Source organism: Artemia franciscana, chromosome 12 (genome assembly GCF_032884065.1).
Source record: "Artemia franciscana chromosome 12, ASM3288406v1, whole genome shotgun sequence".
NCBI classification, from domain to species: Eukaryota; Metazoa; Arthropoda; class Branchiopoda; order Anostraca; family Artemiidae; genus Artemia; species Artemia franciscana.
In genome coordinates, this window is record NC_088874.1 from 36,540,076 (window position 1) to 36,612,164 (window position 72,089).

At 35.3% G+C, this 72,089-nt stretch overlaps 4 protein-coding genes across 4 annotated transcripts in view; 3 read left to right on the forward strand and 1 right to left on the reverse strand.

Annotated features, from left to right (window-relative positions):
• LOC136034063 (proteasome subunit beta type-2-like) overlaps positions 1-10,556 on the forward strand; it is a 14,431-nt gene extending 3,875 nt beyond the window's left edge. The window contains exons 2-4 of the mRNA XM_065715182.1: positions 1,061-1,254; positions 5,220-5,382; positions 10,292-10,556. Of these exons, the coding sequence (XP_065571254.1) occupies positions 1,061-1,254; positions 5,220-5,382; positions 10,292-10,503 (569 nt within the window). The 3' untranslated portion in view covers positions 10,504-10,556. The remainder of the gene's footprint in view (positions 1-1,060; positions 1,255-5,219; positions 5,383-10,291) is intronic.
• Positions 10,557-22,592: 12,036 nt separating this feature from the next.
• Positions 22,593-27,251, reverse strand: LOC136034064 (replication termination factor 2-like). The gene is made up of 2 exons (XM_065715183.1): positions 27,062-27,251; positions 22,593-23,464 (listed from the first exon to the last, which is right to left on the reverse strand). Exons 1-2 carry the CDS (start codon positions 27,128-27,130, stop codon positions 22,721-22,723), a joined length of 813 nt encoding a protein of 270 aa, XP_065571255.1. The 5' UTR covers positions 27,131-27,251; the 3' UTR covers positions 22,593-22,720.
• A 2,760-nt stretch (positions 27,252-30,011) lies between these two features.
• LOC136034065 (LITAF domain-containing protein-like) lies at positions 30,012-52,729 on the forward strand. Its single transcript, XM_065715184.1, has 3 exons — positions 30,012-30,130; positions 42,033-42,276; positions 52,309-52,729. Exons 2-3 carry the CDS (start codon positions 42,035-42,037, stop codon positions 52,415-52,417), a joined length of 351 nt encoding a protein of 116 aa, XP_065571256.1. The 5' UTR covers positions 30,012-30,130; positions 42,033-42,034; the 3' UTR covers positions 52,418-52,729.
• A 7,450-nt stretch (positions 52,730-60,179) lies between these two features.
• The window catches only part of LOC136034066 (DNA replication factor Cdt1-like), a gene marked incomplete in the record, with an annotated part of 67,900 nt that continues 55,990 nt past the window's right edge, over positions 60,180-72,089 (forward strand). Inside the window, 1 exon segment of the mRNA XM_065715185.1 lies at positions 60,180-60,227.

Below are 72,089 nucleotides of genomic sequence, written 5' to 3' on the forward strand. Positions count from 1 at the left end.
TCAAATCCTGCAAGTTAGAACAACTATTTATGTCCTTTGAAAAGGACTTCATTGGTCCTTATTTTTGAAGCTAAAGATCAATTTCTTAAAGTTATTCTGAACTGGCACAATTTTTTTCCAAATTTATGGAGATTTAGCAACCTAAGCAATGAAGGCAGGGTGGGGTGAAGATAGGTTCTGCAAAACATTTTTAGGCTTTGGTTGGGGTTGTATATCTGCTTCTGAAAGTTTGCTCATAAACCATAACAACCTTTGGAGATATGAAATCTATTATGCTGCAATTGTACTGTTTTTACTAACTAGAAAGTGTTGTGCTGTGCTATGCAAATACAAACTTTCGGGAATAGATCTGCAGTCAAAATTTGGGTCCAGGAAGAAATGTGTTTGCTCACCCCTTGGCCCCTTACCTCCCCCAGAAAAATAATATCTTGCAAACTCAAAAAGTCACTGAGTGGAATTTTCAGGACTGTCTGCTGTCCAAATTGTTTCTATAAAATTATCATTTATTACCATCCTAACACCCAAACTGTCTTTAGATTTTTCACTAGCTGCAATTATCTAATTGACTCTCTCTTTTTTAATTCTGTCCTAATTTGTATGTCTCTCTTCTCTTCTTTTAAAATCCTTTTCAGCTTTATGTTAAATCTCCTTCTAAATCTTCTATCTGTTAAGTGTTTTTGTTTTTGTTTTTTTTTGTATATATTTCACTAAAGTGTTTTATTCTTGTTTTCAGTGGTCTATTACGAGCTAAGCTTCTTGGGCCTAGTAACCACTTTGCTTTTGTAATAGTTTTTCTTTAAGTATTAATAAATTGATTGACATCAATATATTGTTATCAATAAATTTAGCTAGAAAAAAAGAGAGAAAAAAAGCAATATGGTGAAAAGCTTAAGGCCCCTTTAGAAATTTTTTTTATTTTATTCAGTTTCACTGGGATTAAGATCCAAATTGTTTGGTGGAGATGTATTTTTTTAAGTTTTGGTGGCAAATTCAGTACTAAGGAATTTAATTCTATTTTAGTTATATTTTTCTCATAGAATTGTAACACATCTTATTGTAGATGAGGAAAAAGTGTACAAGCTGTCTGATCATCTAATGATGGCTGTTTCTGGTGCATCTGGTGATACACATCAGTTTGCTGAATTCATTGCAAAGAATGTTCAACTGTATAAAATGAGAAATAATTATGAGTTGTCAACAGCAGCAGCTGCACATTTCACCAGACAAAATCTGGCTCAGTCACTCAGAAGTAGAGTAAGTTTAATAACCAATTTTATGACAGTTAAATTATAAATTATCTTTTTAAAAGATTTGCCTAAAGAGGAGGGAAGGAAGAACCTTCACTGGAAAACTAAATATCAGCTTTTTATAATTTTCCTAAATCAACACTTTAGCAAGAACCTTTGCCGCCTCCCCTTTTCGAAATGTTCTTTGAGTGATCAATAAGTGGATTAGCAAAACGAAAGAGATAGTTTCCCTGAAGATGAGTTCATAATATCCTTTTTCTCATCATTTTGAAGCAGCACTACTGTTTCTGACTTTTTTTTTAATCTGTGGTCTTTATTGGGTTTTCTGAGAATTTGTATACATCTAAGGCTTGGGCCTATAAGTAGACTGAAACAATTCAGCTAAATCTAACTCATAGATTGGAGAGGGAAGAATGGTTTTTATTAGAACATCTACCAGAAGTGAGAGTTGAACCTTGATCAAACTTGGTGTATTGTAAGATCTAATATCATGGTATTGTCATTGGGAGTGATCAGGAGAATACAGTCCTTCAATTTGTGGGTGATTGACAGAACAGGAGGCAGGAGTCTCCAAATTCTTGTCATCAGGACTGGCAATTGGATCCCAATCAAATTTTGCGTTAAGTAAAAGTAACTGTCTCAGTTGTGCCTTTTGTTTTTTCAGGTACAATACATCCTCTTTGGGGGGACGGGGTCCCTAAATTGTTGTAATTAGGGCGTATACGTGGAAAGGGGGTGAATCTTGACCACACTTTACGTCAGTTAAAAGTTGGTGTTTTGTTTGTGTATTTTATGGATTAATGTCTGAGATGACCTTTGTTGGGAAGTAAAGGGGAGAGAAACCTAAATTCTTATCATGAGGGCACCTAGTAGAAATTGTTATTGCATCCCTACCTTATTTAGTTAGATTTAAGAGTAAGTGTCCTAAATGGGCTTTTTGGGGGTCCAGGCCTACATAATCTTTGGGGAAGGCGTTGCTAAAGGGGTGTCATCACAAGATTTGGGCGGAGACTTGGTCAGATCTCACTTAAACTTGGTGGAGATTAAGATATGGTTATATCTTTACTTCTAAACGATATCATAATATATATTAGTAACAATAAACTCACAACTTAAAAAGCTTTTTCATGCAATGCTTGATGACCAGGAAAGAACAGGGGAGAAAAAAAAAGAAATATCAGCCACATAATGCAATATATTAAATCAACCAATACACTAGATACAAAATGCAAGCCAAACACAAAATTGTGTCCTATGATATTGAGAAAGTATCCTAGTTGTTCTTTTGAGGGAGGTTTGTACTAAATTTAAACTATATGAAACCTAAATGGGCTGTTAGACCTGAACAAAACTTGGTGAGAGGTAAGAGCTTGATTGTAGCTCTTATGCTTAAGATTTGTAGCTCTACTCTTTGGGGATTATGATCTAATCTTTTTTTTTAAGTAGGAGGGAGGGTGCCCAGGTTTTTGTGATCAGGATGAATGGGTGAAAGTGGCTATTAGGTCTAAACAAACTTCGCCGGAAGGAAGAATAAGTGTTCCAGTTATGGTGTTTGGGGGTGATTGTATGCATTCCGAATTCATTGAGGGGAGAGTCCCTAACTTCTACCCCTAGTCCCTTAGCTTCTTCTTCCAAAGGTATTCATTAGAAGGGGTTGTGAATTCATAAAGAAACTTATGGTGAAGTAAGAGCTAATTTAAAAGATGTGCTTTTTGGAGATTATAGCTGTATCCAGCCTTTTCATAGGAGGGAATGAGGAGTGACTATCTTTTTCTTGTATTGGTTACTATGTCTGTAGATCTAGGAGTACATAAGCGTCTCAATTATGCTTTTTGGTGGCTTCAAACACGTTCTAACCTCTTCGGGGGGGGGGAGTATTCTCAAGGTATTTATTAGAAGCGGTTTTGGTATCATAAAAAATTTGTGGGGAAATAAAATTTAATGTAATGACTGCCTCTTTCATCTGGATCACTAGGTCTGTACATCTAGGAGAAGTGATTATTGAAACTCAGCTAAGATTTGTCAGAAGATTGAGTGTTTTAGATGTTGCCATGCGGTTCCAATCTTTTTTAAAGCCTGATTCTGGGGTAACTCATTTAAGAAACCCTGGTCGATTAGAATCAACAGTTAGGAATTATGTCCCACCTTTTAAAGATTTAAATGCAGTCTCTTGCCCATTGCAACTTCTTCTTCTTCTTCATAAAGCCGGAGGTCCAAGAACCCAGAAAGCAGGTTCTTTCACCTCTTTATTGCACTCGGATATAAAATACATCCAATTTAGGAAATATGTATGATGTAACCTGCACTTTAATAACAAGCTTTTGAGAAGAAGGGCACCTAATTTCAGCTTGTAATATAGCACAGTATACAGTCTTCTATGGAAGGGTGATGGTATCAGTTTATTGTGACTTAATTTAGATCTTTGCCTAATTGTGTCCCTTGTATTGAGATCAAAGGAAGGGTTTGAGTTTAAAGAGGAGGCCTTGGTTGCTAGTAAATCAGCACTATCGTTATATTTGTTGCCTTTATGGCTTTTGGACATGTTTGAAATATATTTGATTGTCTTTAGCCTGAAGGCTCAGAATATGTCTTTTAATGGTGCATAGGTCGTTGTCATAGGTAATTCTAAATATATTTGAGCTAAAGTGTTGCCGATTTGGAGTCCCTTGGGCAAAGGATATGTTCAGCCTCTACTCAATAATTTATGTACGTCTAAGCTCAGGCGGATGGCTGACAACTCGGCAGACAAAATGAGGATCCCAATTAAAGAGGAGAATGAAAATTAAGGTCCAGGGATGCAATACATGCTCCTGCTCTCTCACCTTTGACAGATCCATTTGTATGCAATTTTCTATGATTAGGGTAAAGTTTAAAATCTATTCAGCAAAAGTAGTAAATTGTTCTAGTTTAAATCCAGTTTAAATTTGGACCCTTGAGTTAAAACGTATGCGAATTTATTCTGCAGCCTGTCTGAAACAGCTGATTCACCTTTTCAGGGGGGGGGGTGTAGTTGGTTCAACTTTGTCTCGGGGATATAGATGTGTGTCAAGATCTTCAAAGGAATATCAGAAGGATTTTTAAAGGAGGGGGCAGGATCTTGGAAGCAGAAAATCAAACACATGGAGGCTCTGCAGCCTTATAGTGGGAATTCTCGAGTCTGGGGAGCTTAAGGTTTAACACGTTTTCAAAATACATCTGAACTTCAGACAACAGGTGAGACAGAAAATGTTTTATTTTGCTGCTAACAAAAAAATAAATGAATCTTTACCTAGGAGATTCTTTTATCAAGGTACTACAAAGGTCTTCAGAAAAACCTTTTCTTGGTTTTTGTTTTAAATATAGGAATTCCATTTTTAAGTCAGGATTTGTTTTAGTTTTTGTGTTTAGTACTTTAAGTAGAATGACGAAGGGAATCAACAAAGGCAGGGGAGTAGCTCCAGCATTTTTATTGGGAGGCAAGACGGGTAATGTATGGGTAATATGCAAGAGGGGTAAGCAAATGGGGGGGGGGCAACTGCGCCCCTGAACAAAGGGAATATCATCCAGGATATGAGCATATCATGGAGGGGAAAATTTGATTTGGCATATTAATTTTGAATAAAATATCGTTGATACTTTTTTGGGGGAGGGGTGGGTTGGGCCGTGGAGGGCAAGGGGTCCGCTCCCATAAGTTTTGGGAATGAAATATCGTTAACAGTTTTTTTGGAGGGGAGTCAGGCCATGGAGTGCCAGGGGTCAGCTTCTATAAGTTCTGGAATAAATTATCAGAGACATAACATCGATCTTCAAAAACTTTGGTCTTCAGAAAATTCCTATGGAGGTGCTTGTAGGAATTTTATTTTTAAATCAGTTTTGTGTTTAGTACTTGAAGTAGGGTGTCAAAGAAAGTTGACAAAGAGAATATCGTCCAGGATGTCAGTATATTATGAAGGGGAAATCTGATTTGTGGTATTAATTTTGATAAATTTTCAGTCAGCATACAACGTGAACATGTTGCTGGCTGGGTTTGACAAAGATGCTGGAGGAGAGCTTTTTTTTCTTGATTATTTAGCAGCATCCATAAAGTTGAATTACGGTGCACATGGCTATGGAGGAATGTTTGCAACAAGCATTTTGGACCGATATTATAGAAAAGGTATTCTCTTACTGTCTTGTAATCTTTCTCTTCTTTTCTAAAAATGTAATTATTTAGATATGATGGAAATTTCAAAGCTCCCTTTTTTAAAGAAATTTTTATTTCTGATTAAGCCAAAATATATTTTAAAGGGATAATTTATTTTAAACGAATTTTGAAACCAAGGGCATCAAAATCCCCTCCTAGATTGTGGAAATACTTTTTTTGATATTTTTCATTGAAAAAAGTCCTCGTTTTTGGTACTTCCATCGAACTAAAAAATAGTCAGATCGCCCCTGTAGATGTTGAAAAATACGGTTAGCCTCTGGCCCCTCCTACCTACCTTGTCGTAAACTGGCAACCCTGTCAAGGTCTGCAAAAATGGAATTTTTTAAAAGTTGCCATTGAACTTATACGTGCAGAACAGAACAGAAACTTTTCCTTATATTTCCTGTATTTAGATAGCAGAGACTTGCTTATACTCATCTCTCATCCAGACTATAATTCAACTGTATTTGTGGGCTGTGTATTTTGGCTCGTCTGTCATCTGCTTTTATTTAGCCATCTTCATCTTTTTTTCATTCTCTCTATGTTTTGCTCTTTTTTTGTTCCGCTAAGGAAGTCAGAGGGCTTCTTCCCCTGCTTATACAGATGAAATACTTCAAAATACTTTCTTTGAAGTTCGCTGGCTGAGAATCAAGTTTCGTTCTTGTTTTCTAAGTTTCTTTCACATTTTTATAGCCAAGCGGCTATATGTTTCCAATTTATAATTGAAATATAATTAAAAATATAAATATAATTATAATTTATAAATAAATATAATTAATGTAATTAAAATTATGATTTTATAATTTTATAATTATGAGTTAATTTGTAAGTATAATCTCAATTTTGCAACTTCTTACTTTCCTGAAGCAGGAAAACAATTTAACTTTTATATCAGTCTACAGAGTTTTAAACTGTTTTTGTTCCCCATGAAATTTTATTTCCAACGTTAATGTGTTTTTTCAAACATGCCATATACATTTTTTCTTTATTTTTTTAGTTAGATATATTTTTTAAGCTTTAGATTCGAAATATTAAAAACTTCTCCTAGCCTGTTACTTCAACCTGTTACTGGTGTCAGTATTGCTAGATGAGGCGAAGCTTAAATAGAAGGTTTTCTGAGCAGCGGTATGAAAATACCATAAAAAGATGTTTTCAAAATCGAGGGGAGGGGAAGTAAAAATTGTCGACGAATGGCAGAAAGCAAGACTGATTTTAACTCTATTATTGGACAAACCGTAAGTGACCTTGACAGTGACCTTATATTCTATTACAATATAGAAGCTGGTTTATCCGTATTGCAGAAGAGTGATGGATCTTAATTTCAGGGTATCAATAAGATGTGTAGAAAATATTTTTGTTGATGTGTACTTCGTTGTTTTTTTGTTTCTTTTAGTCCCTTCCTTTTATTTTCATATCATGCTATTTTGTCTTTTCAGATATTAGGAGAATTTCTTTTTCATTCTTTTATTAAATTTGATTTTAAAGGATTTTTAAATGGTCATTGTATAATCAATGACAAAATATTTATTCGATTTCAAGAAGAATCCTGTGCCATAATTTTAGTAAAGTGCTTGGTTTTCAAGAGAATAGGACTGATATGTTATCTTGATAAAACCTCTGAACAAGTATATCAGCTTCACAGCTTATTATCCCATTTTGATGATACTGAATTCCAAGAAATTGTTTACAATTAATGAAAATTTTCTACCAGATCAAATAATTGTGTTATCCTCTGTAAAAGATTTGTCGACTTCAATTTGCCGACAATACCTTGAACTGCAGGCAAGTACAAAATGCCAAAATAGATTTCTTGTAGACAAATGGCATGAACTAAGTTTGATTGTGAACTCTATTATCAGCTCTTTGACATTTGACATTAGTTACGGCTAATGTCGCAACTAATTTCCGCCACCATTTACAGCATAATAAACATTAAGTACGATTTTTCCTGCAGTGAGCTGGTTCAAGCTTGTTTTTGTGGCGTGTTTTTCTGTTAATACAGTGGTGGGGGGTGATAGGGTACAGTGTTTGTAACTCAGTAGCACGAAGTGTCCAAAGTTACTCATCAGACGGTACATGCGTTCTTTAAGGGTCGGGATTCTTAGAGCTGCGAGGGCAGATTTGTTAGTGACATACTTGGTTCCTAGTATGATTTTTGAAGACCTCTTGGGCACTTTCACTTTCATCATTTAGGTAGTCGATGTTATGCACTTTTGGTCCCCGAACTGGGCATGTGTATTCAAGCAGAGGTCGTGCATAACACGTGTACGTGAGCAGCAATCGCTTGGAATAAAATTCGAGTGATGGAACGGGTCACAACACGTAATTGCCCTTTATTACAAGGTTCGGAGCGTGTGGGCTGAATGAACACTTGTCACTGAATGTCACGCCAACAACAACTGCAGTCGAAATGGCAGGGTAACAGGGGTCTGGGCAAGCAACGTCTCGTTTCAGAGGATTGAAGCGCACCGCTTTGGTCTTATGAACGTTAGTATGAAGCTGGTTTGAACTGCTTTTGACTGATTTTGACTTTTAGATCACTATCGATATGGGGATTACTTGTAACCTCTCAAAAAGATTGCATGTTCAGTAGTTGCTGAAAAGCACTCTGGTTTAAGCGTCAGTGGGTTTGCTAGAATTAGAGTAAGCACCGGGTCGTTAAACCACGGTCGTAAAGTCGGTGAAATTTCATAGGGTGGTTTACAGTTAATCCTGGTCAGAGTCCTTGGCTAGCTAGTGTGTCTTTGACTAGATCTGCCCTATGACATATGAACTGAATTTTCGAAGCGTTTATTTCATTGTCCTTCTCTACATTCTCGCCTTCTACGCTTAGTTCTGAGAACCAAGCCCATAGAACTATGGTAGTAGATGCCGTTGCAAATAAGTGAGAGGAAAATTTAGATGACACTGCAACTAAGGGGAATGAGTAAGACACTTTTAAAGTGACTATCGTAAGAAGAACATGATTAGTACAATAATTAAAGCTAGGAACGCCAATTGAATATTTGCATCTTTCACTGCAGAACGAAGTAAAAAAATTTACTCAAAATCAGGCTAGACTTAAGTAGTTTTTTACAGCGCTAACAGCGTAAATCGAATTGACCTTACATCTTTCTGAAGCTAAGAAACTAGTTTATCCGTATCAAATGCAATTGGGAATCATATCTGAGTTTCAGGGTATCAATGAGCCCCAAAAAAATATTTCCGATGCGTGGTTTTTATACCTTTTAAGGTGTACATTGCTGATGGTTAGTTATGTGCCTCCTTTTTCATATTCAGGATATTTTGTCTTTTTAGGTATTAGATAGAAATTGTTTGTTTCTTTTAATTTGATTTCAAGGGATCCTTAAGTGGTTGTTATAGTCAACTAGAAGATATTTATTCAGTTTTTATTGATCTTCAGATTTTCAGGGTTGATAGAAATAGAAAATTGATTGATAGATAGAAAGTTTGAATGAATCAATCATTTTGATCAAAAGCGGTGTGTTAGATTAGCTTTAGTTGGAAGGGTCGATTGAAGATTAATTGAAGCACACGTCAATGGATTGACGGAAATTTTGATCAAAATGAGTGACCTTCTAGGACCTCCTTTAATGTCTGAATTATCTTCTGTAATTTGTTTAGAAACTGCTTAGTTTTAGATGAAAAATGCTTGGCTTAGTATTAGAAAACAAAATATGAAGTACAGTTTTTTTTTTAGCATGAGCGCCATTTAATTGAAATCAGATTGGCCAGGTGAGGCGTATTTGCGCTATTTTAGCGTTTTTTAGGTGTTTGCGCATTAATTTTTTCAAATCGGTGCATTTTTTAGAAGGAAAATCGTTGATTTGGCGCATTTTCACTAGAAAAAAAGAGTTTTTGGTTCATTTTCATAGTTATGGTGGCGCAACTTTAAACCAAACATCTGACAACAGTGGTTGGAATTTATTCTTAACTGCGACACTTGTATCAATAAAATGTAAATACATTCTGAGACCACACTTGCTATACATTAAGAGGCAACTTTAAATATCTACTGTAAATGGCCTGTCGCAATCTTTTAAAGAGGCAATTGAGATAAAAAAAAAAATATATATATATATGAACAGAAATTTGGCTATAAATAGAGACACAGGAAATATTTCCTAAAACTCGATTTATAACAACTTAATATTAAAAGACTCAATCAATATTTTCGCCCTGTCTAATTTAAGATAACCTGTCTGCGTATGTAAGGAAAATCGATATTGCAGACAGGCAAAATCTATTTCAAGGCAAAGAATACTTGTCCAATAGAAGCTATTGGAAAAAAGTATAAAAGCAATATAAAAAAAGGAGCTTTTGGTTCATTTTCATATTTATGGTGGCGCAGCTTTAAACCAAACATCTGGCAACAGTGGGATTGAGAATGCTTCCTAAAAGAGGGGTATCTCTTCTCTCGTACTGCCTTGAATTACAGATTTCACAGAGTGACTGAAGATGAAGCGGTAGCCTCTTAAGCTTTAATAATAAATATAAGGCTGTCAACTTTAAGAAACCAATGGCAGTCTATTGTCCAATCTAATTGGTGAATTCTCTTTCATTTATTCTGGCTTGTTTTTTTATTCAGTATCTTATCTCCTTTTGTCAAGTTCACTTCTGAAGGTTAGATTTTTTTTTTTTTTTTTTTTTTTTTTTTTTTTTTTTTTTTTTTATTATTTTTTTTTTTATTATTATGAGCACTGAGGACGAGTTGGTAGAGGTCCTTGTCGAAATATTTGCTTGTTTTTCGTCTTTATATTTTGCTACTTGCTGAAAAAATCCTCGTTCCCTCACCTATTTGATTATATATTTTCATTTATTATATCCTTTCTTGGTTTCATAAATCAATAAAATTCTTCTGATTCTAAATGATTTTTCACAGATATGAATGAAGACGAGGCTTACAAACTTGTTAAGATGTGCGTTTCTGATATTCACCGAAGATTACTTGTAAATCTGGCAAGATTCCATGTCCATGTAGTTGACAGAGATGGTCTTAGAAAACTTGATCCAATTGTTATTGAAGGAGATAATCTTGTCCTTGGCAAGAGACCAGGAGATGAACCAATGGTCCTTGAAGAACTCATGGCCTAATTTGTGTATATTTTTTTTTCATTTGATCATAATAAAGTATCGAAAATATATAAGTGCTGTTATGTCAATCAGGCCATGAAAGAAGCGTTTGCCTGACTTATGATAGTTAGAGTTGCCATTCAGATAAATGTGAGTTTTCACCTACTATAAAGAAAGACAAAAACAAATTGAGACAAATGGAAAATGTGAAAGACGTGGGCTGATTGCCCTCCAATCATTTTGACTATTAAATGGACACTATAACTTCTGATTTCCAATCTAATGATCCCCCTCCGACGTTTATACGACCACCCATTCTATAAGAACCTTATGTGCCCCTGGGGCATAACTTATAGCCCTTGCCCTGAGGGTTGTGGGGGATTCTCATCGAGACATAACTACTGAACCTTTCAACTACGTTGAACAAAATGGCTATCTTAAAATTTTGATTCTGTTTATTTTGGGAAATGATGAGTGTGGTAAGAACTGATTTTCCTCCAGTCACTTTGGGCTTAAAAAGGACACTAGAATTTGAAATTTCCAATCAAATGAGCCATTTTCAAAGTTTCTACGACAACTTCTATACGAAGTGCTCTGGTCCGCCCCTCTTTCGAACTCGCATACTCGCATTCCGCTCCTCTTTCGAACGTCCCTGACCATTATAATTTGCTACTGTTTTGTAAAAATATGTTAGAGACCACGTAGGTTAGCACTGTCAGACAATATATTTTTTAAGGGTAGTTTACCACGTAGGTTAGCACTGTCAGACAATATATTTTTTAAGGGTAGTTTACCACGTAGGTTAGCACTGTCAGACAATATATTTTTTAAGGGTAGTTTACCACGTAGGTTAGCACTGTCAGACAATATATTTTTTAAGGGTAGTTTACCACGTAGGTTAGCACTGTCAGACAATATATTTTTTAAGGGTAGTTTACCACGTAGGTTAGCACTGTCAGACAATATATTTTTTAAAGGTAGTTTACCACGTAGGTTAGCACTGTCAGACAATATATTTTTTAAGGGTAGTTTACCACGTAGGTTAGCACTGTCAGACAATATATTTTTTAAAGGTAGTTTACCACGTAGGTTAGCACTGTCAGACAATATATTTTTTAAAGGTAGTTTGCAGAAAACCTATGAGGAAAAGGATTCATAAAAGAAGAAAAATACCGCATTAATATACTACAAAATCTTCTATTTGAAGATAAAATTGACCAGCTTTGTAACAAAATCTTACGACTTGGGCGCCCCCTGTTACTTTCATGAAAGAACAGTCAAATAAAATCTGATTGTCTACCATCACGTCTGACTTGAAGCCATTTGGTGGATTCAGCAATAATGTTACTCTGGAATCAAGACTTAAACAAATTGTGAAGCCAGTTTCAACTGAATCAATTCATTCAGTAAAACAAGCATTCAAGGTTGTAATAGTAAAACAATTCAACAAACAATTCAAATTAAACGATTCAAATTTAAAACAAAAATGTAATAGTAGAACATTCAGTAAAACAAGCTTTGTAATAAAATATCCTATCAGTTGGAATTTAAGTTTCAACTGAATCAATTCATTCAGTAAAACAAGCATTCAAAGTTGTATGAGAAAAAACAATTCGTCTGTAAGAAAGTTAATTTGTAACAAACAATTCGTCTGTAAGAAAGTCTAAAACAATTCGTCTGTAATATTGAATCTTGGTAAGGAACTCATTTTCAGTATAGAAAAAGAATAGAGGCCAGATTCTGGAAACTTTATTGTCAGATTCCGCTATTAACCTGGATCATGCTACAATTGAAAACTTATTATGGTCGTAATTCTATGAATTCAACCTATTGCTTACTCTTCTTTTGTGTGCTTTCAGAAGCAATGATGATAGCAACTTTCAGTTATTTTCCCAAATTCTTTATTGTGACCATATTTTCAAGATTTGACGTGACTCTGGGCTAAGAGGGATATTTTGCCGAGTCTGGCCTCAATTCTTTGGAAACTGAGTTCCGAGGAAAACGTAAAGGGTAATGTTAAAACAAAACGTCACAAAAACTTGAAACCTCCGAAAGCCTAGTGAATCATTTGTGTTTAACTAAAATTTACTTTTAAGTATAAGTAATTAATGTTATTAGAAGTTGTATTCAACTGTCTGTTCATTTGAAAGGAATGAACTTAAAACGAAAAAAATATACCTTTTGGGATTGAGCTGACACCAATGTTTTGAAACCTATCAGTTCAGTTCTTCAACTCCTAACAGTAAGCTTTGGTGAAATCTTTAATTTTAACTGCGTGTAAACCGTATACTTTTTTCTTGATCAGTGTAAACAAAATAATTGGGTCTTTTCATATCCATCACAATGTACTAACTGTTGTAGCGACTCGAGAATTATATGCAGACGGCTCTTCATGTCGTGAGCTAAGACAAAGTATAAATAATAGAACCGGGAATAAGTGTATGAGATTCAGAGAGTCTATGATTAAATACTACTACTACTAACAACTCACCGCAGCACCAAGCCGCCTGAGGCCAGCACAGCTACGCACGCTCCTCCATCCCAATCTACTCAAAGCCTCCTTCTTTAAACCCTCCCAGGAAGTTCCTATTTGCTTTAATATTTCTTTGTGGTATCCTCCCGCCCAACCGCAGACGACCTGCTTTCCGCTTAGCCCTTGACGGTCGGCCAAAAAGGATAATCTTTGACAATTTGTCATCCTTCATCCGCAGAACGTGCCATAACCAGGGTAGTAATTTACTATGGGGCAGGTGACCTTGGTTTGCCCCCTCCCAGATATTAGTTTGCCCTCCTCCAGCATTTGACAATCTCCTCCTCATTTTGACAAGATTTTGTCAAAACTAAAATAAACCTGCATAACTCGAGCTTCAACAGAAACAGATCAGTTTTATAGTACATATTTACGTTTATATTACTATAAATTACCTTTATATAGTACTATAAAGTACTAAATAGTACTTTTATGGTACCAAACGGCTTATTCTTTTAGTTACTGTCATTTTCACTTGATTTGAAATATTGGCTTAAATTTTGTCCCTTAACCCCAAGATTTTGACGAAATTACGCCCCTGGCCCCAGCCGTCTCAACCTTTCCCTCATTTCCTAGAAAGTGAGATTGAACCACACTTTTCTCACAGTCTTCTGTTTGAAATACAGCCAGTCATTTTTCTACCCTGAACAGTCCGTAGACAATTTGCCTGAAAACATCCAGCAAATCTTAGTCCGCTTTTCGGAGTGCCCATGCTTCAGAGCCATTTTTGACCACTGTCATCACTGTAGCTTCCAATATTCTAATCTTGGTTTGCGGACTTATCTTCCTACTGTTCCAAACTTGTTTTTAACTGTGAAAAAAAAACATTGAGACTTGACTATTCTACCTTTAACATCATCACTGCTCCTACCATCTTTACTAATAATACTACCAAGGTAAGTGAAGCTGTCCGCTTGATCAATCTTTTCGTTACCCAACGTCACCTTTTTATCTTTACTTATACCTAGCCACAGTGACTTAGTCTTTCTTGACATTAATTTTCAAACCTATTCAAGCACCCTGAACTCGCAAAACCTCTAAAAGCTCATTCATTTTGCTCACACTTTCATCTAGGATACTTGAATCCTTAGCATAATCTAAGTCCAGGGGAGTTTTTCTTCCCCATTTGATTCCGTGGTATCCTATTGCCTTTCCTGTGCTCCTTAAGACAAAGTCCATCAAAATCATCCATATAAAAAGGAATAAAACACAAACCTGCTTAACTTCTGATTTAATACGAAACCAGCTGCTAGCCTCATTTCCTACCTTACCCGCCGCAATATTATTCTTGTACATAGCACTCATCACTTTAATGTATTTACCTGGTATACCATACAAAGATAAGACCTTCGCTAAAGGTCGTCTATCAACAGAATCAAATCTTTTCTCATAATCTATAAAACTGAGGACCAAAGGTGTTTGAAAACTCAGACATTCCTAAACTATTAACCTAAGAATAAAAATTTGGTCGACACATCATCTACCTTCTGTAAAACCGCACTCTTCTTCTCTTATAACTTCGTCTACAATATCTCTCAGTCTAAAAGTATGATATTACTAAGTAATATTCTACCTGCAGAGACCAGACTGACGTCTTGATAATTACCACACTCACTGTTTATCACCTTTCTTGTACAGTAGTTTAATTAAGGTTTCCCTAAAATCGCTAGGTACTTTTCCTTTTTCAAAAATAATATTCATAATCTTCTGTAATTTATTTCAAAGCTCACAGCCACCATATTTAAGAAAATCATTTACCACACTATCAACGCCTGGAGCCTTAATATATTATAGTCCTTTTAGTACTGTCGCTAATCATTTCTCCCAAAACAAATCTTACTTCACATCCAAGGTATCACAATCTTTTTCATTTTCCTCTATATCTTTTCGTGCAAATCCGTCTCTGTTCTCAAAATGTTCTGACCTTCCCTTTTTAACTCTTTCCTTGTCACTAATTGTGGTTTGGATCCTATCTCTAACTGGGACTAGTCCAGATTGACTATTCCCTGTCAATCTATTCACATGCCAGTACAATATTTTACTAATATGCCGTCTAGCTAAATGTTCTAGATCCTCGACAATTTTATCCTTGGCCTCCACTTCCCACCTCCTTATTTCATTTTGTAATGCTTTCTCCATTTTCTTTCCATCCTTTTATTTTCATATGATCTGTCACTCAGATAATTCTTGTACAAGCCCCTTCTTCTCTGTTAAACCTAAAGCTTTATCACTGATATTCCTAGCTGTGCTCCTAACTTTCTTTTCTAAGATACCGTCAGTAACTTCAAAAATTGTTTTCCTAAAATTATTCCACCCATTTTCTACACCGTCAAATTTTAAATTTTCAGTTTAGTAATCATCCGTTCCTAAGAAGTTTCTTTCAAATTCTCGTCCTGGAGTCTACCAGCATCATAACTTCCCGGAAGGTAGTTACCCTTCCGAAATTTTCCGCCTTAAATTAACCCTAGATACTACTAAATGGTGATCTTTACTTTTAACATGAGTAAAAGCACTCCTATATTTTTTTCAAGCTCAATGGAGTTTATGATAAAAAAAAATAAATTGCACCTAATAACAACACCGAGGCCATTCCTGGACGCCGAGTCTCTCAATCGCTACCTTTTAGACATAATACGCAACGTGGTCACTGATCCTGCTCTCAGAAACAATCTTATCTCTCATTTATTCCAACATAGCTATCCAAGTATCCTCCTGTCTTTTGCCCCAGGGCAAAAGACAGGACACATTATTCAATTTTTTTTTTACCAATATTTGACTAATCTTTTCCAATGCTAATAAATAGTTTTTTACTCTTCTTTTAAATGACGCGATGGAGCTCCTACCTCTCAGTTCTTCTGGGAACAGGTTCCATGACCTTGCACAAGTTACATTGAGAGTCAAATCCGATTGTACAGTCGCGGTGAAGGGTATTTGCAGGTTTAAGGATAATCAGGTATTTACATTATGCTGGTCCTAGATTGGTCACAGTGTTTTAAATGCAGACGAGAATTCAGCAGCTAGAAATTGAGCACAAAGGTCAAGCATGACTGATGATGCAGCGAAGTCATTAACAAACTCTTCATTTTCCCTATTAATTTCAAAGATCGTTTATGAATCGAATTGAGCTTCTGCAGGTGAGATTTAAAAGTTGATTACCAGATCATTGCAAAGCATTGTAAATGAGGTTTGATGAGAGCGTTGTATAGCAGGACCAGTGTTTCCTGTGACAAAGTGTTCTTTGGTTTCTTTATTATTCCAAGATTCTGGGATTTCTTAAGCCCTACTGCTCGAATGTGATGCAGGAATGACAGGTTCTCATCAAGCAGGACTCCCAAGTATTTTGCAAAACGCTTTTCTGGGTGACTGATCATACCTCTCGACGTTTCGATACCACACACCTCCAGATGGACACTTCCGACCCGGCAAAAAAAACGCAAGATTTATCAACACTAGAATCCATCCAGAGATACGCCTCCTCAGGAACAACCTTAAGCTTGGAAATGAGCGCTGTTGTATCCTTTTCACATTGAAGTTAAGGAATTTAACTTCATGACTACAGCGTCCTCCAGAGAAAAATATTCTCAGACACATAAAGACACGGAAAACGATATTGACTTTTATGCACACTCCATGATGAAATTTACCTTGATTTATAAGGACAGATCTCTACAACTTAAAAATGAAAAATATTTAGATAACAAACTTATAGCAGTACAGCAAAGCGCAGAAAAAAGCTGAATAACAACATAAAGCTGAAGTTCTATAATTAGGAATAGAATTAGCCTGTCACAACATGCAGTGGATACCATCAAAAACGTACCTACATTGTCATACCCGAAAGAATACAACAAGAACTAAGAGCTCACATGGCACTTGTGACGAAGTCGGAAATGCCAAGAGCTCATATGGCATGAGCTCTAGCAAAATTTTAAGAATCAATAGATTGATTTAAACGGAAAATCAGAGGCTTAATGCCGGTCGGAATTTCAAATAAGAGCTCTGAGGCACGAGGTCCTTCTAAATATCAAAATTCATTAAGATCCGATCACCCATTCGTAAGTTAAAAATACCACGTTTTTTTCTAATTTTTCCTCTCCCTTCAGCATCCCAGATGGTCGAATCCGAGAAAGCGGCTTTATCAAGTCAATTTGTGCAGGTCCCTGACACGCCTACCATCGTCCTAGCACGTCCAGAAGCACTGAACTCACAAAAGCACTGAACTCGCAAAAGCACTGAACTCGCAAAAGCACTGGACCCCCCTAAGTCTCCCAAAGACAGCGGATCTGGTCCGATTACGTCAATCATGTATATACGGCATTTGCTTATTCTACCCACCAAGTTTCATCCCAATCTTTCCACTCTAAGTGTTTTCCAAGGTTTCCGGTTTCTTCCTCCAACTCTTTCCCAATTTCACTAGATCTGGTCGGGATATAAAATTAGAGCTCTGAGACATGAGTTCCTTCTAAATATCAAATTTAATTACTATCCAGTCACCCGTTTGTAAGTTAATAAGTATCTAAATTTTTCGATTTTTCCGAATTAACACCCCCCCCCCAACTCCCCCGAAGAGAGCAGATTATTTCAGTTATGTCAATCACGTATATAGGACTTTTGCTTATTTTTCCCACCAAGTTTGATCCCGATATCTCCACTCTAAGCGTTTTCCAAGATTTTAGGTTTCCCCCAATATCACCGGATACGGTCGGGATTTAAAATAAGAGCTATGAAACACGAGGTCCTTCTAAATATCAAATTTCATTAAGATCAGATCAACCATTTCCTCTTCCTCCAGCCTCCCAGATGATCGAATAGGGAAACGACTGTTATCAAGACAATTTATGCAGGTCCCTGACATGCCTACCAATTTTCATCATCCTAGCAAGTCCAGAAGCACCGAACTTGCCAAAGCACTACGAATCCCCCCCAATTCCCCCAAAGAGAGCGGATCTGGTCCAGTTATTTCAATCACGTATCTAGAACTTGTGCTTATTCTTCCCATCAAGTTTCATCCCAATCTCTCCACTCTAAGCGCTTTCCAAGATTTCCGGTTTCAAAGATTTCTGTTTCCACCTCCACCCCCTAAGTCCCCGGATCCGATTCGAATTAAAAATTGAGCATCTGAGACATAAGATCTTTCTATATATCAAGTTTCATTAAGATCCGATCACCCTTTCATAAGATAAAGAATACCTCAATTTTCCCATTTTCCAAGACTACCGGTTTCCCCTCCAACTCCCCCCAGTGTCACCAATCCGTTCGGGATTTAAAAAAGAGCTCTGAGGCAAAAGATTCTTCTAAATATGAAATTTCATTAAGATCTGATCACTCGTTTGTAAGTTAAAATACCTCATTTTTTTCTAATTTTTCCGAGTTAACCCCACCCCCCAACGACAGCAGATCCGTTCCGGTTATGTCAGTCACGTATCTAGAACTTATGCTTATTTTTCCCATCAAGTGTCATCCCAATCCCTCCACTCTAAGCGTTTTCCAAGATTTTAGGTTTCCCCCTCCACCTTCCCCCAATTTCATCGGATCCGGTAGGGATTTAAAATAAGAGCTCTGAGACATGATATCCTTCTAAATATTAAATTTCATTAAGACCCGATCACCCGTTCGTAAGTTAAAAATACCTCATTTTTTCTAATTTTTCCAACTTAACCGTCCCCCCACTCATGGTAAATAAATCATTGGCAAATACCAAGTGCCATAAAAACCTTCCTAATGAAATCTTTATGCCTTTCATCTAGGTATTGACAAAGCAGAGCTTGGCTCTTTGATTTAATTGAAATGCAACTTGTGACACTTTTGGTCATTATGGTTCTGCTCTGCTTTCACTGGTAGCACTAGAAATGACTTAAACAGGGTGGCATTAGGCGTTTTCCCCAGAAAGTTCCCCTAAACTCAAAACTGAGCAGCCACAGAGAAAAAACAAAATAGATACCTCAAAATGTCAATCATATATCCAAAGGGGTAACAAAAGGACCAGGTATCAAAAGCAGCTCAGGGGATGGTTGGTCTCTAATCACTTCTGACTTTAAAAAGAGGACTAGAACTCTCAATTCTCGATCGAATGAGCATCTTCCGAAGTTTCTACGACCACGATGGGTAGGTTGGTGATTAGGAGGGGGCAGCCCCCTTCTTAAAGAATAAATTCTACTAATTTTGGGACTCAATGTTATTCTTTACTTTCATAATAACACTGTAGATCAAAAATATTCCCGGAAATCCAGAGGGAGAATTATATATATATATATATATATATATATATATATATATATATATATATATATATATATATCGACTTCTACCTCCACCCCCTTCCTTAGAACTAGTTCTGTATTTATTTGAAGCCTCAATGAGAGTTGGAATGATTTGGAGTCAAAATGTACCCTTTGATGCATCTGTCCCTTCCTCTCCCCTAACTGCAAAACTATTAGAGAACACATCTGTAGAGATGTAAAGCTCTCATTTACAATATTTGTAATTGTGTATTTTTTGCCAAAGAAAGACCATGGGTGTGTGTTGTTTAATTTTTTGTTTCCACCATAGAGGATCATATCGAACATTGGCTCCGTAAAGACCAGGGGAGGACTCATTTGAACTAGAAATTAGAAGTTTAAGCCAACAAACAGAATGGAGGGCAACTAGCCTGTTTCCCAGGCCCATTTTTTTCCTCGAAAACATCGTAATGCGTTTTTGGACAGCTATATCATTCACTATAACTGAAAGGTTTAATAAATATGCCTCTGAGAATGACATGTCATCCTCAGCCCCTAGGGAAAGGGATGTTAGTTTTGAAGTTCCTCCATTATTTACAAATAGAATAAGGAGTTCTGTCCATTTTCAAAGGCTCCCTGGTCATAGAGCCTTTCGAGGGAAAAGAGGAGTATTTTGATTCCAAATTGTATCAGTAAATAAATTATATCATTGTATGTGTTTCATCATTAATAAATCTTATCTTTCGCTCAGAAATGTGAACACATTTTCTTGAGACTTTATCCAAAAGGGCCAAAGAAGGGAAAGGCAGAAATTCTCGTCTTGTTTTATCCAGTATTACTGTTGGCCATATAAAAACCCTTTTCTCAATGTTCTATTGTTTGATCTTTTATTCTTTGTTTCCAATTTCTTGCTTATTTGACTTAAAGAGTTCTGTCCACTTTTGCTCAGCAAATGTGATGAACTCTTTGATTCCCTTCATTTTTTAATTCAATCTTGTTGCTGAAAGTTGTTTTAATTTTCATTCAAAAATCAGACATCTGGTCGTTCTGTTACCCCTTACCATATTTGATTGACATTTTGATGCATCCATTTTTTGTTTCTCCATGGCTTCTCAATTTTTCATGTTAAGGAGTTTCCGGTAAGAGGGGCGGAAAGGGAATACCAGCTCGTCTTAACTAGACATCAGTTTTTCAAGAGCAGAGAAGCGTTTCTGAAGCTGCAACCATGAGAAACGAGTTTCAAAGATGCTTTAAAACTGAACATTTTCATTTGTTCAGACAAACTAGAATCTTCATTTTATTTCTGAGATATTCTATGAGATATATATTTGTCCAAGTTTTTAGACAAAAACTTGCCAAATGTTTTCTGAATATCATTTAACCAAGCTATTACTGGCTTCTTCCATCATAAAGATTCCTTTCTAAAATTTAGCCAGACTTCAAATTAACAGCCAAATCTTACTGCATAATTTTGTGTATCTCAAACACTAGGCTGTTTGAAAAATATGGGTCATTCCTGCTTTCTAGGGCTTTGATGAAAAAAAAAATGGTTTAGGTGGGTTGGAAATGTTCTGTAGATGAAGGACAAGTTAGCTATTACTGACTTCTTCCATCATAAAAATTCCTTTCTAAAATTTAGCCAGACTTCAAATTAACAACCAAATCTTACTGCATAATTTTGTGTATCTCAAACACTAGGCTGTTTGAAAAATATGGGTCAATCCTGCTTTCTAGGGCTTTTATGAAAAAAAATGGTTAAGGTGGGTTGGAAACGTTCTGTAGATGAAGGACAAGAGAGCTATTACTGGCTTCTTCCATCATAAAAATTCCTTTCTAAAATTTAGCCAGACTTCAAATTAACAACCAAATCTTACTGCATAGTTTTGTGTATCTCAAACACTAGGCTGTTTGAAAAATATGGGTCAATCCTGCTTTCTAGGGCTTTGATGAAAAAAAAAAAAAAATGGTTTAGGTGGGTTGGAAACGTTCTGTAGATGAAGGACAAGAGAGCTATTACTGGCTTCTTCTATTATAAAAATTCCTTTCTAAAATTTAGCCAGACTTCAAATTAACAACCAAATCTTACTGCATAATTTTGTGTATCTCAAACACTAGGTTGTTTGAAAAATATGGGTCATTCCTGCTTTCTAGGGCTTTGATGAAAAAAAAAATGGTTTAGGTGGGTTGGAAATGTTCTGTAGATGAAGGACAAGTTAGCTATTACTGGCTTCTTCCATCATAAAAATTCCTTTCTAAAATTTAGCCAGACTTCACATTAACAACCAAATCTTACTGCATAATTTTGTGTATCTCAAACACTAGGCTGTTTGAAAAATATGGGTCATTCCTGCTTTCTAGGGCTTTGATGAAAAAAAAAATGGTTTAGGTGGGTTGGAAATGTTCTGTAGATGAAGGACAAGTTAGCTATTACTGGCTTCTTCCATCATAAAAATTCCTTTCTAAAATTTAGCCAGACTTCAAATTAACAATCAAATCTTACTGCATAATTTTGTGTATCTCAAACACTAGGCTGTTTGAAAAATATGAGTCAATCCTGCTTTCTAGGGCTTTGATGAAAAAAAAATGGTTAAGGTGGGTTGGAAACGTTCTGTAGATGAAGGACAAGAGAGCTATTACTGGCTTCTTCCATCATAAAAATTCCTTTCTAAAATTTAGCCAGACTTCAAATTAACAACCAAATCTTACTGCATAGTTTTGTGTATCTCAAACACTAGGCTGTTTGAAAAATATGGGTCAATCCTGCTTTCTAGGGCTTTGATGAAAAAAAAAATGGTTTAGGTGGGTTGGAAACGTTCTGTAGATGAAGGACAAGAGAGCTATTACTGGCTTCTTCCATCATAAAAATTCCTTTCTAAAATTTAGCCAGACTTCAAATTAACAACCAAATCTTACTGCATAATTTTGTGTATCTCAAACACTAGGCTGTTTGAAAAATATGGGTCAATCCTGCTTTCTAGGGCTTTGATGAAAAAAAAAATGGTTTAGGTGGGTTGGAACGTTCTGTAGATGAAGGACAAGAGATAACCCAAGATCAACCCTTCTGGGCAACTGTCTAGAGCCAAACAAAGAGCAGATCATCATCAAATAGGGTGGGAGAATGTTACAAGGAAAGATTTAAGGGAAATGGGAGTTTCTTGGAGTGTTGTAAAGAGGGAGGCTTTGAATAAATTGGGATGAACGAGGACAATACATAGTTGTGTTGGCCTTAATTATCTTGTTGGTGCAGTGAGTTGTTAGTAGTAGTATAATTTTGTAGAGCATGGCCTTTTTTTGCTCTACCACAAACCCTCTCTCTTAAACTTATCTTACTGAAATTTAGAGAAGCATAAATTAAAGAAGAATAAATATTCAATCACATTTATTCAATTATACATACAACAGCAACCTCATACAAATATGAATACATACCTCCATACACTCTGTAACACTTTAAAAGAAAAAAGGACAAAAAAACATAGAAAGGCAAATACTAGAAAGATGTATGAGTGATCCAATCAGTTTGGCTTGATCTCTTTTGTATGTCAGAGGTAAATATTGACTTATACACTTCATTTGTAATTGAAGATCCTGATGCTTCCTGTTTACAACTTTTAAGAGTAACCATGGATGCTTCACTCTTCGGCTTATCCTCAGAATTTTTTACTTTCTTCTCTGGCATAGAAGAGGACTCACCAGCCTTTCTTTTATCACTTTTTTTCTTTTCACCTTTCCCATTAACCTTCTTATAAGCAAGGCGTTTTTCAAGATGCTCTAAATCTTCACCTGCTGCATTAAGCACAATGATATCATCTTCAAGAAATGGCTTCTGGCATTTATGACAAATATCAGTTTTCATTTCTTTAATGCTTTTCTCAGATAGAACACAGCCACATGACCATAAGGCAATAAACTTGAATTTGCCATTCATTTCAATGCCAACAACAGGACAAATGTATGGAGACACAGATCTATCAATATATACATCACCCTTGTCTGCTGATTGTCTTTTAAATGAAGGATTTGGGGTCAAATTGACAACTTTTATATCCTTCATGTTTTTAATATGAGCTACAGCATCAGCTGATGTTCCAGATGCTCTGTCAATCATCTTTTGGAGGACAGCTTCTTTGTTGTAGAGTCTTCCAAGAGGACAAGTAACAACAGGTTCTTGTAGAGGTGTCTGTGAAAGAGCACACATTCTCCATCTGAAGAATAATTCTGCATCTTTGTCTTTCTGCAAGAGAAAGAAAATATTAGAATAAAACTATTATTTGGGAACAATTGACTAGCATTCAGAGTTCTCATAGACATATTAAATTGCAACAGACAACTGCAGTATGGCTTGTAACATTCACTGGTTGGATGACTTTGATTATACAATTTTATATTATTGCTCAATATAGAAATAACCATACATGAAAACAAGATAATGTTCATTTAAAACAAACAAATATAGAATTATAAAGCATAACCAATGATTTGGCAAACATTATAGGAAACATCAGATCTGGGGGAGGAGGCCCCCTTACCTCTTTGCTTTCTCAGCCTTTGTTCTACCTTGTTGGGCATATTAAACTGTAGGTAATAATGTTGTTATTTTAAGTTTTGCTGACTTTAAAAGTATGCCACAGTGAAATAAAAAAAATTGAAATTCAAATTATGTGGGAGCCCACAAAAACTTACAATTGCAATGTAATTTTACAACTGTACTGTGATGATGATTTCTTCATTGTGAAATTGTGTTGTAAACAATAAATTTGATTTTGTATACATGCAAAATTCCATTGTCAACTTTATCAAAGTGGGCTTAATTCATTCTTCTTTTTTTAACATGACACTGAAACCTAAAATATGAAGAAAAATATTATGAATTTTGTAGCAAAACTCAATTGGATTTGATTATGCTTAATTATGGTGGTGCAAAATTTGCTATTGTATTGAGATTCTGGGACTGAGACTCAAAAATAATGTCAACATTGCAAAATTTAAATGAAGATACCACATGTAGTTGTGTGCAATTTAAGTTAATTTTTTAAAATTTCATCCCAGTTGGCTTCTGAAGTACATAGCTTGTCTTTCTTTTAGTAGCATGCAAAAGTGAACTGTAAAATCAGAAGGAAAATTTTGCCATGAAATTTTTATCAGATTTCATGATAACAATACAGAATTAATAGATATAGTCCTAGGCTATATATATAAGTGTCCTAATTTTTTGTCCTTTGAATTGGTTCTATTAAGCATTGTGAGCCAACTGCCAAAGAGAAATAAGCACAGAAATTTCATCAACTATTAAATATTAACTATTATATAAGGAAAGAGCTGAAAATGCAACTTGAACGGCATGTCAATCTTTTAGTTAGTAAACTAGCCTAGTATAAAAAATTACCAGTTTTCTTTGCAGGGGGTGAAGGTAAAAACTCTAGATGAGGGGCTTATAGGTATCTTGGAAAGTAGTTGAAGTTGGGTGAATAAAACTTTGAGGAATGGATCCATAGCCCAGTTTCAATTATGTCAAGGAAAACTCTTTGAAGTATTTACCCCTGTTGATATTTGCCTAGAACCAGGACAGAAGGAAATATGGTAAGAGAACAATCCTTACTTCATGATATGCAGAACAATCATAGTTAGCACATTTTGTATGCAGACTTGTGTTAACATTTAGTTTCATCACAAGCTGTCTGAAGTGTGTATTACTGTATATAGCACAATTCTGATGATTGCATATTGTTTCTTTGTTATTATTAGAGAAGCACATCCATTTTTTGCCATTCTAAATTCCCTCTCCAACAAGACCTACCTATAGAGCAAAGCATATTAGTCCATGACCCCCATGGGCAGCAGGACAAGGTTTGAATTCTATATTTATTTAACTAAGAGTGATAAAACTAAAAAAAAACCCTCAAATAAGGTTTATTAAATAAATGTAGAATACAGACCTTCTTGTGCTGCCTACAGGGCTCATGGACTAATACACTTTGCTCTATAGGTAATGTTACCTGTAAGCAAGCCTACTTTATGGATTTTTAGTTACCCCATCATCAACCAGAAATGGATGTGCTTCTAGAATTAGCATTTCTAAGTGCTCTAAACTGGAAAACATGCTGCTTTGCAGCAGTTTCCAGTTTAGAGCACTTATGATAAAACTAAACTTTTACCCAGCCTTGCTATATCTTACACCTTAGCCCCCCTAATATCCAAATATATAGCACAAATTATATATTTCCTATTTTAAGAAAACAATTCTTACTTCATAATATGCAGAATAATCATAGTTGACAAATCTTGCATACAGCCCCACAATACATTATCCCCCCTGCTGATGTCCAAATGGTAAATATAGCAAATCATATAACTGGCTTTCATATAAAGTGAACATACCACTCAATGCCTTTTTTATGCTATTCACAAATATAATAATTGCTTCTACCTTGAATTCAAATTTAAGCACCTAACCTTATTATAAATAATTTTAGCACTGAGAAAATGTAGCATTATTTTGTTGAAAACAGTACAGAGAAAACATAGTATTATTTTGTCAGAAATGACAGATAACTAGTACTTTAATTGAAAATTTGTCATTTTTAAGAGCATAAAAAGTGTTTAAATTTGAATTTGTAGTAGAAGCAATGATTATATTCAAAAAGAACATAAAAAAAAGGCATCAAGTGGTATGTTTGCTTTATTGGTAAGTCAGTTATATGAACTGTCATAATTTTTCGAAAATTTGTCATTTTTAAGAGCTAAAAAAGTGCTTAAATCTCAATTTAAGGCAGAAGCAATTATTATATTCATAAAGAGCATAAAAAAGGCATCAAGTGGTATATTCACTTAATATAAAAGCCAGTTATATGATTTGCTATAATTTTACTGTCCAAATATATACCAGAAATATTATGATTCCTAATGTACCTGTCAACTCAATCAACTGTGACAAAACAAAAGCTAGAAAAAACAAGCTATGGGTACTATTGGGTAAACAATGCTACACAACACTACAACAATACTGTGACAAAACAAAATCTAGAAAAAACAAGCTATGGGTAATATTGGGTAAACAAGCTATATTGTCACATTAGGGGGGGGGGGGGTAAAGTACAGCCTGGTTGCATGCAAAATCTCTTAACTATGATTATTCTACATACTATGAAATGATAATTGTTTTCTTAACATGTTTCCTTCTCTCCAGGTAGTTATCTAAGCAAATACCCCTTGCCTTACTTGTATTGAAAGGGCACTGAGCTTTTGCTGATCTTGATTGATATGAGCTTAATTTTTGCTGATTTTGAGCTTAAGCTATAGAAGTGAAATTTGTACATCTACAGCTCAAATGAGGAATTAGGAATGTATTTTTAGTTTTGTACTCTCACCTAATCCTGAGGTGACATTTATAATTTCAGGACACATGTAGATTTAGACCCAAAATATTCTCTCAAATTAAAAAAAAAATTGCCTAGCCCTATATGGCTTGAAATAAGCTATCATGAATACTACCTAGTATGAAGGCCAAAGAAACAGAGACAAATATAACAAAAGCATCTGTTTCTATGTAATCTTTTAAGTCTTATGGAAAACTTCATCATCCTACTGAACTAGGCTAATGGCAACATTCTAGATTAGGGGTTCCTCAGATGGTAACATCTAAATAGCCTAAATAAAGTTGTTTGAGTAAAACTAGATTCCTTATTCTATACCCTTTTTGAAAACCTCACATTTTTGACAATGCACAATAAAATATGAAACTTGAAGCATATAAAAAATGGAATCAAATGGTAGCGTAGTATAGGCTACTTTCCAAAATAGCAGCTATAAAATTAAACCTTAAGATACATACCCTTTCGGGACGCTTCTTGGTAATGACCAACTCGTCACGGCGAGGAATAGTTCCACCATCACAGCCCATATTTAAAAACTTCTATCAGATTCTCTGAGTAACTTAGACGCTTTCAGTTTCAATTTCGCTTTTCAACTAAAATATTATGTGATCTCTGCAAGGGTATCGTCAAAATAAAAACATTGGGCAATTTTATCTAGGTGGCAGCCAAAATAAATAGATGGCAAAACCATGCCTCTTTGAAAGCCAGTTAACACAACTAGTAATTTAACGATCTCTGACTTATTGTCCTGGTCATACTTGGAGATTATATTACAGACGTGGTGGAGCAAAACACGAAATGCATTTTACTCTACTTTAGCCTTCAGTTTCAAAACTGTTGAAAACAAGTAATTGGACGCTATTGCTTCAATTGTCTTTTTGGTCGAACTGGCAGATTAATGCACGTCATGATGGATTGCGGCAGCGTCACTCTATTTGGCTACTCCTTGGTCGGCTATCAACCATGACGGCCCATTAGTAATTTCAACAAAAAGAACAACTGAGGACACATCTTTACTTATCAAGTAAATGTCTTAATCTACCCTTTTGAATGGCATCACGACTACCTAAAAGTTGAACGTCAAATCACCAACTGTCACATTGAAGAATTGTTTTGGTAGCCTTGGTTTGAAATCAAAGTGCAGTGTAGACGTATTATTTGAAATTTGGCATGTCAGTTCGTAAATTTTAGATTAGCACCCTTCAAGCAATGTCTACGGCATTTTTCATCTGGCAATGACTTTTTTCCGTACAGTCCCAAAAAAGTTTCAAAAACGAATATTTTTTAAGCTGTAAAGAATATACTCCGGGTAAATTTTACAATTTTATTAGTTGAAAAAAAAAATTATAAAACATGCTTATTAATCGTCAGCACATACAATATTAGAGTCCAAATACTTTTGTTATGTATATACGCTGCCTAACCAAAGAACTCAGTATATTCTCAAATGGAAGGTTAGGTTAACAGAAATCACTGCTTTCGAACTTGCTACATAGCAAATTCAAAACTTAGAATTAAAGATAATTAGCCTGAAAATGGGGTGACTCATTCATTGTCTTTCTCAGTACTTTACCCTTTACCCTTTACTTTAGACAATATCTTAACCTTTAAGCATCACTCGTAAGCACAAACAAAATATTTGCATCTCCATAGTGACGGAATGGCGCTGAATATTTTTTTCAATGCCATGATTTGTATATTTTTGGTTAAAACTCCTGTCTGAACATTTAAAAGAACCTTAAGTATATACCTAGAGAAAATATTTATCATTATTTTTTCACAGAAAGGACACAAAGTGACTTTTAACGCTTTTCTACGTGCAACACAAAATGAGAGTCCTTCAAATTTCTGTTGAGGGTGTTGAAGGACTAAATTTGGAGGTTTGATTTGTATTAAGTATTCAAGGCTTTGCAAACGGGTTGTCCGACTTTTCTCTCTGTTTCAACAACTATGGTAGCTTGTGAACGATTATCTCAACTTTTAGAGAGTGAGGCTTGATTTGTGAGAAATCAATATTTGTGGATTATTTAATTTTAAGAAAATGGATTTGATAATTATACCGTAAGTTTGAAACCAATGTTCTAATCATTTTATACCCTAAAGCCATAAAAAGAAATTATCGTTTTAAGGGTCTAAAAAAGGCTCAAAATTAAATTTGCAAGAAAAGCAATTACTACATTCAGAATGAGCATAAAAAATTTGATCGAGTGGTATGTTTACTTTATTTGTAGGTCAATTAATTGAGCTCCTCTGTATTTACCTTTTAACTTTCATTTTAAGTGAATGTTCAAAACTTACAAAGTACTCAAGTATGCACTATTCAGCTTTTCGCCCTTTTTTGGCTAGTCGAATCAGCAAGCTCCAATTATTGATTAATCAGACAGGGGAAAAGACAGAAATGGCCATCCAATATTTCAAGGAGCTTTGAAAACGTTTCTTCTCTTTAATTTGATTTCATTCAATATGTAAAAAAATCAGTTTTAAAAGATTGTAATCGATCACGGATTGGTTATGAAATCAATAGGCAATTTTTTGGTAGATACTCCCCTCAAACTGTTTAAATGATTTGGCAGTGAAGTCTATCAAGGAAAATGAAACACTCAGGAGATCAGTGACTTAGCGATTATTGATGGTGCTCGGCAGGGGTTTCGTTTGGGGGTTGGGGGTGGTGGGAGTGCTGGGTCAAGGGGGTAGTTGTCCCCCAATAATGTTGAGAAATACATTATAACATATCCCATTTCCCTTCACTATCCAGATATAGACCCTCTTCCCTCCAACAAAATGTAGGAGATCCGCCCCTGGTCCTCGGGATATTATGTCTGTTTGTGCACTTCAGAAACACAGATAGTACACCATATATCAAACATATATATAGTAAGAATATATGGTAGATAAACAATAGCCTAATATATCTACCTTAAAATATCTATCTTGTATTACAAGTAATCGCCACCTAACTCTGATTTGAAAAAATAATATACTTTTTTTTCACGATAAATTGAAAAATTCTTAAGATATAGATAAAAGATATTAGGGAGAAAATTTATTTGCGAAAGACCAATATTAGGGCTTTGCATTGGAGACAAAGAGTATAGTCTATAAAATAATGATAACAACCGGATTTGGAAACCGGACAAAGTCAGCAGACGGAAGATTGGTAACATATTTTCTAAAACTATTCGTTTGGCATAAAGGATGTACCAATAAAACGTAAATCAGCATTTGCAAGTAGAGATAACAATAAAATATGTTTAGCTAAGTTTGGATATAATTAAATGAGGTATACTAATAAAATATAGGATACATATTGAATAAAATATCTTGTAAAATATAGAAGAAAGTATGAAAGAATAACCAATTTCGATCCGTGAAATTTCTTTGTTTCTTCTCAGAAAAATCTGGAAATCTGGAATTGTTCTTAAACATACCCGAATCTAGATGCACCCTAAAAGCTGATGAAGTCATTCTCCAGTTGTCTTCTAGAATCAGAAATATACATTTTACACTCAGTCTAGCTAATCAAAGAAGTAGGTAGCTGTTTTGTTTTTTCTAATTTTGACCTATTATTTGTGAGTATGTAGGACTATGCCATAGAAGATGCTCGAAACAGCCTTGGTGTCTTTACAGACCAGGCTAGACCTAGCTTAGTTGACTGACAAAGGGGAAGGAATTTTCTTGGTCCCCCTTGTCTGATGAAATTCAGACTGGCCATTCTGATGCCTTGGCTTAGTAGACTTCAGCCAAAGGCTTAATCCTTTTTAGGTTACCCTATCATAGGCCTAAATTTTTCTTCCTTCATCTGACTAAGACTTTTATGAATATCCTGAGCCTATAGTAACTCTAAGTTTTTAATATCTGAATATAGGTTTTTTGGTTTAGGAGACAGTGCACATTGTTATATTCAATAAATAATATTTGATAAATACCCTACACCTAAATAGTTTTTTCATTAGCCTACTTAGCTAGGCAGAAGGTCAACATAGCCTACCACTTGGTGTGTCTTTCTATGTTCTTTCAAGGTTGATTAGTTGTCTCTATTTAAATTCTAGGTAAAATTCTAGTTAATTGACTTCTTGCTATCTTGGAAAGGGTTTAGGTTAGGAAAATGAAACTTTCAGGGATGGGTCTACAGACTAAAGTATATCCCAGGAAGGTATTTTAAAACACCCACATCCTCTCCTTCTCCCTCTAGAGGGCCCTGGAATTTGCCTACATAACAGGTCTATACCTATTGAAATTTTGACAAAACAACATTTTATCTTAATTTTCAGTTACTAGTTGCTTTTTCTCTGGCTTTAGTTCTGAAAATGCAATTCCTGTTATTTGAGTAGAATTTTGAGCCATATCAATGTTTTTTTTTTAAATTTAGGAAACATATTTGCATATCTTTAAAACCTTATAAAATAGAATTGAGCAAAGTTATGAAGCTGAAAACAATTTTGTTGTACTTCAACTAAGCAGAAGATCTACTTTGCAAGGTTTCACTTTTATAACACACATTTTTAAAGGTCATCAAAGGTCAGGGCCCTCTAGAGAGAGTAGAGGTAGTTACTTCAAAATACCTTTGCAGGACATGCTTTAGTCTGTAGATTCATTCCTGGAAGTTTCATTTTCTAACCCTTTCCAATATAGCAAGAAGTCAATTAACTAGAATTTTACCAAATTCTGTTTTGAGCCATGAATAGACTCTCAAAGCTATGCCTTGTTTCTTTGGCCTGTTATTAGGCTACAAGTAAAAAATTGGGTGAGCTCTAAGTGGTTGAGCATTCCTAAAAGAGATATGGTTGAATTTAAGGACGTTTTCATTACTGAGCCATAAATGAGGTGAAAATAATGCTCCATGCCTATTTTGTATTCTTTCCAAATATAATACCTAGGCCTTGTCATCTACTCTGAAATTCAATTTGAAGCACTATATAGACCCTTAATGATACCTTTTCTCTTATTTTTGGCTATAATAAAGTTTAAAGTATTGATTAAAACTTACTATTTACTTATAAACTCAATTTTTAAAGTTACATAATCTACAGGCATTGATTGATCATGATCCATTTGAATAAACAGTTTATAGCCTATATAGTAATAACATATTACTATATTAATTATATACAGTTTATAACATATATTAATAACATTTATTATATATATTAATAATATTATAACAGTATAACTATATTAATAACATATTAAATAAACTATATTAATTAACATATAACTATATAACATATATAAACTATATTAAATAACATATTAACTATATTAAAGTATAACCTATATTAATAACAGTTTATAGCCTTATGTTTTAAGATTTGCAGTGTGCACTTTGAGCTGCTGTTTTAACCTGTGCACCTGTAAATTCAATTGCCTATGAAACAAGAGCTCATATGGCACTTGTGACAAGGTGAGAAGAGCAAAGAGCCAAGAGATCATATTGTATGAGCTCTAACAAAATTCTATGAATCAATAGATTGATTTAAAAAAGAAAATAAGAGGCTTAATGCCAGTCAGGATTTAAAATAAGAGCTCTGAGTCACAATGTCCTTCTAAATATCAAAATTCATTAAGATTGGATCACCCACTTGTAAGTTATAAATACCTAATTTTTCCTTTCCCTTTAGCCCCCCAGATGGTTGAATCTGGGAAAATGACTTTATCAAGTCAAATTGTGCAGCACCCTGACATGCCTACCAATTTTCATTGTCCTAGCACGTCCAGAAGCACCAAACTTGCCTAATCACTGAACCCCTCCCCCCAACTCCTCCATAGAGAGTGAATCCAGTACGATTCTGCCAATAACGTATCAAGGACATTTGTTTATTCTTTCCACCAAGCTTCATCCCAATTCCTCCACTCCAAGTGTTTTTCCAAGATTTCCCCCTCCAACTCCCTCCAATGTCAAAAGATCTGGTCAGGATTTGAAATAAGAGCTCTGAGACATGAATTCCTTCTAAAAATCAAATTTCATTAAGATCTGATCATCTATTTGTAAGATAAAAATACCCCAATTTTTATGTTTTCCAAGAATTCCGGTTTCCCCCTCCAACTCCCCCCAATGTCACAGGATCTGGTGGGAATTTAAAATTAGAACTTTAAAGCACACGATCCTTCTAAATATCAAATTTCATTAAGATCTGGTCACCCTTTTGTAAGTTACAAGTACCTCAATTTTCAAAATTACCCCCCCCCCCCAATTCCACCAAAGGGAGCAGATCTGGTCCAGTTATGTCAGTCATGTACCTTAGACAGATTTCTATTCTTCCCATCCAGTTTCATCCTGATCTCTCTGCTTTAAGTATTTTCTAAGATTTACAGTCCCCCCAACTGCCCCCCCCCCAATTATGCTTGATCCGGTTGAGATTTAAAATAAGAGATCTGAGTTATGTGATCCTTCTAAATATGAAGTTTCATGAAGATCTGATCACTCCTTTGTAAGTTAAAAATACATAATTTTTTCTTGTTTTTCAGAATATCCCCCCCCCCCCAATAGAGCAGATCCGTTCCAATCATGTAAATCATGTATGTAAGACTTCTGCTTATTTTTCCCACCAAGTTTCATTCCAATCCCTCCAATCTAAGCGTTTTCCATGATTTAGGTTTCCCCCTCCCAAATCCCCCCCCAGTGTCACCAGATCCGGTCAGGATTTAAAATAAGAGCTCTGAGACAGAATATCATTCCAAACATCAAATTTCATTAAGATCCCATCACCCACTCATAAGTTAAAAATACTTCATTTTTTCTATTTTTTTCCAAATTAACTGGCCCCCCACTCCCTGCCCCCCCCCCCCCAGATGGTCAAATTGGGAAAACGACTATTTCTAATTTAAACTGGTCCGGTCCCTGATACGCTTGCCAAATTTCATCGTCTTAGCTTACCTGGAAGTGCCTAAAGTAGCGAAACTAGGACCAACAGACAGGCCAACAGAATTTGCGATTGCTATATGTCACTTGGTTAATACCAAGTGCCATAAAAAAAAAACAATAACCAGAAAACACATAGGAAATATATAGTTTAGGCTATAGGCTATATTTACATGTTAGAGGATTGGGTAGGGGTAAACAATAGTGTATCAGCAGTCCAATTGGGCTAACTAAAACAATTCTGCATATTATGAAGTAAGAATTGTTGTCTTTAACCCTTTTCTGTAGCCAGAAATAAGATACAAAATGTTCATCTTAGGTGTCCAATAAGGGCTTAAAATTGAATTTCAAAGCTATACAATTATTATTTTCAGGAAGAGCATAAAAAAGGCATCAAGCTGTATGTTCACATAATACATTAGATCCCTATTAAAATCAGTAGATCCCAAGATCCCTATATCATCATTATATCCCTATTAAAATCACTGAGGCATAATGACTTTCATGTGTCTAGGCTGCAAAATAATGGCTAAGAAAGGAAGCATGACACTTCAAAAGATGAAAAAAAGAAATAAATATATTATTAAGTGCTATATCTGGGACTAGTAGAGAGTAGGGCATTGTCAGAAAAGTAATAATGATATTTAGAAAGAGTATAAAGTAAAGAGCATAATGGCACTGCTTTTGTTTTATTAATGTGTCATCCTTAGAACTGGTTAACCCCTAATAGTCTACTGAGAACCAGTTTAAAAATAAAATTAATATAAATGCTTGTAGTACAGTAAAGGTGTAATAAAAAAGGGGTAGAGCTTGAACAAATTGCAACAGAAAGGAATTTCATACTGTTTAATAGAAAAAAAACATGCTTATAAACATGTCCAAAATAGGCATCACTACCCCAAGGCAAAACAGGTCACATTCACCCTTAAAGTACAGAGGAGGGGCAAAAAGCTAAAAGTTTATTATGCAATGATGCATAGAAAAAGATGTTGGAATAAATAAATATTAAGGAAATGAATGTATAAATGATCCATCACCAGTATAACAGGGACATTTTTGGGAATTCCACTTTAGTGTTTGAAGTGGGAGGGGTTTTCTCTAAAAAAAAATGACATATCTTATTTTAACAAATAAGGTATCTTCTATGGTTTTCTTGGTTGCAAATAGTTGAAAAAGGGAAAGAAAGGACTTAGAACCTACAAAATCTGATATTTACGCTATTTAATGCCAAAAACCAAAAGAATAGAAATTGTAATAATAAAAAGAAATGACTTTGCTGTGAGTACTGGGGTTGGTAACAGGTAATAGATTTTATTGCCATACTTGTCAAGTCTTCCCTTAAAGTGCTCTTTCTAAATATCATGATTACTTTTCTGACAATGCCCTTATCTTTTGAAGTGCCATGCTTCCTTTTTTAGCCATTATCTTCCCATATATATATTGCATAGCGTGGTTTTATTTTTCTGTATTTTTGTATTTGGTTCTTCTTATCTATATATATAAAAATAAGTTGTCTGTCTGTCTGTCTGTGGATCAGGTGACGTCATGTTTCTGTGTCGACTGACGTCATGAAATTAGTTGTCGTCATTTTTGCTATGACGGTGACGTCATTAATGGTATTTAAGACATTTGTTCACGGAAAAATGTTTAATTGTAAAATGACTGAAGAACCTACAATGGCAACAGCCGAGGAAGCTGCTCAAAGAGTTTATGCCAAAAAACTTGCTGCTGATAGAGAAAGTAAGAAAAGAAAGCGTTCTGAGGAATCACAAGAACAGCAAGAAAACAGGCTTGCGGCTAAAGAACGCAAAACCGCGCAGTTAGATGAAAATCCACCTGGACAGCAAGAGTCAAAACATATCAAAACTGAAAATGATAGCGATGATGATTGGGTTTGGGATTTTGACTTGGATAAGGTTATCAATGCCTACCAGATTTAAGTTAAAAAAACAAAGGTTCGTCGATATGTACTTCATAGTGACGCTGAAAAATAAAGAAGAAAAAGAAAACTGAAAAAAGGTAAAAAACTAAAAAAAAACTAAAAAGAAAAAACACTCAAAGAGAAATTACAGACCGGGACACAAATGACGACCGAGACAGAGAGAATATAAGTGGCGACCGGGAACCTCAAAGAGAAATTACAGACTGGGACACCCGGACACAAATCACGACCGGGACACAGGGAATATAAATGACGACCAGGACACAGGAACACAACTATAACGGGGACGCCGGGGGCACAGGCGGGATATATAAATGACGACCGGGACACAGGGATTGTTCGAATAGAAATTACAGACCAGGACACCGGGACACAAATGACGACCGGGACACCGGGACACAGGGAATATAAATGACGACCGGGACACTCAAAGAGAAATTACAAACTGGGACACCGGGACACAAATGACGACCGGGACACAGGGAATATAAATGACGACCGGGACACAGGGACACATCATTAGAATAATGAGGTATAGATCTGAATACGGATTGTTTTTCCCATGGACAGTTATATGTTGCATGTTCAAGAGTCAGTAAACCTGACAATCTATTTATATGCACAGACAATGGGACAGCGAAGAATGTTGTATATTCGCATGTTTTACGTAGTTAAAAACATATATTTATATCTATCTCTATTCACAGGTGGGACACAGGGACACAACTACAATGGTGCGTAACTAATATGGCGCGTAACGACTTACGCGCGCGTGGGGGCTTGGGGGGGCGCGAAGCGCCACCCCAACAGCTAGTATTTTATAAAAAAAGAGGGAAATCACCTTAATAATAAAGCATATTAAAAAGAACAAATGAGCTGACTGTTTGACATATAATGACATTAATTCCTGGAAGTACCAGCAATTTTTCATTTATTAATCTTACTATTATAGAAAAAAGTTTCTTGTAAAAATATAATTAAAGATAATAAGTATATTATAAAACGTCATAATTGAAAAACAGATAGTATTCCTGACTTTGCACACAAAAAAAGGCTTGGGATATGTGTCAGCCTGTTTTGTTGTAAGGGCACCATCCAGGAGGAACTGAACCATAGTAATAGCCAGCAATACAGAGGGAAAGGATTATTTTACTTTTTATTATTGTCTTTTTTAATGAAGATTAGAATAAAGGTATTTTTCTGGCATCTTTTGAATGCAAAAATGGCAAGAAAATGCTCCCAAATCTAGGAGGACAAACATCCCCTCAAACTGCTTCCTAATTGGTGCCTGTGCACCCCTAATTATAATAAAAATAAAATGATTCCCTTATTCCGTCAAACCCACTGCACCACCACAGGACAGTCAAATACAGTTATGTGACATCATTTAGCAATTTGAAATTGATACCAAAAAATATGGCATCTGCCTAAAAACTTGTGATAAATTTAAGGAATCTTAGATAAGGGTTTCATAAAGCTACAGTTATTACTGTAGCATGTTTTGTGTTCAACAAGGTGCACTGACTAGCATTTCAGCTCAACTGGTGCAGGGCTGATAGACAAGATCTTCTTATAGAAAATGCTTGCAGCAGCTTTGCCATAGTTTGGTATTTTACTTGAGCTGATCTCTTCTTTACAAGAGGAATTAGCCAAGCTATTGTTTACAAGCTTGGTAATTGTTTACAAGCTATTGTTTACAAGCCATTGTTTACAAGCCAGCACTTGACAAAGCTGAATTGGTATTGAAGCTAAGAAATATGTCAAAGAGAAAATGGTGGCTAGGTTTGACATTTAGACAACATTATTACCTTAAATTGCAGCTTGGAGCAATATAAGGATTTTTCCTTGTAGAAACTCCAGAGTTGATAACACATTAACACATAGTTGAATACATACACTTGACTAGTGGTTTGATGTTGCTGATTTGAGTGCTTCCCAGTTATACTTCCATTCTTTTTTTGACCATTTGTTGTCAAGATGGTTCTTAAAGCTGTCTGTGCTGTAATTTGTTCCAGAGGTTGGCAACACGGTTGGTAAGAAAATGGACGCATTGCTGCTTTGAGGAGAAATGCCTGGATAACTTCAAGTTATGTCCCCTTGTACAAGATTCCTAAGACGCCAGAGGAAGAAGACCAGGAACTGCCTTTGAATTAATAAGTTTATGAACCAGAATGGCATCACCCCGTCTTCTTCTATAAACCAGAGTTGGGAGTTTCAGCTTGCATAGCCTTGTAGGGTAAGGGAGCTCATGCAGTCCACTCACCATCTTCGTGGCTCTTCTCTGGACATCTTCAAGAATTTTAACATCAATGTAGACATTTATATTATAGACAAGCTTTGATTCCATTGGCAATGTAACATAATAAGGATAAATGAAAAGACATTATTGACATCAATTATTATGATCTTTTTGCACTAAGTAATCTTTAAAGTGAAGGCTATTACTGAAAGACAACTGGAGGAATGGATTCATCTGATGACTCTAAGCAGAAAAGCCAGGCAACACCCAACATCTAAGGTACTCTCCTCAGGATACCTCAAGTAGAGAAATATATCTGTGGCTGGGGCTTATAAAGCAGCATAAAACCTGGTACAATAGCCAAAGACATGCTCCAGATCTTAAATCATCCCAGACATTCACCTCCTTGTAGTTCAATGGTTATTCCTAATTCTGAAGCTGGGCTGTCACTTGACTGAAAATCATTTTATGTTAAGGCACTCTGCAGTGTCCTTAGAAAGATAGAAGGGAATTGCCTGGATGAATGAATATACACTTATCTTTTCTGGAGTGAACATGCTGAAGTACATTGGATGACATTGACATTTGGTATAAGGTTTATATTTTTTAAAATTTTCTTTATGCACAATACTTCATCCAAGATGGATTGACACCCAAAGATCATGTTGTTCAGGGAATCTGTTGAAGAGTTATAATATCTGCAGAATGGGTCAGTTGGTTAATTCCATGCAAACTCCTCTCTCTTTGTCATTGTGGAGTTGTTCTTAACTTTATAGGAAAGAACATTGTCCTTCCTTAAATAAAATGTTAGAGGGGAGAATATGTTTGATTTTGTGTTCAGATCTGAACCAGTTATTCTGTTCATGGAGATTACTTGAATAGTTGATTAGTTGATAGTTATTATAGATATTGATAGTATATTATGATAGTTATTAGCTGATTAGTTAACAGTTGAATTACTTGATTAGTTGAAAGCACTGCAATTTATGGGCACTGATACTTTGTGGATGCTGGTAGATTAATATTGATAGCCTTGAGAGGCTATTTTATAGCCAACAACTGTGCAGGTGAGGATAGAATATTTTAAGGAAATCTAGGTTGAATCTTCAGTTAATACCTTGGGATTGTTGGTGCAGAGGCACATTTACTGTCCTTCACCAAACCATCAGTAGAGGTTTGGAGAAACTCAGGATACGAAGTGATGATTTTTTCATAAAGTATTGCCTGAATTTCTATTGGTAGGAAGTTTGATTTAGGTTTGACATTATTTTTGATGAAAGACCTGAAGGTATCATTTGCCATCCTAGAGGAAAAATTTGGAAATATTTCCTGAATGTTTCCCAAGACTGTTTAGATAAAAGACTGTTCAAAAAATCCTCCACTTATTCATATTTGCTATCTTGGTGTAATATTTGAATATTAGCATGTTCTGTTCTTTGTGCAGTCAAAAATTTGGAAATATTTCCTGAATGTTTCCCAAGACTGTTTAGATAAAAGATTGTTCAAAAAATCCTCCACTTATTCATATTTGCTATCTTGGTGTAATATTTGAATATTAGCATGTTCTGTTCTTTGTGCAGTCAAAAATTTGGAAATATTTCCTGAATGTTTCCCAAGACTGTTTAGATAAAAGATTGTTCAAAAAATCCTCCACTTATTCATATTTGCTATCTTGGTGTAATATTTGAATATTAGCATGTTCTGTTCTTTGTGCAGTCAAAAATTTGGAAATATTTCCTGAATGTTTCCCTAGACTGTTTAGATAAAAGACTGTTCAAAAAATCCTCCACTTATTCATATTTGCTATCTTGGTGTAATATTTGAATATTAACATGTTCTGTTCTTTGTGCAGTCAAAAATTTGGAAATATTTCCTGAATGTTTCCCAAGACTGTTTAGATAAAAGACTGTTCAAAAGATCCTCCACTTATTCATATTTGCTATCTTGGTGTAATATTTGAATATTAGCATGTTCTGTTCTTTGTGCAGTCAAAAATTTGGAAATATTTCCTGAATGTTTCCCAAGACTGTTCAAAAAATCCTCCACTTATTCATATTTGCTATCTTGGTGTAATATTTGAATATTAGCATGTTCTGTTCTTTGTGCAGTCAAAAATTTGGAAATATTTCCTGAATGTTTCCCAAGACTGTTTAGATAAAAGACTGTTCAAAAAATCCTCCACTTATTTATATTTGCTATCTTGGTGTAATATTTGAATATTAGCATGTTCTGTTCTTTGTGCAGTCAAAAATTTGGAAATATTTCCTGAATGTTTCCCAAGACTGTTTAGATAAAAGACTGTTCAAAAAATCCTCCACTTATTCATATTTGCTATCTTGGTGTAATATTTGAATATTAGCATGTTCTGTTCTTTGTGCAGTCAAAAATTTGGAAATATTTCCTGAATGTTTCCCAAGACTGTTTAGATAAAAGACTGTTCAAAAAATCCTCCACTTATTCATACTTGCTATCTTGGTGTAATATTTGAATATTAGCATGTTCTGTTCTTTGTGCAGTCAAAAATTTGGAAATATTTCCTGAATGTTTCCCAAGACTTTTTAGATAAAAGACTGTTCAAAAAATCCTCCACTTATTCATACTTGCTATCTTGGTGTAATATTTGAATATTAGCATGTTCTGTTCTTTGTGCAGTCAAAAATTTGGAAATATTTCCTGAATGTTTCCTAAGACTGTTTAGATAAAAGACTGTTCAAAAAATCCTCCACTTATTCATATTTGCTATCTTGGTGTAATATTTGAATATTAGCATGTTCTGTTCTTTGTGCAGTCAAAAATTTGGAAATATTTCCTGAATGTTTCCCAAGACTGTTTAGATAAAAGACTGTTCAAAAAATCCTCCACTTATTCATACTTGCTATCTTGGTGTAATATTTGAATATTAGCATGTTCTGTTCTTTGTGCAGTTAAATTTTGGTCCAGATTGAAGTTACACTTGCAGAGAAAGATTGGGAATGAAGTATCCAAAATAGTCTCTCATCAGGCTTTGTATGGTTTCCAATCTGGCAGGATTTATCAAGTAACATTCCCCATGGGCTCTGACTGCATATTCAATGTTTGAATTGATAAACCTATTGTAGAATTTAGGGATGTCTGTTTAGGAATTAGAATCAGCCATCAGCTTTAGAATTAAATATCTTCTCGTTGGGAGAATTTAATAACATTACATTGATGTTGTTAACTCATCCTGATCATAAATATCAAATTTTACCAAAAAATTAAATTGTATTACAATATTTTAGTTCTTAAACTGAAAAGCTTAAAATAATTAACTTTCTCAATTAAAGAGCAAACATTTTTTAAAAATATTTTCTCGAATGGAAGTTTTTTAAAGAAAACTAATGGGCAAAATCAAGCATTAAAATATTAACATGATAGGCACACTAGGCAAAATGACCCACCCTGTTGGTTCTTTGTCTAGCAAAAGGTATGTTTGAAGACTTTTTGATGGCCCTTGTGTTGTTTGGGCAGCAGCCTCTTGTGAATGGATCAGGTCAAATATTGCAGGTTCTTTTCTTTTTTTTCTTTTCAAGAAAATTTTCTTTTCTGCTTTGTTTACCAAAGAACTAATCAGCCCATGAAGTAATTGCCTCTAGGAATTTCACTCAGGGTGGGGGGCTAAACACTGCTGTTATTTGATGGAGGGGCTTGTATAGTTCTAGACTGAAAGAAGGGCTGAGTATGTGCTCAAGTTTCCTTTAATAGCACAAATACTGGTCCTCAAAGTCAAGGTTTTTGTAAGTCAGAAAAAATTCTTCATGTTTCTTCAAGTTTTTGCTTCTTCAAGAAGCTGTAATTTTATTTGATAAAAAAAAAAAAAAATAATAGAAATATTGTGAACCTTCCTTGACAAACTCTGCTATTATGTTAAGTATAGTCAATGGTTTATGTATAGACCAGGGCTATATCAAGGATTTTGTTCAAGATGAGGGTATTTTTGTTTTGGGGAGGGGTGACAAAAACTACAAATGCATCAAAATTTTTTTCTACATTTTTCACTTTTTTAAGAGTAGGACAAAACTTTCGGGGGAGGGGGAGGTTCAAATCGAGTACCCCTTCACCTGGATGCAGCCCCAACATAGGTTTAATGTATATTATATTTGCTATTATTTTTTATTTATTTAAATGTCCTTTCTTTCATTTTTTATGAAGTTTTTCTTTTCTTTTCTCGTTTCTTTCTCTGCTTTCCATTGTGTGCAGGTACTGAACAGCTGTTTTTATAGTAAACAGTAATTGTAATTTGAAAAACAAAAGAGACAACCGGTCATTGTTCACAAACTGATTCTATTATACAGTTGGTCAGACCAGGGTATAACAAATTTCCTATGCCTAATTGATATTTATGATTCATAAATTAATATTTATTTTTAGCTATGAATAAATCTGGCCCTCCACCTTCTGCTCCTCCGAGCTATGCAGAGTCTGTAGGTGGCGTTCCACCATCATCTCCCTTTGTTCAACCTGGTCAAACTATTATTGTTACAACATTGGTGCCACCTGGGCCAGGTCCTACTCATATGGTGTGTCCACACTGTCATGCTGAAATTGATACGTCAATTAGATCAGAACCAAGTCTCCTTGCCTGGATAAGCGGTGGCATTCTTGCTCTCATGGGGTAATTATAATGTCTATCCTTTAATTATTAGGAGTAGTTTTTTTTTTTTTCTTCCTCAGAAAATCTTGGGAGAGTTTTAGAACTTAGTTAATATGTTTTGCAAAGATTACTCATCTGGAATGTTTTTCTTAGTGAGAGAAAGTTTGAGTAAATTAGAAATTTCTAATAAAGTCAAAAACACTCAAATCAAAGATTAAAATTATTTGCAGGGAGATGGGTAAGTGCCTATTTGAAAAAAACCCTCAAGAGCGACATTCAAACTTAAACAAACAGAAATTATTCCGTATATGAAAGGGGTTGTTCCCTCCTCAGTGCCCCACTCTTTACGCTAAAGTTTGACTCCTTCTCACAACTCTATTTTTCAAAACAATAAAATACTTTAGCGTAGAGAGCGACAGTTTGTTACCACGAACTGTTTGATCTGATAGCTTATGATAGTTGTTAAAGAATTTAAAAAGAATTTGTTGACGAATTTCGGGTTACCAAGAAATTTAGGATCAAGCATTAATCTCAGTGTGTTTGTAGGTGCGTATTGCAGTGGCTCATTTAGTGTTTTGGCTTATCTAGCTAAACGTTTTTTTTTTTGGGGGGGGGATTTGAATGCAAAATAGCTGACATGATCTCCCCTTGCAGTGATTCACACAATTATTTTTGGTAAGTTTATCTTAGTGATTAACCTACACACTAGCAATCTGGAATGATAATCAAACTAGTGTAAATACGAATCTTTCTTGATTGGTATTCTAATATTGGGAAACCTCTGCTCTCTTACAATTCTGTCTTGTAGGCAAAAGGTGGGGTTTGGCACCTTACTGACATTTTTTTGGGGTCTGTGAATTTTTCACTGCCTTGGGGCAAATTTTGTCACTTAATTCAAAAATCATGCTTGTGGGGAACTTTTTGAGCTTTTTTCTCTATAAGCACCTAAACTGTTTATTTGAAAGGTTGCATACGACATACGATCTTTTTTACCCCCTCCTCCCTCTACTCTAGCTTGGCCCTTTGACTCTTGCCAATGAAGGGCTTGGGCCTCTACCTCTTGAAAAATGTTACTTCCCTCCATTCACTGACCCCGCTATGGTCGGAAGCATGGGCCTTCGGCTCAAGCTCATGAAGGTCTGCAGGCACTGGCGGCACATTGGGCACTACTCAGATTTTGCTTATTAGTGCCCTTGTCACATTGCCCTCCCCCCAAGTTTTGCTCTAGATCCACCCCTGTCTTCTGGCCCTCTTGTTGCTAGTTGTGGTGTTGTTGGCTGCTCATTAACGTTTACTATTGTATTACGTTCTTACATACATTATGCTTATATTTACATACAGTGGACTTTCTTGGGAGAATTTTTGGGGTGTAAGATCATATTAAGAGCTTGGAATTACTAATAAAATTGTTTATTATGTATCATTATGTTTTATTACCTGAGTGTGTCTATAGTTTGACATCATTCGTATCTTTGCTGCTCTGATGTTTTTCCCATTTAAGCGAATTTGGTAATTTCTATAATGGTGCTGCTCATGGAGAAATTCTTTCCAAAAACTCAGTACTGTAGCTTTGTTGTTTTGATCTTTCCAAAATTATAAGAGACATAGAAATAACTGAGGTATTTAATAACATGTTATTTTCATGATACCGAAAAAGTATTCAATGTGACTTGAAAACTGAATCAGATCTACAAGTTATTGGCAGGCTGTGCGAGCTTTAACATGCTTTAACTTTAACATGCTTTAACATGCTTTTGCAGAACTCCTCTGCATTTTCATGACTTAAAGCATTTCGGATATGAGACTTTTTGCTCTACTTTTGTACCTTTAGATGCCACATAGACACATTTTGGCTAAAAAATGCACTTAGGTGCTACAAAGTTTAGCTACAACTCAGATATATCTTCTGAATTATTCAAGCTAGAACCGTGAATTTTTTTGTGCAAAATAGGCTACTCTTGGAAACATGGAAATTATTGTACTTAAAAAAAAAAGGAACCTCGACTTGGAAATTAGGAATGGCATCGTCATCATTAACATGCCAGTATCTCCACGTTCTTTAGACACTTTGCTTTGGAGCCATATGTGCAGTCAGCCTGACCTCTTTTTTTGGGGGTGGGGCAAAGTTTTCGAAGCGTCGAAGAACGCGGGCTAGTGCTGAGGTAATTTATTCAACAAAATAAAAAAATTAAAAAAAAAAAAACATTCACGTGCACGTTCTTCCTACAAGGCTCTGTGACCAAGGATGAAAGTCCTGAAAAGGTGCTCTTGAGATAGTTTCCTCGGAACCTGCTTTTTACCAATTTAAGGGGATGAATCAGTACTGATGCTAGTTCTGAAGTTCTGCTATTGCAGTCGAATCGCTTTTTAATAATCTATAGGTAGGGTGGGGGATTATTGCTGATGCTAATTTTGAAGTTGTGCTATTGCAGTTGATGAAATCTTTATTTAATTTTTTTTTCTACTGTTAGCTAAAACAGATCATCAGCAAGTGAGCTTGTCTTTCATTACATCTGCCTATATTTTGTCATACATTTATGGTTTGCTTCATAAATTTTCACCAATAAAGTTCTAAGATGAGTCAGTTTGCCTGTTATAATATCTCAAATTTAGAAAATCAATGTGTTATTTAACTCTTCCTGAAGCTTTGTGCTGTTCGACATGTGATCTTCTCATTGGTTAGGCTGCATCCACTAGAAAACCATATGTTTTGCTCAAGGCTTCTAAATCCACGGTTAATGTTATACTACCAGAAACATGGACATTATTGTACCTAAAAACATAAAACATAGAAATCTGGACTTTGAATGACACCATCGTTCATTAACATGCCTGTATCTCCGCTTTCTGTAAACGCTTAGCTCTGCAGTCATAGGTGCAATCAATCTGACCTTTTTTTGTGGGGGGGGGGTAAAAATGTCTAAGTTTTGGGTTGAGGGATTAGTACTTAGAGTCCATCTATTAAGCAACAATAAGGCATTTTACCAAAAGAAATAAAAAAAAACTCCACCATATTCTTCCTGTAAGACTGTGACCAAGGATGAAATCCCCGAAAAATCCTCTTTAAATAGTTTCCTCAGAATTTGCTTTTGACCAATCTATGGGGCTAGGGAGGAATTAATGTGGGGGGTAGTTCTGAAGTTCTGCTATTGCAGTCTGTGGGTATTTTCATTAAAAGTAATTTTTTCTACTGTTTGTCAAAATGGATCATTAGCAAGTGAGCTTATCTTTTATTGCATCCGCTTGCATATCGTCATACATTTATAGTTTACTTCATAAAGTTTTGCCAATAAAGTTTCAAGGTGAGTCATTTTGCCAGATACTGTTTGTATTTCAATGCCATTATGGCATTTGTAGTATGATGATTGCTTTAGAAATAAATTATCAAGTTAGAATAGATTTAATTTGAGGAGAGATGTTGGTTTGAAAAACAACCAATTTTCTAAGTCTTTTTTTATTTTCTGCCAGATACTGTTTGTATTTCAATGCCTTTATGGCATTTGTAGTATGATGATTGCTTTAGAAATAAATTATCAAGTTAGAATAGATGTAATTTGAGGAGGGATGTTGGTTTGAAAAACAACCAATTTTCTAAGTCGAATAATGATCAACAAGGTACCATTGTGTTTTATTGTAGTGATTGGCATTGGCAAAATGTCCCTCAAGGTGATGGGGTACAACAGTCGTGAAATTTATATCTAATAGGTATTTTATTGAGGGCGTACTGGTTAGGGAGTCCGTGATAATTTGTGTGTGTTGGGCATATTTATATAGTCTTATACATGCTGAGACACCTACGTTGCCTGGGGGTTCCCAGAGGGGGAAAGTCAAATGACCTGAGATTGCCTTGGATGTGGGTGAAAGAACACATGAGAAACTCTGTTTTACTCTATTGTCGAGAAATTTTTAAATGTATTCATGATTTGTACCCTAAATAAGAGAGTTCCCTTCCTTGACTAATCACATGGTTATACTAAAGATATGTTAGGTTATATTATAAAATAGTATATATTTTTGAAACAGTCAAATTTCTTCGAGTGAATTATTTTATGCCTTTTTTTGGCGAAGAAAAGAACAACTGCCCTTCCCTATCTCAAAATGATAACGTTCTAAACGAGAGCATCAGGGATGGATTTACACCCCAAATTGGAGCCTGAAAAGGCGCTTTCAATCGTTGAAAGTTACCATCTAAAGCTTAAATTTTACACAAAAACTTAAATTTTGTTTCAATTCCTTAAGAATGACCCCTGAATCACATAGGCCGTAGAATAAATAGTTGAAATTATCATAAATACTTTATCGTGAAGAGCGAGGTATTAGAAGGAGATGAACCCCTAATATGCGTAATAATTTCCGTTCGTTTTAATGCTGCTCCTTACTTTCAGTTGAAAAAACTTTCATATCTATTTTTTCATTGTTTTCTGTTGAATAATGCTAGAAAATCGTGCGCCCCCTTCATGAAATTATCTTCCCTCATGACAAATTTCTTCATGGAAAGATCCCCCACGTACCCCCCCCCCCCGTCAACCAAAAAAATCTCCCTGAAAACGTCTGTACGCTTCCCAATAACCATTACTATATGTTAACACTGGTCAAAGTTTGTAACTTGAATCCCCTTTCATGGGGACTGTGGGGGAGTAAGTCGTCCCCAAAGATATAGTTATTAGGTTTTTGGACTAAGCCGAATAAAATGGCTATCTCAAAGTTTTGATCCGGTGACTTTGGGAAAAAATTAGCGTGGGAGGGGCCTAGGTGCCCTCCAATTTTTTTGGTCACTTAAAAAGGGCACTAGAACTTTTCATTTCCGTTATAATGAGCCCTCTTGCAAGATTCTAGGATCACTGGGTCGATATGATCACCCCTGGGAAAAAACAACAAACAAATAAACACACATCCGTGATCTGTTTTCTGGCAAAAAACACAAAATTCCAATGATTTACAGAGGGTGTTTCTTTACTACAGTTCGTTACCACGAACTGTTTGATAGCCACCCCACTCAAGAAGTGAAGTTAGGTTAATTCCTAATGAAATATACCAAAACATGATGATAGTTTAGTTACTAAATTATGGAAACTACAAAGAATTTTGGAAGGGATGCCGCTCAGACTGCATTATATTAAATGCGTAACCTTAACTAACCTAGCCTAACCTTACCAAGCCGAAATACCAACTTAATATTTTATTAAAATATAGCTACAATGTAGTTTCTCACCGAGCTGAAGCTAATTGTCTGGTCTAAAGACGATGCAAACCGGTTATTGTCTGTTTGCAATATAAATTCTCAGAGTGTGGCTGCTGTAAGTGTAAGACACAAGTTTCTGAAAATGTAATGCTTTAGAATCAAATTTGGGCTATATATTTGCACATTGGGGGGTGGGGGTGAATTATAGCGGGTCTGCATGCAAGATGTGTTAGGCACAATTACTCTGCATAATATGAAGTAATAATTGTTTTCTAACTTTACACTGTCTAAGTACTTTACCAACACCTCCACCCCTAATGTGCAAATATATTGGCCAAATTATATATTTTCCATCTATTCTGTCACTTGTCTTTGTGTTATCTCACGCTAAGCTGAAAGAAACCGGTTCTTCAGTGCTTCAATGGATGAAGAACTTGAGTGGGGTCGCTATAACAGATAAGTACCCAAACATGCATATAAACAAATTTGTGATGCATTTTTCAAGTTTTTATACCCCTGTCCCCTTGCCTAAGTAATACCCCCCCCTCTTGAATAAAAATCATGGATAAGGTCTTGAGCAATGAAACTGATAAGAATATAACCCACTCAAAAACTCGTCGATAAGATGTTTCTTACCTAAAACCACGAAATGCTAACAATTTTTATGAAGGCTTAGCTTCATTACCTCACTAAGGTTTAGCAGAGATTCGTAGAGATGTTAAAAAAAATTTTCGTTAGAAAAATAGTTTTCGTTGAAAACCTCTTGTGAAATAGGTGTGCGTTGATGAACATCACCTATTGGCAAAGATTCGCCCTTCTGTGTTCGACATAATGCAATTACAGTGAATTGCTCACTACCAAAGCTCCTTTTAAGTTACGGTCCAAATATTGAAGGGTGTGTCCTCCACCGATATAGAGCCGTTTAATTGAAAAAGTTGATTAGGATGGGAAAGCTTTTAGTCTTTTTATTTTTTTAAAATTATTTTTAATTAACGAAAATTAAAATTATGTTTAATATATTCTAATATCGTTTAATTTATAAATAAAAGAATTTAAAATAAATAGTTTTTTAAATGAAATAATAATTTAGAATTAAAATAAGAAGAATTAAATTTAAAAAATAAGTAAAAAAATAAATTTATATTAAGTAACTAATTTACAAAAAACCTTTAGCTATTTAGTTACTGAAAAAAATTATTCTTTAGCGAGCCTTCTTGTAAAATGTTAAATAAAGTTGGTTACACATGTAAATTTTCTTGAAAATATAAGAATCTTAAAAAAAATTTAAGGATTGAAATAAAAATAATTTACAGCTTAAGCCCAAGTATTTAAATCTTAAATGTCACATAGCTTCCAAAAAAAATCGAAGAAAAAGCCTTTTTTTTCTCTGTAGGTTCCAAATATATAAATTTCTCGGTCTTCCCCTAGCTCTTGAAGAGTAAATATAGATCTATACAGGGGCGTAGAGGGGGGAGTAGCTGAGACTTGCCTAGAGGGGGGCTTATAAATGCTTCCCGAGGTCCTTTGAATATAATTCTTTAGAAGCTCGTCATTCTATATTTCGCTAAAACTCGGCCTTCAGTATTTTCTCAATATTAAAACCTATGGGGACTTCTGTTGGATTGTAAAAGCTCTGATAGATGACAATATTTGTTTTTAAAATGTATGGCCTGGGTTAATACTTTTACCAAAAAATCACATTGGTGATTAAATCCGGAATTTTGTTCAATTTCTGTCTAAAGACAGATAAGTTGAGAAGCTGAATGTCCCTCTACAAAGTCTGAAACTGAGGTTTTTCTCATCCTGTTAAGACACATGATAAATATTTACAGAGAAACAAAACAAAGGACTAAAAACTACCTTGAAAACGGTAGCTGATATGCATTTCGACTGTACTCCCCAGAAGCACGTAAATTTGCATAAAATCATACCATTATTAAGAGTATAAAAGTACCGGATAACTGGAAATGTAAAGTAGTGGAGACAGTGCAAGAATTACGGGTTAAGATTGGTGCTTTGGTTTTATGAATCGCCTCATAACTCTTATCAATAAGAACGTCAGAAGGTACAAGCTTATGACGGGTAACTAATTTCAGTCATCGCTGTGTTGGAGCTTTCTTGAACAACCTGGAGCGAAGTCTAGATAAACACAATCTCAGATCACAAGACATTTGGAATGTTGAAAAATTGGTTTTGAAAACATCTTCAAGCCTGGTAAGATCATTGCACAGCGAGGCTAGAAGTAAGTAGGGAAGTTCACGTCAGCAAATAGATGTCAGTTAACCACAATTTTTGTTGGTGTTAATCCATGCTGTGCTGAGTCGATGTGGAAAGTATATCCACAGGTTTTCACTCCTGAGAATATAATCAGTGGATTCTGAGCAAGTGGGGTCTACCCCACCAACAACGATGTCTTCAAGGATTATGAGTTCCTCTCGTCATGTGTCTCAGACAGAATGCTAACCACATCTAGTGAAGAACTTTCCAATGAAGTTTCTAAGCTCAGCGGTAGTCCTGTGCGACATTTAGACTCGTTTTTTAACATAGACCAAGGAACGAACGCAGCATAGGCTCTGTCTCTAAATGAGAAGCAAAGATCAGCAGATGATTTGTTAAAAGATGCAAACAACTTCACAAAAGACTTAGCACGAAAAATCAACAGGAAAAAAAAATTTGAAAAAGTCAGAAGTGCTCACTGACACCCTTGTGAAAGAACGCATTACTGCTGGGATAAAAGCTGTGTCTGCTAAGAAAGTCCTAGTCCTGGAAAGGAAGAAAGTCAGAGAAGTGAAAAGGCTAAAAAGCGAAAGACATTTTTTCGTAACAAGAGTTGCAGTTGGTGGTGATTCTGACGTAGATGAGCCTGTATACAACAACCCTTCAGACTTCGGTATGGACGTTGAAGAAGCCTCCCTTCCTCTGCCTGCAACTTCCAATTTGACACTGAGAAAGTCTAGGCTGGTGATTATATTCTGGTTGAGCTAAAAAACTTAATAAATTCATTTTGTAGTTTTTTAAACCGGCCGTATTCTTTCTTAATTTTATAGCCGAAAAACAAGTTTTAATGTTCCCCTGGCCGCTTTTCTGTTTCTTCTATCAGGTGGCCGAACATAAGCCAGAGACGACCGAACCAGTACCGGATGGCCCAAGTTTAGCAATCTTGACCACTTGGATAGAGAGGCAACCAGGTGAAAAAGTGATGGAGTATTTCTGATCTTCGTTTTCAAGGATGGTATTGAACGATTTACCTTTGGTTTGTTATACTCAGCAACTTCTTATCAATTGAATCAATTCATGGAGAAAAGTCAAAACCTGCCGATTGTGGGCTATTCTCGTATCTACGTATCGGACCAAAAGTCAATATTGAATAAGGGAACCTAAATATTGATATAGGAAACGCTGTTTGGAAATTGACGTTTGTTTTCAGCTTTTTAAATATACAAAAAGTTTTCTTTAATATCTAGTGTAAATTTGATGTTCCATAGGAGGCAGCTGCCCTACCATGCCCCCCCCCTTTCATCGCCCATGGATCTAGAAGTGAAATTAATGGGAAAATATTTATAAGAGGAGATTTTGTTACCTTTTAGGCTAGACTAGGCAGTTTATTCCTCTCAATCCATTTCTGAAAATATGGCTTTTTACTGTAATCATTTTGCTTCAGTCCTTATTATGTTAATTCTTCGTCAAGCTGTAAAGATTTAAATTTATATTGGTTATGGTATAACTTGTGAAGTTTTATAGAAAGGTGTAGAGCAGTGTGAATGAAACTTTCAGGAATCACCTCAAATATATAATGCTTAAAATCTCTGAATATTATATTGGCTTACTTCAACTACCGTTGTAACTTTGTTATTTCAGCTTTCTTGATAAACTTTCTTTGATATTTTTAAAGAGAGTAGTAGAGTCAGGTGAATGAAACTTTCAGGAATCACCTCAAATATATAATGCTTAAAACCTCTAAAAATGTCATTCGCTTAGCCCAAATACTTATCGATAAAATATTAAAGAAAGATTGTCCAGATACGCCATCTTAAACGCTAATAAAGAAATGCTAGGTAGACAAATTGATATATTTTGCTTCAAAACTAGTCATATTTCAAATTAGTCATTTTAAGTTCATCTCCTCTTCCTAGATAATCAAGCTTTTTGTTTTGGCACCATATAGCCGTGGTTAAAGGAAAACTATTAAACATAAGCTAATCCATCGATTACTGACACTCAAACACGGTTTCTAATATAAGAAAAAGTAAAGGAAACGACACTAGACCCCTAAAGTCCAAACCGGCGGTGCTGATCTCCGTTTCAAGGCCCTTCAGCCATGAAGTGCAATTAGGGGGGGCCAGCCATCCTGTGCTTTCGCACACCCCTCCTGCTTACCTTCCTGAGATTTCTTCGGAAGTCAATTTAGACCTGGGTTGATTCTGACTGAGCTGACAGAATCACGTCACTGACCCCGTCTTAGATCAAATAACCAGCCACACCAGGAATCGAACCCCTGCCTTTCGGACAAAGGATTTAAAATCCGGTGCGCCAACCTCTCGGCTTGGATGGACATACAAAAGCGTATTTGAATGAATTAATAGTCTCCTCATATTCAAGATATATATATATATATATATATATATATATATATATATATATATATATATATATATATATATATATATATATATATATATATATATATATCGTTATCAAGTATATACATAGAATATATAAAGCTAAGTATATCGATAACTTGTGAAAAGAACCGGCAATTGCACTAATAATTAAATTAAATTAACCTATTTGATAAAAATGTAATTTTCTTTAGTTTTAACTATGCTCTTTTTGTTTGTTTCATTCTAAGAAAGTTTTTGTTTCATTTTCAGATGTTGGTTCGGCTGCTGCCTAATTCCGTGCTGCATCCCATCTTGCATGAATATTGTTCATTCTTGCCCAAATTGCAAAGCCCATTTGGGAACCTTCAACTCTCTCTAACGATATTTGCAGTGATGCAGCTAAGGAGCCTTATTCTAAATTCATTTTGGTTGTGAAATAGCTTGTGATTTCGGATTTTCTTTTTGGATGTGTAATAAAGAAGTCTTAGTGCCAGAAAGGCCCATTAATGCATTGTGCTTGTGGTTTAAAAAAAAATATTATTTTTGACAAGACACAAAATCGCAAAGAAAAGAAGAACGAGGACAATAAATAGCCAGTGGAAAAATTGAAAATTATGCAAATATTTCGATCAAGACCTCCTCTTGACCGTCCTCAGTGCAGAATAAACTGATAAAAATGTAAAAAAAAAAACCTTAAAACAAAATACAAAACTAAAATATGATGACCCTTTCTCAGTAACAGTGAAACGGTGGTCTCAGAAATTATTTAATGTTATTTTTGTTTAGTCAGGCCTTATAGCTCCTTTTTATGCTGACACTTCTTCATATCCGTGTGAACTGTGACGTCGCTAAGATTTAGCATGCGAACATGGTTTTGAATTTGTTTTATGTATATTATGCAAAACAGGTATCAGTTAAGCTTATGACTTTTTCTCGGGGCTACTTGCCCTAAGTGTGCTTGACAGCCAGCCTTAACCTTGTGACTTCAATATAGCTTTTAGTCTGGGGCTCAGACCCTCTCCATTTCCCTCCCGTAGTAGTTTAGAAGTAAATCTGGAGTTCAAGATTTTTTTACATTCATTACAATTGAAGATTAACAAAGCTCTTTCTATTTTCTCTCTCAAAAGTAAAAAAAAGCATCTCAATGTAGCCTAATATTCGTAAAGAAGTATTGTATTAGAAAGATCCTAATATTGCCAAGTAAGAGTGCATTGTGTTGTACATGGAAAAGTGGTTGTACTCTTTCTATTCTCTCTCTCAAAAGTAAAAAAAAGGCATCTCAATGTAGACTAATATTCATAAAGAAGTATTGTATTAGAAAGATCCTAATATTGCCAAGTATGAGTGCATTGTGTTGTACATGGAATAGCGGTTGTACTCTTTCTATTTTCTCTCAAAAGTAAAAAAAAAACAAAAAACATTTCAATGTAGACTAATATTCATAAAGAAGTATTGTATTAGAAAGATCCTAATATTGCCAAATAGGAGTGCATTGTGTTGTACATGGAAAATTGTTTTTTATTATACTTGAAATTGCGCATTCAGCCAAACTATTCATATTTATAATAGTTTCTGTTTTTCAAGAACTGTATTCAATAAATATTTACTCTATGGAAGTGATAGCATTTAGTTGGTCTGAACGTCCTTGGTTTTTGCATAAAAGCTTTCAAAAGGGCTGAAGGCAGGGCTCTCTGTTTTCAATGGAAATTCTAGAACTACTTGTTCCATATTTGTAAGATATGTTCAATGATGTTCAATTTTTTGCCCTAGGCGCAAGAGAGGCCAGGGCTGCCACTGGGATTAAATTAGCTTTTCCATAAGGCCTATTTTTTCTGTTTGTATCCTGGAATGTTTTTTTTTAGAAACATTTCTCTCCCTGTCCTGATCCAGGTTTATAGTTCGTGTTGTATGGACCTAGTCTAAACACTGTTAAAATTCCGTTAATTTGCCCTAGCTACGTCAATATGCCACAAGCGATTGGACTTGACTGGAGGAATTGAAAATTAAAGGGAATTAAAAATGTGTACTAACTCTTAAAGTAAATTTTTAAGGAATTTTAAAAGTTAAGTAAAATTTTAAAGTAAATACTGCTAAATGCATATTTTGCATGTAAAGACAAATGTGCCTAATATCTATGTATATGTAAAACATACTTTTAAAATTTTAAATACTTTATATATATACAAGAACGGTTATCGGTAAGTATCACTTTCGAAGTTTCCTAAGGCAATCACCTTCTAAGGCAATTTCTAAACCTAAGTTTAATTTTATTTCTTAAAACGTTGAAAGAGCTACTCAATGTCATGTTTGCAGAAAAGCCATCACCAAAAATCATACAGAATTATTGTTATAATAAAGAGCAGCATCAGTAGAAACGATTAGAATCCCCATTAAAATGTTCATTACTAAACCAGTAATCAAAAGGGAGAGGTTCCCTGAAAAAAATTTTTGATTTAAAAGTACACGTTTTATAGTATTTTGACACATGTATTCTCACATTTATTAACACAAGTCTATTGATTTAGGTTTGTAGCAAAAATGCTTTTATTTTGTATCTCACCGTGTGGATGAGGCACCCTTGGACAGAACTGTGAATTATGCACCCTAGCTTGTAGTAACAGGTCTTTGAGCAAAATATCATCTTTAATGGCAAAAAAAAACTTGGACAATATGTATTATCATGCTATGGTTTTTTGTTTTCCCTGGTGGAAGGGGAGGGGGGGGGTTTCGACCTACGACATGGGAGACCTTTCTGTGCTGAAGAAAATAACTGAGATGACAAGTCAATTGAATCATTTTACAACACGATTCAAAATATATGTTATTCAATGGTTTGACACCCGTATGGATTTTTGCTGATTTCTCTTGGGTCTTCTTGTTTCAGAGTAGTATCCAGGGTGGGGATACCTGCTTTGAACCCCTCTCCCCAAAAATTCGTGTGCAGCTAAAAAAAACTAACAAAAATGCATATACAATTTTTTTTTGCTTTTTGAAGAAAAAATTGTAACCTCTCCCTCTCCCCAACAAATATCCTGGATATGGCCTTGTTGTTGCAAGGTCTTTGATTGGATTCTGTGTTGTTAGTGCTATTAATGTGTTACAGCCTTGTAAGGCATTGAAAATATTCTGTTTTTGGTTCCTAGCTTGTGTTAAAAACAAATTAAATGTTTGTTTTAAATAGTTTTGGACTCAATGTTTATCATTTCGTGCAGGCCATCTTTAGTTTAATTACAAAATATAAACATTATTGTTACTGTCGTAAGTTTTTATTAAGTGATATTTATCATTCCTTTGCTTATATTATTATTAGTTATAATATCTGATAGTTGCGTATGTCTTTTTAAGGGACATATTAAACATTTATTTGCTTGAGCTGCAATGTTAATTGCAGGGTTATATTTTAGCCCAATGATAAATGATTGGGGTGATTTTATTGACCCAGTGATCCTATAATGTCTTGAGAGGGCTTATTTGAACGGAGATCAAAAGTTCTAGTGCGCTTTTTTATGTGACCAAAATTACTGGAGGGCAACTAGGCCCCCTCCCAAGCTAATTTTTTCCCCAAGTTACCGGATCAAAATTTTGAGATAGCCATTTTGTTCAGCATAATCGAAAAATCTAGTAACTCTGTCTCTGAGGACGACTTAATCCTCAACAAACCCCGGGGGAAGGACTGCAGGTTATGAACTTTGCCCATTGTTTACATATAGTACTGGTTATTAGGAAGTTTACCGACGTTTTCAGTCGGGACTCTTTCTGGTGGGGGATGGGGGTGTGGGGATTGGAGAAGAGGGCTACGTGGGAGAATCTTTCCATAGAGAAATTTATTTAAAAAATAATCAGAAATTAAATGAAAAAAAGTATTTTTTCAACTGGAAGTAAGGAGCAACATTAAAACTTAAAACGAACAGAAATTATTACGCATAAAAGGAGGTTCTCCCCCTCGTGAATACCTCGCTCTTTACTCTAAAGTTCGAATTTTGTTTCGAACCTATTTTCTAAAACAAGGCAATTTTTCTCAGGCTCGTACGTTTTGATGGGTAAGACTAAACTTGATGAAACTTATATATTTAAAATTACCATTAAAATGCAAATCTTTTGATGTAACTATTGGTATCAAAATTCCACTTTTAGAGTTTCGGTTACTATTGAGCCGGGTCGCTCCTTACTACAGTTCATTACCACGAACCGTTTGATACCTCTAGTGCATCGACGGATGTTTCAGAGACTGTACTAACATCAACAACAACAGTAGGGACAAAAAAAAAATTAACAATGTCGACTGGGATCACCGGATTAGACAGAATTGCTTAGTTTAATCCTGGGCTAGAAAATAATTCACCCTCTTCCTTTACTACTACAGGCAATGTAATATCTTTGACGAACAATGAACTGGTCTCTTCCCTATCAATCATTGGAACTGGTATTTGCTCTTCTTTCTTTTTTTCTATATCTGGTGCATCGTCAGTACTGTGGGGCTTTGGTGCAGCAGCAGATATTTCAGGAACTTGGAAGGGTTCAACGACAACAGCAGAAACAATTTTGACGGACTTCTCCGTGCTTGACAGAATATCTGAGTTTATTACTGAGCTAGGAGACATTTCAGCTTCTTCATTTTCGGCTACAGGCAATGAAACAGTAGTATCTTTGACAGGCACTGGACATTGTCTCCATTTTCTAAGGGCGTAATTCCTTTTTCTCTGATTTTTGGAAAAACAGGTTGGGCAAAACCGCTTTCATGTGACGAGTTCTTAATATTTCTTTGCTAAACTTATTTTGTGGAAAGAGTTATACAAAATTAATGCGTAAAAGAAAGAAATCTCGAAAACTCAAGCTCATGCACAGTTATGCAACATTGGAAACGTAGTGCAATAAACTTCTTTCCTGTATTTGTTGATGAATATATATCAGACACTTATGAAAGCTGTGCTGCTTTCCAGAAGCTGTGTTACTTCAAGTGTAGGACCCTTCCCCAACCTCCCATACGCAATCCAGAAATTGGTTCACTTCAATGAACCTCCTGCTAAGACTAAACAGTATTTTGATACCGTACAGTGAAGTTCTCTATCTCCCTTTACGACAAGGTATAAAATCCTTTTGTAACACTAAATAGGAAGTTGAGCAATTGGCCTTAATCACCATGCCTTCACCTCAAGGACACCCGCTCTGGAAGTTTCCCTAAATCAATTTCAGATGATTTAGTCGATACGACGAAGAAAAACTAGATCATTTACTGACAAAATACAATTCACCAAATTCAACTCAACGTCATCCGTCAACAGCTACTGAAAAATGTTGAAAATATAAGTTTTCTTGTAACAATACTAAGGCTCACACACTCAGACTCGGGCCAGCATACCAGAAAAAGATTTAGTCAGCCCTTTTTCAAATCGAGAGTATTATGTGTCAATACTATTGATAACATTCAATATAATTTTAAACAAAATTAGTAAACATATAGTCCTAGATTGGTCTTGATTTCAACTCTCCAATTAAAAAACAACACAAGGATGTGTAAAAGAGGAAGTGTAGCACCTGCGGAATGCATTATAATACCGTGTTAGAACACATGTATTACTTTGTAGAGAAATAAATGGTCCTAAATGGGCTAGCACCTGAAGGCCTCTTTTCAAATAAAGAAGAAGAAGATTGGCAGATAATTATTATAGTTCTCAATCTTCTTCGCTAACGATGGGCTAAAGTAACAAATTAAAAAGAATTTCTGGGGCAACATAACTTGAAACATCAATTGTATGTTAATAATTATAGGTGGGTCATCAGGGAAAAAAATTTACAAGCATCCATCATTGTCCAGAATATTGTCTTTAGATCAAAATTGAATGCAATTTAATATTTCCAGCCTCTTTACTCTATGGTGCTAGTGCTGCTATGTACCATTTTTAAGATGAAAATGGACTGCTATTTCCATCCTTATTAAGAACTTCAGACTAACGAATTACAATAAGTGTCTCCATGTTTCATTTTCATACAGAAATAATTAAACTTTAACTGTTTCTTTATTGTTAGCTTTTCAGACAGTGACACATACAAAATCATTTTTCATCTGACATTAGAAATCTTGATGGGATTGGATTTATAAAAACTCTGTAATTGTACAATGTTTACTTGTTATCTTGTTAAATGTAATAAATTAGATATAGATGAATAAAATTCTTTATAGATACAAGAAAAAATTGCAGAGTATTATGGACACTTACGGAAAATGTGTTTCAAGAGAGAATAATACAGATTTTTGAGAAGGTTGCGGTGCGTAAACATTTTTGTAGGGAAGCTTAAAAAAATTCCTGGAATAATCTGGGAATTCAGGAATAGCGGAAGTATTGCTGCTACATGACATTAGCCACTCTTAAATAGATTTGTAGTACCTGACTAAAACCTTCCAAAGGGTACTGTGGCTTTAGCATGAGCTTTCAAAAAGGTAATTACCTATATATAATATAAATTTTTCAGCGGGTATAAGAAGTTGAAATTTGGCATCAGTAGAATCAGATAATAATTATGTAATTTTTTTCGTCCACTTTAGCAACGACCGCTTCACCAAGCTGAGCGACCACCAGTAATTCAGATTAGATGTGTTGTGCCTCGATTTTGAATATGTGTAAATAATCATTTCTTGAATGTACAGTGATTTCATATGAGAAGTAATTCTAGCAGAAGATTCGATCAATCTGAAAATGCCATAGAAATCACAGCTCATATTAGAAGCTGTGATCCAAATAAGGTCCTTAGAATAGGATTTACGTAAAGATCAATTTAGTTCGAAAGCAAAGTTTAGTGAATGTAGTCAAAAAGGTTAAGGACAAATCGTCTGAATATCATATGAGTGTTGTTAACAAATACTAGCTAAACAAAGCTATTCCTTCAAATGCAATTCCTGTTGTTTGGGGACCTCATAGCTGAGTAGCTTGTGAGAGAAAGCAAATAGTGGAAAAAAATAACGCTGAAAATATCAACCTGTGGTAATAATTGCTCTTGATGAAAAATAATATTAGGGAAAAACAGTTCGTAAAGTAGGAAATATACATCCTAAGTATGGCTGATGTAAAACCCACAAAGCTTGCACACACTAAATTCATGCCTTTAGTGCACTTTACATTGTTTTGTTTTTTACAAATATGCAGTCAGTGCTTTAGGACGTGTGGTCTCTTTTTTCAGTTATAATATTTTGTGTTTTGCAGTTTTTATTCGAAATTTTTCGTCCTGACTGAGGTTCTCTTCGCTCATTCGATTTAAGGTGAGTCGATGTAGTAGGATGAATTATGTTACTATCTCTCTATAGTATTTGTAAGCTGTAAAACCTGTTTAGATGTTTTTCTTTGCGTAATTTATCTCCGCTAATCCACTATTGGTCCTCCTTTGTATCTTATCAGTAGTGACAAGTCACTGAGGGTGCCAAAATCATACCTCCTTGGAATCAATCTCCTTAGAAATATGAAGCGCTAATCATAACGTGGGAAAAGAACCTTTGAGGAATGATGCAAGACGGTAGAAAGAAATTCCCTTCCTAATACCAATTCTGATAATCAAATGCCGCTTACTACAAATGGCTAGCAAGTAAAGGACTCTCTCCTCTCTTTTGAAGACAAGTTTTGGGTACCATGGATGGTCTAAAGCTGAAGAAAGGAGTTCTCGGGGTGGAGGAAAACAATTTTGGAAACTTTGACACCAATAGAGAAGGATCTTCTGAAAAGGGGGAAAAGGATATAGGAGAGGCTTATCCCAAAATACCACACCTGAGGGAATACCAATAGCTCAGTAGCTATTGGTACAATTTTGTTTTTTTTGTGGGGGGATGTGAAGGCAATGGAACCTTGTGCCCTGATCCCTGGGCCAAAGTCAGTTAATATATTCAGACTATATTGGCTATACATGACGTATGAAGCAATTTAAGAATAAATAAAAAATAATAAATGAAAAATTAATCAAAGAGCCGATAACACGAGGGTAGTTGTCAGCCAGAGGAACAATATGAATTGAAAAAAACAGATATTTCGACAAGGACTTCCGTCAGGTCGTCTTCAGTGCTCAGAAAAAAATCGAAAAAAATCTAACCTTTTGAAGTGAACTTCACGAGAAGAGAAGCCACCTTGCGATGGGCAGAAAATTTGGCATTAAAAAAAAGAAAGTCATGCAACACCGTAAACATTAAGCGGGAACTGAAATAAAATGTAAGATTTTAGTTTTATTAAAAATTTTATGGTAGGGAATGTAGATTCTATTCTTAACTTGTTATCTATCACTCAGAAAATTGTTAAAAGAATGCGTTTTTTATTAAAGGCCCGTAAATTCTTAGATAATTGGTGGAGCCTAGCTACAGATCTTGTCAAATTTAAAGGAAACTTTATTTACTAAGTAGCCCAACTACTTAGACTATTGAAGAAATGTATTTAATCATTTAATTATCAGAAATCCTGGCTAAAATTAGGCTATGTAATCTTCTATATTATCTCTGATCTGAGAATAGGATAAACCAGATTGTAGTCTATGTTTGCTTGACAACTCCTTCCTATGTTTTTTTAAGGCACTGGATTCATTATTAGATGTTTCATTTGCTTAACTTGCATAACTTACAATTACCTTAAATTGCAGCTTGGAGCAATATAAGGATTTTCCATCCTTGTGATGCTCCAGTGATGAAAAAAAATTTGTTTGGTGTAGGTTGTGGTTGTTGATCTAGACTCTTGTGGAGGACTCTGCAGCTTCCCAATTGTAAAGGAACTCCTGGCAGAGCCATTCCTTATCAAGGTGAGACTTGAATGTGTTGGTTAAAGTTGCAGAAACTGTTTCCTCAGACAGTTGATTCCACAGATTAATGACTCTTTGGCTAGAGAAATGACTTCTATGTCTACTTGTGGAATGCTGCATAGAGAGCTTCATTGAATGTCCTCTAGTACCAGAATGCAAGGGATGTACAAAGAGACTGGGAAGGGTATTTTTAGCAAGGATTTTCTTGGTTAAAATCATATCACCCCTTTTCCTTCAGTATGTCAGTGTTGGCAGCTTCAAACAGCATAGTCTTTCTTTCTATAGAAATTTATTCATGCTGCTAACCATCTTAGTGACACAACACTAGACATCCTCAAGCCACTTCTTATCTTTTTTTGAAAAAAGGGGCTACTAATGACATTCCAATCTCCAGACATGGTTGTACAAGCACCTTATATAACTTCATAAAAACTCTTGGATGTCAGCTAGAGATGGTTCTTTTTATGATACCAAGGGATTTATTTGCAGATCTCTTTCATTAAAAACAGCAGAAAGGAAGTTGTCTTGAAGAAAATACTTATGATGCTTTTTGTATTTGCCAAAATGGATGATATGGCATTTGTCAACATTGAAAGTCAGAAGCCACTTGTTAGCCCATCTTCCTAGACTGTCAAGATCTGTTTGAATTGATTGCTGGTCAGAGGGAGTAGCCACTTTTCCAACTAGTTTTGAGTCATCAGCATCAAAGGTAATAAGATTTGAAATAAGGTTGGGTAGATTGTTGACATAGAAGTTGAAAGTGTTGGTCCAGTGCCCTGGGGTATGCCACTTAATACAGTTGTGGGAGAAGAGAAATAAGGAGTTCCTTGTGAATCAAACACTCTGACACTCTGTGATCTTTCAGAGAGGAAGCCCATAATCCACTGCACAACCCCTTCATTGACACCTGCAGCCTTCAGTTTGATTATGAGGAATTCATTACAAACCTTATTGAATGCTTTGGACAGATTGAGAAGAATCATGTCAACAGATCTATGAGATCTGAATCCATGTTGTGATATGGAGAGAATGCTATTAACTTCAAGATGTTCAATTAGAGCTATGTTAACAAATCTCTCAAGCACTTTAACAACTGCAGAAGTGATGCTTATAGGATGGTAATTTTCTGCTGAGTCTTTTCATCCTTTTTTATGGATTGGGGTTGTATAAGATGTTTTCCAATCATTTGGCAGTTTCCCATTTTGAAGGGATAACTGGAGCAGCATGCAGAGAGGGTAACTGAGAGCTTTTTAACACTCTTTGAGAAGAGGTGGATGAACACTGTCTGGTCCCTTAGACTTATTTACATCAAGCTTCCCAAGGCTATTGAAAACCATTCCTTCACTTACTCACAGATCAGGCATGGGAAAAAGCACATTGTATGATGGAGGATCTGGTGAGGAGGTACCTGAGTTTTGGGTAAACGTAGAAGCAAATTGAACATTTAGAAGGTTGGCCTTATCTATTGGAGATGAGTGTAGTACACCTTGGGCAACAGGGTCAGGAATAGTGTGATGATATGGGTTTTTAGGAGAGACATGTTTCCAGAAAGATTTTGGGTTTAACTTGATGTCAGAAGCTAATTTTTCCTTGTAAGCAGATCTCAGTTTTTTGATCGAATTTGTTACATGAAGATACCAAAAATCACTCAAATGGGCAAGAACTTTTCCAAAAGTAGCCTAGCCTATTTATCTATAAAGAGGGACTAGGCTAAATGCCCCCATGCTCATAATTAAGTGATACAATAGCAAAGGAGGATAAATAGATGTTGAAATTCTGGTTTAGCTACTTTTTGCTATCTTGGAAAGGGTTATAAAACTTCCAGTAGTGAATCCAGGGCCAAAAACATGCTCTAGAAAAGTGTTGCCAAGCTTCCATGTTAACTCTTGTCTGATTTCTAAGTCTTTGAAATTTACCTACTTGACAGGTCTATAGCTATTGAAATTCTAACAAAACTGCATATAATCTTAATTTTCAGCTGTCTGGTTCTTTTTTCTCTGACTTTAGTTCTGAGAATGCTATTCCTGTCATTTGAGTAGAATTTTAAGCCATATCAATGTTTTTTTCTTCTAAATTTGGGAGATGTTTCTACAGATCTTTGAAACCTCATTAATTGGGATTATGCAAAGTTGTGAAGCTGAAAACAGTTTTCTTGTACTTCATTTCAGTAGTATCTGTTTTGCAAGGTTTCACTTTTGTAACAAAAAGATTTATAAAGGTCATCAAAGGTCACTGCCCTCTAGACAGAGAAGGAGTAGAGGTGGACACTTCAAAATACCTTTCCAAGATAGCAAAAAGTAGCTAACCTAGAATTTTTGCCCAGTGGCCTAGGCTGCCATTATATTTCCTGATAGCACTGTTCTATTGGGTCTTCTAAGGGAAGCACATACATAACAAAAAAGTAGGCCTAGTACTACTTGATTCCCTAATCTATACTTCATAAATATAGTGGTTGCCACTTTGTCATTAATATCCTATCCTCCTTATGATACACAAATGCAAGCAATCTGTTGGTAAAATATCAACATAGATAAGGTTTAACAAGCTACTGGTTGATTCTATAAATAATAATCTTGTCATATTCTTGTGTATACCTTACTATTATCCTTGGATCAAGAGTAGCCTGTAACTTATTTTGACAAAGAAATAAAATATTGTGGATCTGTAAAAATAGGGTACTTATGAATATTGGTTGATGAAACCTTTAGCTTTAAGAAGCAAGCTGAATTGGTATCCTGGGTACTTTTGTAGAACCAGGACATCCTGAGAAAACTTAGACATTATATGTTGCATAATATTCTCAGGTTATGTTTCTCAATTACCCCCTATATTCTCTTCTTTTCTTTGATGTGGCTTGGAATATTCCTGCATATGTTTAACCAGATAAGGATACTTCAGAATAGAGAAATTGAGCAGGAAAGGACCACATGATTCAGCATGCCAACTGTAACCAAAGGCAAATTTTACTTCCTTAACTCTTATGTAGCTGGATTGGCCATTTTGGGCTTGTCTAATGGCTTCATAATAATACTTTTGGCATGCCTCCCTGTTTGTGCACAATCCTCAGCAGTATTGGGATGGGGTGGTCAGAAAAGTGTTCCTGTCAGTGCTTGGAAGGTTATCCCCTTGGGCTATAGGCATTTATTCTTCCTTCAACTTCTGTTTTGAGCTGGAAAATATGCTGAATGCATTCTAACTATCAAAGCTGTTGGAGTTGGATGGTCTGCATAATGGTTCTATGATAATTTAAGGATAATAGCAGTTGTTCATTTGATACTTGGTCAAGGTAAGTGATGTCTGTGAGCAGATATGGATAAAGCTCCAGAGTTGTCAGTAGCAGAATTCCAACAGCTGTCAACATTTCAGCAGCACAACTTTTATTTTGACAGCTTTTCTTTAAGCAAAAAAGTATTTTTATGTGTAATAATGGTATTACCTTAAATTAACTTAAATCACAGCTTGGAGTGATATAAGGATTTTCCATCCTTGTTATGCTCCAGTGATGAAAAAATTCGTTTGGTGTAGATTGTGGTTGTTGATCTAGACTCTTGTGGAGGACTCTGCAGCTTCCCAATTGTAAAGGAACTCCTGGCAGAGCCATTTCCTATCAAGGTGGGACTTGAACATGTTGGTTAAAGTTGCAGAAACTGTGTCCTCAGACAGTTGATTCCACAAATTGATGACTTTTTGGCTGAAGAAATGACTTCTATGTCTACTTGTGGAATGCTGTATGGGGAGCTTCATTGAATGTCCTCTATCACCAGAATGCAAGGGCTGTGCAAAGAGACTGGGAAGGGTGTTTTTAGAAAGGATTTTCTTGGTATTGTCAGACAAAATCTTCCAACAAAGATGAAAATTACTAAGTAGCATTGCTACAGCACTTTTTGTAGAACAGCCTGTGAGCTTTCAGAATGATTTGGTTTCAAATGCTGCCATTCAGTGCATGTCATGGGCTTTTATAGTCCATATCTCTAAAAGCTCTACGAAGAATGAGTGAGAGGAGGTGTCCTTGGGGGACACCTATAGGGGTAAAGAACTCTTCAGCAAGTCCTTTACTCTTCTGCACCATGCTTTTTACCCTCTTGTATACACTCCTTGTACAATCAGAGGGAATAATGTGGTGAGCCAATATATGCCAGAGACCATCTCACTGGTTCAGGTCAAAGTTTTCCTTAAAAACAATGAACAGTTGGTATAGCTCTTTACCAAATTGTTGGAGGTTGAAATGCTTGAGGTATATTGCCAGGTTGTTTTGGGAATATTTTTCCAATCAGTTCAGGCTTTCACTGTCATGGTACTGAAATAAAGAGTAAGTTCCATGCTCCACTAGTGATAATGTCAAATTGAAACAAAGTATTGCTTACAGGATAAATATAGTTTTAAATTAAAACAAATGAATATATATATATATATATATATATATATATATATATATATATATATATATATATATATATATATATATATATATATATATATATATATAACAGTTCATGGTAACAAACTGTAGTAAGAAGCAACCCGGCTCAATAGTAAACAAAACTCTAAAAATCGGAATTTTGATGCTAAAAGATACATCAAAACAATCGCATTTTCATGCTGATTTTAAATATATAAGTTTCAACAATTTTAGTTTTTGTAATCAAAAGTTTTGAGCCTGAGAAAATTTACCTTATTTTGGAAAAAAGGGGGAAACACCCACTAAAAGCCATAGAATCTTAACGAAAATCACACCATCCTATTCAGCGCATCAGAGAACCCTATTGCGAAAATTTCAAGCTCCTATCTACAAAAATGTGGAATTTCGTATTTTTTGCCAGAAGACAGATCATGGGTGTGTGTTTATTTGTGTTTTTTTTCTTTTTCCCAGGGGTCATTGTATCGACCAAATGGTCCTAGAATGTCACAAGAGGGCTCATTCTAATGGAAATGAAAAGTTCTAGTGCCCTTTTTAAGTTACCAAAAAATTGGAGGGCATCAAGGCCCCCTCCCACGCTCATTTTTCCCAAAGTCAATGGATCAAAATTCTGAGATAGCCATTTTGTTTGGCATAGTCGAGAACCATAATAACTATGTCTTTGGGGATGACTTACTCCCCCACAGTCCCTGGGGGAGGGGCTGCAAGTTACAAACTTTGACCAGCGTTTACATACAGTAATGGTTATTGGGAAGTATACAGACATTTTCAGGGGGATTCTTTTGGTTTGGGGGGTAGAGTTGAGGGGAGGGGGCTATGTGGGAGAATGTTTCCTTGGAGGAATATGTCATGGGGGAAGAGAAACTCAATGAAAAGGGCGCAGGATTTTCTAGCATTACTAAAAGAACAAAGAAAAAATTAACATGAAAAAGTTTGTTCAATTGAAAGTAAGAAGTAGCATTAAAACTTAAAACGAACAGAGATTATTACGCATATGAGGGGTTCTAAAAGTACTTTAGCATAAAGAGCGAGGTATTTAGGAGGAGATAAATACATCGCTCTTCATGCTAAAGAATTTTTAGTAGTTTCAAGTACTTAGTCTATGGCCTTTCTGATTCAGGGGCCATTCTTAAAGACTTGGGACAAAACTTAAGATTTAGTATAAAGAGAGAGGTAATAACGAGGGGACAAGCCCCCTCATATACATACTAAAAATATAAGAATATAAATGTTTGTTACGTAAGTTAATTCTTAAGTTACGTATATTTTTTACTAGTAAAAACGTTTGTCAAAAATTAAAAGTTCTAGTTGCCTTTATAAGTAACCAAAAAATTGGAGGGCAACTAGGCCTCCTTCCCCACCCCTTATTTCTCAAAATCGTCTGATCAAAATTAAGAGAAACCATTTAGCCAAAAAAAGAATTAGTATGCAAATTTCATTTTAATAATTAATGTGTGGAGAGCCAAAATCAAACATGCATAAATTCAAAAACGTTCAGAAATTAAATAAAAAAAACTGTTTTTTTTAACTGAAAGTAAGGAGCAACATTAAAACTTAAAACGAACAGAAATTACTCCGTATATGAAATGGGTTTTCCCCTCCGCAATCCCTTGCTCTTTTCGTTAAAGTTTGACTCTTTGCCACCATTCTAATTTTTAAAACAATTAAAAACTTTAGCGTAAAGAGCAAGGGATTGCAGAGGGGAAAACCCATTTCATATACGGAGTAATTTCTGTTCGTTTTTAGTTTTAATGTCGCTCCTTACTTTCAGTTAAAAAAACAGGTTTTTTTATTTAATATATATATATATATATATATATATATATATATATATATATATATATATATATATATATATATATATATATATATATATATATATATATATATGTTATAGACATAAATTTTTTGCACCTGGGAAATTGGAGAATGATCATGAATTAGTATTTGGTGACTTATGTTGTTGGTAATTCGGTGACTCTACTGCAGGGATTGGCTGTAGTCCCTTTTTCACTTCTTAGGACATGTCACTTATTCACTGAATTTGTCACGAAAGTTACTTTTTGTTCACGTTATGAGTTTTTTTTTCAACAATTTAGTGAGCTAACAGAAGGTTGGATATTCAGGTTCCTAGATAAGGTAAGTTTACACCTTATAAATAATCTTCCTATAGCTGCTCATAGTCCTCTGTTCACTGAGCATCCACCCTAAGCAGCATCAAAGTTCTGTTTCATCTACTCTGCTCTGGCCCTTCCAGTGTCTCAACTGCTGTTGATTTCAGCACTTATTACCATCAAGTCATCCATGCTCTGAAAGTTGTCAAATTGAAAGTAGTTCCTACAACACAAGCCAAAATTGGGACAAAGAAACTGGCGGAGTTTGAACTCCAGGCAGCAAAACAACATGCAAAAAACATGGCTGAACATTTGGATCACTTGTGATAGACTGTTGTGTGGGATTGTTTTTGAGCTTAAATGGAGCGCAAAACACAAATGCAAAGCTGAAATAAACAGGCACCAAATTATCAGGCGACAGTTCACTTGAAATTAGAAATCATGGCTAAGCCTACTCAGACCAGACAATTGTACATCTAGTACTTCTCTGACACTGCATGATTAGCAACTCTTACTATACTTTGAAGTTGGAGATGAGAATCTTACTATAACCAATCAGCTGACTTGCACGTTTCTCAGGGCAGCATTGCATTGTTTCCATTTCCCTTCAGAAGATCAAGTCAGAAAAGTACTTTCCATAGCAAAGAATGGGATAGACAGCAATGGTCTTACAAAAAAATACATCAAGCACTTACCTGAATGCTTCTATTCTCATTTTCAGTTTATCTTCCAGGTGTGCATCAACAGGGGTTTTATTCCCAACACTTTCCTGAAAGGGGTAATCTCATCTATTGCCAAAAAAGGAAACTTTCCTGAAAGGGGTAATCTCATCTATTGCCAAAAAAGGAAAAAATTCCAAATGGATGCAAATCTTATAGACCCATAACTGTCTTGTACATCTTGAGCAAAGCGTTTGAATATGTGATCTTCTCTGAGATTGATAATGGACACTTTGGGGACAATCATTTTAGATTCTAGAAAGGTCTTGGGTGCCCAGAGGCTCATTGCCTTCTGTCTAATGTGCTTATGGATTTGGAAAGAAATAAGTTGCTTCTGTATATCTGCACTATTGATGTATCAAAAGAGTTTGGTAGTGTCAATCACATGCAAACAATGAATGCTCTACTGCACAATGGAGGAAGTTAAAGCATCTTGAGCCCTCTGAAATTTTGGTACAAAAATTTGACTGCATTGTCCAAATGGAAAGGTACACAGATTCAGTTTCCTCAATTCATTTTCCATTGTCCCCAGATTCAGTTTCCCCAATTCAATTTCCATTTCAGATCCCCAAAAATCAGAAGAGGTTGAGGCAAGGCAGCATTCTTAGTCCTCTTATTTTCAAACATGCAATCTTCATGATTCTGGACCATATCTCACCCTCTCTCCTATTACTTGGTACTGACCTGTCTTACTTGGCATATACTGATGACATCCTTTTGCTCAGTAGATCTAAGCAGACTTGCAAGACAAACTGAATCAACTCCAAGTGCATTTCTAATCTATTGTGCCTTCTATCAATACTGATAAGTGTGAATTTTTGACCTTTAATGCACTGCAAAATGATTCTGTTACTCTCAGAAATCATTTTGTCCTTACTGTATCAGAGCTGAGACGTCTTAGTATTATGATTGTGGAAATGATCATTGAAACTAGACACGCAATTGTTAAGCAAACAACTACTGCCATTAAATATGCTTATGCGTCGTAGTGCAGAATCATGGATGCTACTCCTGGAAATCTCTTGCCTCAATTTAATGTTCAGTTTGCCAACCACACATAACCTACATTGCCTGTGCAAAATATTTACTGTACATATCAAGTGTTATAGGAATTCCAACTTTGAAAAACATGGTCTTATAGAGCCGTCCAAGCAATGGTCCAGTATTTAAAATAATTCAGTGCTAAAATCTAAATTAGAGAGATGACATTTCCCACCTGAATTTATTTGATTGTTGTATCTTTATCTTTTTGGAAGCTAGTTTCTCTTTTTTGTTTTTTCTTTTTGTAGTGCTCCACTATAATCTAATTGTGTAGATGGCAGGTGATTAAATGTTATTATTATTATTATTGTTTTGGTACCTGCAACATCCACACAGTGCAAAATGCATTCCAAAAAGGACTACAGGGACTCGGGGGGGGGGGGGGGTCTGATATGATTATTACTGGATAACGTTTCTTCAGTGGATGGTATGCTTGTTGTGACTATTTTAGCTAGTGGGTGCTAAGAGTTAAGGATCCACAGCATAAGTTTGTAAGTACGCCCCCATTAGGTAGCTTACCATAGGAGAAGCTGCAAATCACTTGTTTGTGCAATGACCTGGTCTGAATTGAGCTTTTCTGGAATTTGTACCCAAAAAAATGAGCTTAAAGCACCTTATTTCAAATCTGAAAAATGTCAGTTGGCTAAGAAAGCCAATAATGAAAATTGAAATCAAGTTTGTTGTGAGCTCTGCAAAAATGTTCACTGTATTCACTGAAGTGTTTCAAAAACAAGAGCCTTTGATTTCTGGGCTGAATCTTCATTTGTGCTGCTTATGCACAGTTCTTCTTTGACAGATTGTACATGCTGATGATGTCAATCATCACCTCGCCATGGAGTTTGAAAGCATAGACAGTGCTGCAGAACTATATTTAGAACAAACTTTGTGTAATGAGCAATTCCTAACAGCACTTGCTTCTTTGGAAGCAACTTGGACAGATAGGAAACTTTTTTTCTATGAGTTAGGAAGCACATCAATGCTGCTGTACAGTATTTACGTATTTACTGTACAGTATTACAGTATTTACATCGAGTAAGGATTTTCTCGTTCAGCTCTGTCGATGACTAGCATGCAAGCCTGTGCAAAGGAGTGGGCCCTAAATGCTAAAACTTTTGTTGCTGATGCTAGGCATAACTATGATAACAAAGCCAACCTTGTTCTGATGACAAAGAAGCTACTGTGTTTGACCAGATCAGTTAGAGCTAGCTATGAACTAGCTAGCTGTGTTTTACTAAGGTTGTTCATTATATCTTAATCAAAGTTGTGTTTTCATTAAAGTTTTCTTTTTGTATGAGAAAATAAATTAATCAAAGGTAAAAATAAGTGTTCTGGCCTTTTTTTTTCCATAACCTCATGGCTTTTAAAGGGCAATGATCATAAGATAGTAATTGGGACTTGTGTAGTTCATCTGCCTGTGATCTGAGGGCCTCTTGGTAGTCACTTTGTCACTTTTTTAGTTGTGTAATAACTAAAGTCATTATTTTCGAGAGCATCATCGCGCCCAACCCCTGCTACTCTTAGTTGGTAGATAAAGTTTAGAATCATTTTTCGGAAAAGGGTGTATTTGTTTTTCCATCTTTACCAGAATGCTCCTTTTGACAGCCTTTTTTTGTGCTCTTGGGCAGCCCAGTATTATGCTGTTATGTATACTGTAATTATTTTGTTCAGTAAATAAATAGGGTGAAAGCAGGGGTGCATCTTGTTTTTTTTTGGAGGAGGGTTTATAAAGAGATGTGCCAACAAAATCGTCCTGTGTGCCAATAAATGTAGACACATAAGCTAATTTGTGGGAAGTACCCCCCCCCCATTTCACTCCTGAGTGGCATATATAGTCCTAGGTTTTACTCAAAACTTGAAGAACATTGTATAATAATAAAATTCTTATTTTAAGACATGCAGAAGGTTTCTTTGAATCAAATTTCATGATTTCCTCTATTTATGTCCATGTTTTTAAGTAATTTAAATAGTATTTACACAGCTATGCTTATTATTTCTCAATGTCTTGATGCTCTTGCCTCAGTGTTTTCACCTTCAGGGATTTTTTTTATTAAATTGGATTTTTGGCAGGGGAAAAAAACTAATGCCAGTATTTCAGGAAATTGGTTGAATTTTCAGTCCTAGTTAGGGTTACCAAAGACATGACATTCATAATATATATGTTATCTTTTAAATTATACTTTTTTATGTTTTAGTCCCAAAACTTTATGTTTAGGCTATTACATCTTTGAAAAATCAACTAGCTACTATTTTCTGAGCGATATTTTTTTCTCCATAAAAAAACAACAATTTCTAGTCACATCAGTCAAGTCATACTTTCAGTGTAAGAATTTGTTCACTCAGTATCAGATAATATTATCATGTATTCATAGTATCTTCAATAACTATCTAGATTAATAGCATACTTCTCTGTCCTTTTTGACGAACCGTCAAGGGCTAAACGGAAAGCAGGTCGTCCATGGTTGGGGTGGGAGGATGTCATAAAGAAAGATTTGAAAGAAATGAGAACTTCCTGGGAGGCTGTAAAGAGGGAGGCTATGAAAAGTCTTAACTTGTGAAGTTTCAAAGAAAATGTTTCTAAAATATAAAATATTTTTTTGTTCATTTGTGGAGTCTACTCTTCTTGAAGTGTGACTTTCAGGAATTTATTTCCCAGGATTTCAGCTGAATTTTGTGTATTAATTTTGGACTTAATCTCATAGAATCTTCTGGACAATTGTAGAAGGAATAGGAAATTTTCCTTGAAATGATCCTCTCTGGTCCAGATATGGAAAAGTTCTAACACTACAAGTAGCAGAATTCAAAAAGCTAATGACAATTTAGCAGCACAACTTGTGTTTTCTGCAATTTTTTTTTTTTTTTGCAAAAATATTTTATATGTATAAATGATATTTTCAGGCAAAATCGGCCAACAAATTTGAAAACTGCCAAGTAGCATTGCTACTATGCTACCCCACTTTTTGCCCAGGAGGTTTGGTCCTACTTTGTAATTAATTT

Coding starts and splice junctions, on each gene's coding strand:
- LOC136034065 (XM_065715184.1), top strand. CDS start 42,035: ATGAATAAATCTGGCCCTCCACCTTCTGCTCCTCCGAGCTATGCAGAG. Junction 42,277..52,308: donor GGCATTCTTGCTCTCATGGG/GTAATTATAATG, acceptor TTTCATTTTCAG/ATGTTGGTTCGGCTGCTGCC.
- LOC136034064 (XM_065715183.1), bottom strand. CDS start 27,130: ATGGGCTGTGATGGTGGAACTATTCCTCGCCGTGACGAGTTGGTCATT. Junction 23,465..27,061: donor CCAAGAAGCGTCCCGAAAGG/GTATGTATCTTA, acceptor TTTCTCTTGCAG/AAAGACAAAGATGCAGAATT.